The sequence below is a fragment of the Lissotriton helveticus genome, chromosome 2_1, assembly GCF_964261635.1.
Source record: "Lissotriton helveticus chromosome 2_1, aLisHel1.1, whole genome shotgun sequence".
Lineage (NCBI taxonomy): Eukaryota > Metazoa > Chordata > Amphibia > Caudata > Salamandridae > Lissotriton > Lissotriton helveticus.
The window spans coordinates 931,163,096-931,235,184 of record NC_136059.1 but is presented as its reverse complement, the minus strand read 5'-3'; positions in this window follow the sequence as shown (position 1 = coordinate 931,235,184).

Sequence of the window (72,089 nt, the reverse complement as noted above, 5' to 3'; positions counted from 1 at the left end):
CAGTGTAGGAAAAGCACTATACATTTACCCAACAAGGTAGCACTTAGTGATTAGCCAGTAGAAAGTACTCCAGTTGAGTAGATGGAAATTGACAAAAAATCTGCGATTTCGCTGGAAAATCTGCAAATTAGCGCACTTTTTTGCGATTTTGCACAAATTGGCGGACCGCAGATCCGCAAAATTCGCCCATACTTAGTTGGTTCACTCGGTCAAAAGCTGCAGAGTAGTCCAGGATGCATGTGAGGATTGGAGGCTGGAGTGTAGTGAGGGCAGACCTCTGCTTACGCACATTGTTATGTTAGCATAAGCTTATTAGAAGTTTAAACAACATTTTGCCTTTTTGCCGCTTTTGCACACAACACTGCAGGTAGCTGTTATTGCAAGTTCTGAATTCATGAATATCTTCACATGAGAAGGGCTTGTTTTCGACATCCCTAGACTAACATCGCAACCTTAGTCTGCCAGTGAGTTCTGAAGCCTCCAAGGTTATCATAACAATGTTTAGCTGTTGTTCGGGCTGATCGGCTCACACTTTAATATGGCACTGCATACAAGATTTTATGCACTTGGAAGAATTTCGTTTCCAGAGAGACAGAGTGCTTTTGCAGATCCTAATGTGATACACTCATACTGATCTTAGTGGTACGGGGTCCCCCACACAAGCCTAGGAGACCTTCTATATTTTATAAAACATAGGGCCAGATGTAGGTAACTGCCATTTACCAATTCCTTAATAGTGATTATTACCGAATCGCTATTAAGGAATCGGTAAATGCAATGTAGGTAGGAATCGCTAAAATATTAGCGATTCCTTAACATTCATTAATAACGAATCGGTAAGACATTCACTATTAGCAATTCGGTATTACCAAATCGCTAATAGCGGGAGGTATTTCAAGGGTGCCAGGGAGTCCACAGGACACCCAGTTGCACCCCTGAAATGTGCATGTGTGCACATGTGGCGCACATACATGCCCCAAGGGCATGGATGTGTGCCATATGGCACATAAAAAAAAGCAAAACAGTGCTTTTTGTAAGGAAATCGCAATTTACCACCAACTTGGAGTTGGTGGTAAATAGCGATTCCTTAAGGCTGAGGTGCACTGTTTTTAGTGCTACCTACATTGCATTTAAGGAATCTGTATTACCGATTCCTTAAATGCAAGAGCAATAAGAAATCGGTATTAAGGAATCAGTATTTACCGATTCCTTACCTACATCGCACATGGCTAAATCCGGTCGGTAGCGCTGAAATTTTCCAAATTTTGGCGTTACCGGTATTTAGCCACCTACATCTGGCCCATAGTTCCTAGCTAGGGGGTGGCATACAAGGCACTTTAGGACATGTTCCCACCATCATAATATGATTTCCCCTTTTGTGTTTTATGGAATTGTAACAATGCTGCTTGTATTACTTTTAATCATATGCCTGCTTATGCTCGCAAAAATACTGCATCTTAGAGCACGTCCTTAAAAATAAACATTTTAAACTTTACCATGTCTCTTTCTTTACCATGTTGTGGACTGGTATGAGAATAACAAACAAAAGAGTGTTCTTGATTCCCACCATTCCTGAGTATAACCTAAGTTGCATGTTCTGGGTTGTCTAATCATTGCTTACTTTGCAATAGGACGAAGAGCTAATGTGACACTAATGCTAGTCGGTTAGGGTTTCTAGGTCCTGAGGTGAGTTTTTTTGCTCCACCACAATTCACTGAGGTCCTGGGTCTCTGTGCACAGTTCTGTGTCTGAGCAGAATCCCTGCAACATGGCGCACCCAATGTAGTGGTCTTATTTTGAGACTCTCGAGTAGTGCTTATATCAGTCCATGACTCCCTCACTATTGTTTCCGGCTGACAGTGATGACGGTATAACCTACCTATAGTTACATAGGTTTTTTCAAGGTTGATAATTTAAAAAGATTCAAACTTTGAGTTAATGCCCATTAGTGCTGTGCTACATTTTCTTTGTACTTCTTCTCTACTGTGTCATTATGGGTGAGGTTGAAATACCCCAACATAGTCGGATGGCGGTTGCAATCATTTGCAGACTTATGCCGTCCCCTTGGAGGGCATGGCGGTTGTTTTTGTGCTGAGTGCTGAGGCGGCATACCTGTTTGAGCTTTTCTACTCATGGGCTACATTCCCTGTTGTGAATGCAGTTAGCAATACGTTTCGTGTTTACACTCCCACTGCCATGCCTATGGAGTACACTCCTTATAGGACACAGGTGATTCCCATTTCAGCTTGGCAGCACCGTATTTGGTTTAATGGCACCCTTCCTCACTCTTTAACAGTGGTTCAATTAGGTCCTTTGTCCATCCCAGGCGCTTCTTGGTCTGTTTTGGCTGGATTTACCCCGCACCCCCGTGCCTCGGTAATACCCGTTGCTGAACTGAGGCCCCTTTATACCTCTGCTGTAGGGGTTATACGGACCTTAGTTCAATACATCTCCTGCAACATCCAAGGCGGGGCACCTGGAGTTGCGACGCATCCAGTTGGACCCGGCGGAATGAAGTTTAGTCCCGTCATGGTTAATGCGGTAATGGGCAAGCGCCCCCAGAATAAAGATGATATGCCTTTTTGGCTTGCCGAGAAATTTGACCAACTGGAAGCAGTGTTTTCCAAAATAACTCCTGTTGAGAAACACAGGATTCTTACTATTAGTTTGCAGAAAGACTTAGTGCAGAGGTGACTGATTGTGTTACCTGGGGTAAGATATTTGCGGCAGTCTATGCTAAGTGCTTTGGCACTCCGTCCATGGCTGTCCTACCTTCCGTCATTAAGCGTGTCCAAGATGAACACGGGGCAGAGGCGGCTGTTGAATTGGGAATGAGACTCGTTGGAGTGTTTGACGTAGTTTCTGATCTGGTCCTTGCTAATGTCAAGGGTGATGCGCTGAGCTTTCAGGTGTGGAATGCTTTGTGCGATGTCCTTGATGCGATAAGCCCCGGCAGTGACCGAAAATTATTACGGCAGCTTATAAGACCATTGGCCGCAATAGTTTGGGTGTTAAGCCTTTTGCTAAAGCAGCACAGAAGCAAACTTAGGAGCAGAAGTCTACTGACTCTCCAAAACAGAATTGAAATAAGAATAAGAAACAGGGAAAAAGCAACAGAAACAGGGGTACCATCCTGCTTCGCCGATACCCGTGTCTACCTAGCGCACTTATGATTTGCGTGACCGCACTACAGTTAAGTCACCTGATCGTTTTCAGGTTCCTGCACAATGTTCTCCTTGCTCTTTGCAGGAAACATCGGTCTCACCAACCAGTGGAGGAGACAGCGGCAAAGGTTGGGGTGCCCAGCAAAGCCGACCGACGGTAAAGGCAAGAAGGATGACTCTCAACGTCCTCGACCCCAGTTTCAGAAGAAGAAGGTTGCTGCTTTAACAGCGACATATGCCACGGATAGTGAGAACACAGCTTCAGAACCTGGTGTGGGCACTGACACTACTAAACAGCCCAGCGGAAATTACCATAGTGCGGGAAGCATTGTGTGCACTTCTGAAGATGACAGCAACTGACACGTTCATTGTTGTTGAGACGGCTGACACTAAGGTGGCTCCCCCTGAAAGACTTTTTGAAATTGTCCTTTCCTTTGAAGGTGACATACAATGTATAATAAAAGGGGTATTTAGGGAGAATCTTACAACTACCTATGACATTTTGTTAGAGGAAGTAGATTGACCCCCACCTTTCGTTTTAGCCACTCCGCAAGGGGAGGAGGTAATCCTCCCTGCTTTTGCGCACACAGTGCCTAAGGAGCAGGCCCTGCATTTTGCAGAAGAATTGGCTAAGGTGCTTGCACCGGCAGTGTACCGGACTCAATGTGGACGAGACAAATTTTCTCCCAGCCATGAGATTCCATTGTGGTCTATGCCTCAGCCTCAACCCCAATACCCCATGCGATGTGAAGCGAAAGCTCACAATTGGAATTTCAAGATGTGTTTGAAACATGTGTGTCTCCAATGAATAACCTTCTTTTTACTGTGACCAAGCCTGATGGCTCGTACCTTTTGGTATTGGATTACCGGCACTTAAACTCCCATTGTCGGACCTGCGTGATACAGAATACTCACAGTTCAGCCCTTGTGGATAGTCTCATGCGTAAATGGTTTAAAACCACCCTTGACATATCCAATGGTTTCTTTAGCCATAACCTGTCCTCTATTAGTAGTCAATGGACAGCATTTACCTGTGGCGGTAAACAAAAATAGTTCAGAAGATTAGCTATTGGCTACAAGAACAGTCCTGGCATCTTTGCCGCCCGCATAGTCTCTCTTTTGGAGAGGCTCGACCGTGATGCGTGTTTGTATGTGGATGACATTTACCTCACAGACGACGAATTGTGGACGCATCTGTGTCGCGTTGACCGCATCATTTGTCCGTTTGCGGCCTTCGGTTACAAATTTAACTTTGCAAAATCACACATTGCAGAGTACACAGTGTTGTTCTTGGGCTAAGAGCTCAACAACAAAGGTCGAAGTTTGGCACCTCACTTCCTGGAGAAATGTGCACAGCTGCATGCGCCAACAACTCTGAAAAAACTACAATCTTTACAGTTTTTTTATTTCAGGCGTACTTACATTCCCGATTATGCCCAGCGTATCAAGACGCTATATGCCTTGGTACAACCTACTTCTTTCAAATCTTGCTTGCTGCCTGAACATTCTGCAATTTTGCGATCTTTGCAGTCTGATCTTCTTGAATCTAGATTCTTGCTGACTCATGACAACCTGGTCATAAGAATTGTGCCTAGGGCGGTTGGTTTCTCGTACTTGACTTTTAATGAGGGTGACACATTACCTATCACTTACAAGTCACACTTGTACACTTCTACTGAAATGCGATTTTCCTCTGTGGAAAAAGTTTTGACTGCAGTGCAGATGGCGATTCTCAAAGAACGTCCATAGTCGCAGAGGAAACGCATATTGGTTGTTACTCCGTATCCTGCCTCGGAGGCAGTGACGAAAGCCAGTGTACCTAATTCTAAAGCTTTACATCCCCGGTGGATACAATGGACCACATCTTTGACATCTTCGGATGTCACCTTCATTTTTGATTCCGCTTTGCAGACTCAAGAGTACTTGCAGTATGAATTTGTCCATCCTGCTCCTCTGACCATGCGCCTGCTAGAGGATTTCCATTGTATCATTTACACCGACGGGTCGGCGCAACCGGCAACGGGGTCTAAACATGGTTATTTTGCTGCCTGCGCAATAGTGGTTGGTACCATGGTGAATGGTGAATTCAAGTCCGATGTCGTGCATACACAGACATTAGGGTACTGTACCGCCCAATTGGCAGTGCTCCGTACTCTGGTGCTTGCATTGGAGTACGCAGATCCTAGTGTAGTATAGTTTCTATATTCCCAATAGGCTCCTTGCATTGGAATAATATATCCTTTAGATTAGATGTAGGTCTGAGGTCTCTATCGAATATACTAAACTTAATAGTGAGTGCTAGCTAGTTCAGAGGTCACTAGAAACTTTCTCGAATTCACAAGAAGGGATTAGTTTCTGACAACCGCATACACATGACAACTTTATTTCCCAGGAATAAGAAATATATCTCTAGAATCGCTGAAACAATAAACAAGTATTTCACTTAGTCAATCGTGCATGCTTCATTTCAACAGAGTTTTTAGAGAAATAGAGAGACTGGTGTTTTCAATAAAAAGGGTTATTGAACAGTCTTCTTTCTCATACAAGAGAAGTAAACTGCTTCAATTATTAAGCAGACTACAAAGTATAATGCGTACAGCGAGAATAGTATTATAAAATAATACTGTAAAAGCATTGTATGGTTTCTAAGCCATATACAAATACATACATAAATAACATTGACTAAAAATACTCAACTGGTGCTTCTAAATACGCCTACCCCAATGTACCTAACCTAAGTCTAGTACGCGGGAAGAAGTAAGTATTGTGTAGCATAGGTTTAGTTGTTTTTGACAAGAATCTACCATAGGTTTCTCTAGGTTCTAATTAGCTCAATACCTTGGTTTAGAATGTAGGAGGTCTGGTATCTCTGTCTCAGGACTCGATGCCCCAACAGTAAAAATACTCAACTGGTGCTTCTAAATACGCCTACCCCAATGTACCTAACCTAAGTCTAGTACGCGGGAAGAAGTAAGTATTGTGTAGCATAGGTTTAGTTGTTTTTGACAAGAATCTACCATAGGTTTCTCTAGGTTCTAATTAGCTCAATACCTTGGTTTAGAATGTAGGAGGTCTGGTATCTCTGTCTCAGGACTCGATACCCCAACACCCCGCAAGGGGAGCATGGAAACACTGGAGCTGGATTTTCGGCGAGAGAAAGGCAGCCTCTTGATCAGTGCGTCAGCTGGAGGGTCGGCTTCCTTCTGCACTTGCTGTAGCTAGCTGCGTTGGGCAAGTGGATAGTCGAACTGCTCCGAAGCACCGTAGTTTGCTATAGCAAGTGAAGGTATATTTATACCTTGAAGGTGTTTAGGAATGCCATAGATTGACGAAAAGTCGGGCATATTAACGTAAGAAAAAAACCCCTAGGGAATAGTTGTTCTTTGCAAAGTACATGAGTTATTGGACAAATCAATATTCAACCAAGGGGAAGTTCCCTAACTGCTTAAGCCGATTTTCCAAAAAACCATTGTGACGTTTGGTACGGGTGGAAGTAGCCATGCCTGTATTTGGTCTGCATGGATTATGTCTAAATAAGGGATGGATTTCTATGCCTATATAAGGGTAATGTGAATTGTACCTATATGAGGGCATGAATCGGGAAAATTCACTTGGAGCTCTAAACGCCACACAACACTCACTCCACTTTGTTATGTACGACATTGCTAATTTTTAAACACATTAAAACATATCTAAACATAATGTGTTAAAACCCACCCAAAAATACATGAAAAATGCATTTGAATTGGTTGTGCATGAAAAGCATTTGTGCTGTAAGCATTTAAAGCAATGTTTCATTCAAAGCATATAGTTTGACATTTTGAAATGCTATCCGAATGAATCACGAGAATACATTATGAAATGGCTCTTATTTACAGAAGAAAAAAGTCGAGACCATTCCATGGCAGACTATAAAACTGTATGAATGTGGACAAGGTCAAATATTGTCTCTTGGAAGCTTTTCAAACAATTACAGTTCCCTATAAATAGTTCTACTATGAGCGGATTACTTTGTGCCAAAAAACTAAAAATACAAATTTGGAAAAACAAAAAGGCTTGATCATAGAAAAAAATAAAGTTCCAAAGTTAGAAACCTGGTTTTGAAAAATGAAGGCCGAATTCAGAGTCTCTCAGAACACTGTGTGCCAATTCAAAAGTCAGTGTTATTGTTTGGAGAAAATATCAAATCTTCTAAGTCTGAAAATAATTTGTCTACTGTCGTAGGTGAAAGTTGGATTACCTCGTTAAGAAGATTAATTGCACAAAGATGGGAAGCATCGCCTTCAGCGTTGGTCACATTAGCAATGTTCAAGTTGGATACCTGTGTGCAGCTCTCCTCTCGTACCTCACTATCAGCATTTTGCATCTGTGAGATCTCAATGAATGCCGTCATCAGAATTAGTAGCCGCTGGGGACAACACTGCGCATGTGCCTTTACCGGGTCCAGCAAAGCATCAACATCCGTTGGCATGACTGATGGAGTGTGAGACAGATGACTAACACGCATTCTTCTCCACATAGCAGGCATCGTAGAACAGGTAAGATGCAATCTTGCCAGATTGGTCTTAATGACATAAACAATGTGGTATTTAATTCTCTTAAATGAGTTAACCCCAAAATTTGGACTATGCGCTCACGACACTTCATCAGCAGAAGAGTATTTTCCACGGTGATCTGGGTATCGCTGGTGATTTGGCTTGCCATATCAGAGCAAAAGGAGCAAAAATAGTATCCCTGCTGTGAGTCCCAAAACGAGAGGCAGTCCGCCAAACACAGAGTGCACGAAGTTTGGAAAAATTCCTAGGACTGCTTCAAAGAGTGCTAACAGTCCCGAAAAAATCGTCTTAAATACATGTACAATACCACTCGTATCAGACATGTTTAAGATACGACCTAATATTTCTGGGGAATATACAGGGCAGTTTGTAGTTAATAGGTTGTGTATCTCTGCAGAAGTCCTTGCGACTTGCAGATCATAGGTTTCTTTGGCCAATGTCAATGGCACAGTTTTTTGTAAAAGAATGGCTTTCATTCTGCTCAAAGTATCAATTCGTATAGAAGAGATGTTCAATGAAGGCCATAATGGCGACTCCCGGTCTGTCTTAGTTTTTGGAAACAATATTTGCATACAGCAAGTGACCCTGGCTGATACAGTTATGAGATAGCCTAAACCTGGCAACATGCCACAGCAGCTGTGATCAATCAACATAATGTAACTTCCATTAGAAAGCTGCCTAAAAATTGGATCAGTCACTGCAGCTGGAGAACCTTGCAGGTGGCAGGATAAATAGTTAAAAGAACCATCGCAGGCCCTGTGTAAGTTTATACCCTGACATAGGAGAGAACCGCTTAGTGTGTTTTCACAATTATTACCACTAAGAAACACTTCTTTCCCCCACTCCAACATCTGTGTGTATAAGGCAATTCCCAGGATGTCTTGATGTATTCTTTACCCAACCTTTCATATAGGCCAGCTGGTATATTTTTTAAGCAATACTGAAAGTTGAAAATTGTAACAGGAAGAGTGATTGTACCGTGTATTATCCATTCAATAGCTGTTTTTTTAGCGACTGTAAGTGGCAATCTTTCTAGTTTTTCAATGCTCAGCACCGTATAGTCTGCTCTCCTCAGCGCCAATTTGATTTGTTTATCTGTGAGATTAAATTCAGAAAACAATGACGTTGTTTTGATTAAATGCCTAGGCACATAGCCTGAATGAAGGTTTTGTAACGTCCAGCCTAATAGCATTATAGAACGCAATTGTGACTGACCATGTTGCAACATGACCAAGTCCTGTTCCATTATGTCTATGGCTGAGTATACTATGCTGTCCGAAGAATATATTCTGGATGACAGAGTCGTTAACCAATTGTCAACTACAGAGAGAGAGATTTCTCTAAATTAATACGATCAATTTCTCATATACATACTGCAGTCTCTGCTTCGCGTAATCTTCCACGCATCATTATAAAGAGCATAGACACCGGCGTATATAAAACGTTTATGACACTGCTTCTTCGGTCCTTGTAAGAAGTCCCTCAGGTTGGCACCATCTTTAAGTAAAGATAAGTGTTGTTTCACCTCCTTCAGTGTGGACTTGTGTAGCCACTCAAGGCACAGTTTCCCTACACTGTATGATGTTACTATCCCTGGATGCTGTCTCTGAACATATCTTGAACTGGCCTAGTGTATGTGAACCCTTCTGTCTTGTTCAGGAATCTATCTTGACAGTTGTTTGTGTCTGTGGGCCAGATTAACCATTTTTTCCATTGAGGATCTGTTCTGTTGTGAAGCAAAATGGTATGTATGTCGACCACCCCCTCTAAAGTGTTACTGCTATCATGTATAGGTGTAGGTATTGATGGTTTGTTTAAATCTTTTATCTTGGCCAACCCAAGACAAGATGTCTGTTGAACAGTGTCATTCAAAAACATTATTTGCTCTGGGATGATGCACGCTCTGAATAAAGCTTTTAATCCGTGCACTTGCCAGTCTTTTGTGCTCCAGACAGTTTTTGTCTCAATGGTATCTTTCCAAAAGTCAACACCTAATGTAGACAGCTGAGCATAAAAGTCCACAGAGTTTGCTTTGTATTTGTCAACATACTTTTCATTCCTGTCATATTAACATTTTTAAAGTAAAATGACTCAGGATTTGAAACATTATACCCTGAAAAGTATGGAAATTTGCCAAACAATGTTTTTGAGCTACCCTTGGGTGGCATAGGACAATGTTCCCATTGGTTATAAGTAAATACATTTCTGGGATTTGCAGATTTATGCAAAAAATGATGACCATAGTGATTATAACAATACATTTGTTCATAATCTGATGAACCTTCTAAGTATTCATTTTTTGTAAATTTTGCAGACATTTCTAAGTATGACATCATATTATTAATAGTCACAAAGTCCCAATCATCAGAAAAGTCCCTCAAGGAAATCTTGAATTGGTGTAGAATCTTCAACAGCTCTGCCGGACCAAGAATGTCATATTCAGTTCTGTCCCAAGCTATAACACCTGGTATAGGAACAACTGTGATGTTCACTGATGACAAGTCTCTTTGTTCACGATGAGATGATTTGTGTGGATTGAGGAGTAAATTGATGTTTTTACTTGCTGTATCCTTTTTAACATATCTTCCATTTATCAGCATTCACAAAGAAAATGAAATAGTCAACCAAAGTAGAAGAAAAAGTACACCCAACACAATCCAAAATTCAATCCATGGTGAAACCAGATAAGTCTTTTCCAATTGATGAAAAAGTTCTGTCGCTTGTTCTTTGAAAGTTCTTTTTACTGGCGTTGTTTAAGGTTTGCTGGGATCCTCGGAAAACGTATCAAAGTTAATGAAATAGCCAGAGGCAGTTCTGTCAATTGTTGGGATTGCATCAGGATTTGGGGAAATCGCTGAAACCACTTGATCACTTGTTACATTTGTATAGTTAGTTGCTATTTCATTGTAGACAGGCATTTCGTGATGAACTCTTATTTGGGTCTCAAGAGGTACAAGTTTCATGGCTTTGTTGCATAGTCCTTCTTTTCGCACTGCAGATTCTTCAAAGGTGCTGTGTCTCTCAGTTTGAACCTCTTGGATAGTAGCCAAGGGCGTCTGCTACATCTTTGGAGTCCACTTGGCCTACTACTTATGATCGGCCACATGATGTGGTTTGACCAGGTCGATGGACATGAACCTGTTCTCCTTTCTTTCAGCAAGGGGTGGCAGTAACACTGTTCTTGATCCGTGGATTGCTAGGACAGGTACCGGTTGTCTGTAAGAAGGCCCAAATTCCTTCTTGTCTGCGATCTTTTCTCCGACCAGATCCCCAATCTTTGGAATCCAGACAGGTCTTGCTGGGACGGATGGTTTCTCTTCAGTGGTTGTTGGCTTCTGGAGTACGTTACTTTGTCTGGATCTTATTTCATCTAAGTCCTGCAAAACAGCCAAACGATCTTTGATATCAAAGGGATTTTGTTCCACCACTGAAGTGTGACAATCAAGGTCCTGCACAATCATTCTAGTTCCAAAAAGGATTTCATATGGAGTGATACCCCCTACAGAACTTCTTGGCAGATTGTTAAGACTACTTTGGACACTTATTAGATGTTTGACACACCCGTCACCCGAGCCTAGTAACCTAGCTGTCATAGGTTGCTTTATGTCCTGTTTTTTTATCTCCACTACCAAATTTCCCTCAGGATGGAATGGACTAGAATATGGCAATGCAATGCCCATGCTGGCCATGGCCTCTTTGTAAGCTCGAGAGCTAACCGCAGGACCCTGGTCAGAATGTAGCGTGCTGACTGCGTATGTGCTGATAAAGAATCGCAAAACTTTTATAACAGTTCGGGCGTCAGCCGAGCGCTGAGGCCACATCCAAATGAATCTTGAGCACGAATCCACTGCGACCATGATATATTTATAGTTACCGTCCCTCTGTAAGGGACCGCAGTGATCCAGGTAAACGCACGGTAATGGTTTATCTGAAATTAACAAGGGCGTCTGCGCAGGACGTTTCACAGTAGAGACTTTCATCTTTTGGCAGATTTCACATTCCAAAACATAGTTTCTGGTCTGTTTCCTCATGCACGTCCACCAGTATTGCTGTTTTAATAATGACACTGTGGCAGAAACACCTGCGTGTGCGGAAGCAAACCCTTCATGTGCTGCTAAGATTGGTCCTAATCTATGTTTCATATTTCGAATTACTCTATCCCCCACTCCAGGGATTCGAGCAAATGGAACATTATTTGCATCAGTTATGTACGAGTATTTGAGTGGAAAGCCTTTTGGTAATGTTTTTCCACTGTCTTTGCTTGAAGCATTGACAGCTTGCATTATTTCGCTGTCTATTTTTGTTTTTGAATGAGTGATTGCAGCTACGGAAGCTGTTTGCAAAGCTGCCTTCGTTGCTTCATCAGCCAAAAAATTCCCTTCAACGTGAACGCCATCACATTGATGACTCAGTGTATGGATCACGTGAGCTTTTTGTAGTTCTTGTCGTAACTGAACTATTTGTTCCCATAGCAACTTATGCTTGATTGTGCCACCTTTTGCATCTTTGAAACCATTTTCAATCCAGTTATGCAAGTATTCATTATAAGATTGAACGCAATAATATGAATCGCACACTATAAGTGTGGGGAATTCGCGATCAGTATTTTCAAGTGTCATCTTGAATACTTGTAGTTCAGCTCGCTGAGCTGTACAATCTCCTAGAGATTGAGTTTTAGTGACCATTGGTCGGAATTTGCCATCTCGCCAGCCACCTTTAATGTTCGCGCATGCAGCACTATAAGCTTGTTTACCCCCAATTGCGAGCTGTGCTGATCTGTCAGTATAAATGATACATTCATACTGCTGTAGAGGCAGAATTTCAGTAGGCAGAGGACATTCATGTTCATATTGTAGAAATTCTTGTGTTTTCAAATAAGGATCAAAAACGTATTCAATGTCTGTTGCAGCAAGAAAATTAACCCATTGTATCCATCTCAGATGAAATGCTCGCTTTTGTCACTGCCTCTAAGGCAGGTACAGGAGTAATGACCATTATGCGCTTACCCTGTGCGAGGGCTCTCTCTTTTGCTCTTAAGTATGTGAATCTGCATTTTCCTGGAATGATTTGTATTACTAAGTTGCGTCCGTTTACGCGTATTTGCAAATTTTTTGTTGTCAACCTGTCCATTCGGACTGAACGCAAAATTTCTGTGTGTTTTTGAGTCCAATTAATTTGTTTGAAATCTGGTTTGATTAATTCGTAGAGAGCTTTAACCCTTTCTGCGGAGTTGAGAATGTAAGTTCTTCCAAAATTTAGGAAACTTAGAATTGACTGTACGTTTTTCAGCGTTTTTGGAGGTTGGAGCAGCACTCATTTCTCTAGAAAGTTTGCTGCCAGGCTTTTGCCTTCACTTGATAACTCATATCCTAGGAAAAGGACGTTGAGGTGGGCAATTAACGATTTCTTGAAATTTAATTTATACCCTTCAGAGACGAATCCCAAAATAATGGTGTTCACTCTGTTCAAGTGCCTATCCAATTCATTGTCTGTTAGATAGATGTCATCGACATATGATAATGCCTCATCATCATTGGTTTGTAGTAACTATGTTACTCCGGCTGAAAATAACCCTGGACTATTCTTGAATCCGTGGGGGAGACGACAGAATTGACGCTGTGTCCCCATAATTGAGAAAGCGGTAAAGTACCTACTTTCTGGTGCAATGTTTTGACAGAAGGAACCATTAGAAATATCTAATGTGGTTTTGTATTTTTTACGCACAATGTTATTCATTAGTACTGCACTATGTGCATTTTGAACTACAAAAGTTTTGCAACAAGAGTTTAGATGTCTGTAATCCAAAACTAGACGGTATGTATTGTCTGGTTTGTAGACAGGAAACAAAGGATTGTTCATGGACGAGGTGCATGTTCCAATCACCCCTTGGTTTTCGAGTTGATCTAATATCTCCCTGACCATTTTTTTTGCTTCTTGCTTAACTGGATATTGCCTTTGTGCAGTTGGTTGATTTTGTAACTGGATTTTATGTTGAGGAGAATCCTCATCCCATCCCACATGATTCTTATATAATGCAGGAGCCTGGGCTACTGCCCATTTCCTGGCATAGATATATTTTTTATGAATTGGAATATGGTTAGAGAAAGCTGGCATAATGATTTCTTCGCCATGTGAGCACTCCCTGACAAATTCAGGTGGCCAGTCTTGTTCAACTGAAAGTATGTCATAACCCTGAGAGAGCTTCTCACAAAAGAGTGCTTTTATTTTTCTAGGTATGTCCCCCTCCATCCGGACTGTTACTTCATATAACTTATGTGGGACACTAACTGTGGTATCTGCAGTTTCAACTTGGATGTACTCATTCAAGTCCACTGTCTCCAGATGATCCTTCAAGTTCTTGCGAGCTATGGTGACTTCTGCTGCGCTGTCCAACATCGTCTGAGCCCATTCCCAGTTCTTGAGTTGTGTCCTCAAGATCCTCGGCATGTCTGATTTTTAGACCTGCTACCTTCTTTTTAGTAAATTGAGTTTCCTTAGTGTTTGGAACGTGTTGATCGTCTTTGGACTGCACGCGTTCTTCTTTTTGTTCTGATCATCCTCTTCTTTCCGAATTCTGTGAGGAAGTCTGAAAGGTACGAGAGAAACTTGTATCAGTATCTTGATATCTATCAGGTTTTCTCTAATTATCTCTATTCCTGAGGTTATACCTCTTTTCAGAGGGCTCCTTTTGAGAAGACCTACCTCTGGATTGAGAACGCTTCTCTTTAGAAGTTTGTTTAGTATTCTCCCACTTCTTTTTCGGAGCAGTAAGAGTGTTTTTAATAAAGATCTTTTCAGGACTTTCAGTCAGTTGGGGTTTCACTGGTTTACCACCGAAACTGTCTCTTCCTAATTCTTCATAGGATTTTTCAATTATTTTAGCCAGTTCATATGGTTGCTCCGTTATATCAAATTCTCTTAACTTTTGGCGGATCGCCACGGATGCTGCTTCACCTTTAATATTAGTTAATAATATTGTTGAGACCTGTTTGAAATCTTTCATTAATTTCATACCTAGATTTAAAGCAGGCTCTGTCCTGAATTCGTTTTGAAACTGTTTCAGGATGTCTGGTATTACCGCCATAGACGGAACACCATGTGTTTTGGTGTAGATTGCAGCAAAGACTGTACCCCAAGTGTTGCAGTCCTCCAGGTGTGCTGCGATCCCCATTGGTAAACAGATTGTTAGAATCATGTGTTTCTCATCAGGGGTAGTATCAGGAAATACTGCCTCGATTTGAGTAATTTTTGAGCTATCCAGAATGGAATTTGTTCCCGTTTTGCGGGTAATTTACCAATGACTGATTGTATAGTCTGTGGTCTAATTTTATTTATGTTCCCCTGGTAAGGGGTCTGTTGCGGAATCCTTATTTGTGTTTGGACAGTAAAGGTCCGCATGACATATTGAACCAATTGTCTGTGGATTTTAATAAGCTCTTTTAATTGAACTAGTAGTTCCTCATCTGACATCCTTCCAATGGCAGGATGAGGTGTATAGCTGACTAATACTGGCCAAGTTGCTCCTGGTCTACCTAGTGGACCGAGCCTGGTATTGTGATGTGTATTTTTTAGGGCCAGCCGCGGCCCGTGGAGGGAGTTCCGTGGGGTAGCCAGGTGGGGCGGGAGAGGGGTGGGGGGGAATAAACACCGGAATATGGATGATTGCAGGTAAGTAAACAATTAAATTAATAAAACGAATTTCGTTCCGTGCCCTGCATCGCAAAATGCGAAATTGGTCCTTTACTGATTTCAACACTCTGTTACAAAATTCGTCCTTTCACATTTCCAGTTTGGAACCCCAAGGTATGTCATTATGGCAAAAAAATGCAGATTCATGCCAGCATTGTTTTTTGGATTTGGTCCCTGGCTGTACACAGGTTCGGGTGGATCCCCGTTTTGAGAGTGGCCATGCTGTCACTGCCTATTCTGTAGGCAAGCAATGTCAGAACTGGCTCAAACACCCCACTTTAGCGTCAGTTAAGCTTCATTTGTCTAAATTGACTGACAATGTTGATTTGAATGACTTTGTGAAAGGTCCTGCCACAGGCAGGTCCAAAAGATGGATATACGCTATTTACAACGAGGTTTGTAAACTGTCCCAAATTGAAGCTGCTTCTAGGTTAAGGGCTACTGATCAAGCTAATTTAGAAAAAGTTCTTGCTGTTGTAGATAATAGCATTAACACAATTTCTTCCCGTATTTACACGTTAGACAATATTGTTTCTTCTGTTGTTGATATTGTGCAAGATGATGTCTCTGTTTTGTACCATGGTCAAAATCAATTGCGTTCTGTTATGCAGTTTGCATGGACGTTACAAACTTTGAAGGCTGGGAAGGTGCCTTGGGACTACATGAAAACTTCTTCTCTATTCTTACCCTTTAATTTGACTGTTAAACAACAATTTATGTCCATGAATGATGCTACATATTCGTTCTTGCATATTGAAAAATTTAAACCGTTACCATTTTCTGTGGGCGAGACTAATTCTGCGGTTTGGCTGATACATGGGTTAATAACTCTACCTTTTCCATTATTTAAATTCGAAGCATGTATGAAACACTATGCCATAGGCAGATATGAACCCTTAGGTAGCGCTTATGTCCATGAAGTTTGGTCTCTACCGTTTACCTATAGGTGCCTGAGGCAAGGTAAAGAAGTTTATTTGAAAGGTGAAGTTTGCACTTCAACACCCGATCACTCATTGGTCTGTAGGGATATACAATTGCATGGCTCATGTAATTCTGATGCCCCAAATTTAGCCTACATTTTAACAGGTACACCAGCCCCGGCTATTACACCGGCTTTCACGTTTTTAGCAAACGGTAGTTATTTGCTTTTAAATATTGAAGATTGCTGTGGTATGCTGGTAGAGATTCCGTACATAGTGACTGTCTCCCAATGTGTTGTCTGTTGTAAAAATGTGCTGTTTCCTCCTCCACATGGGAAGCTCGATGTATTCATCTGGCCTTCCATTGCGACCTCGAAAGCAAAGTTCAACAAGATGAGTCGAATAAGGGCTCTTTTGTCCCAAAAAGAAGTCGCCCCTACATCCTCGTCGACCACAGGTTTGGCGCACTTTTTTACAGTAGTAAATTCTGGCCTTGTGACCTTATTCCAAACTATTTTTGGTGTGATACTGGCAATTTTTCATTCTATTTTTTCCAGCCTCTTTCGCGGTTTACCGTTAATTCTCGCCTTGGCTGCCGGTGTACTGCTGTTAATTTGCTTGCTAAAAAATGGTTGCACATTCTGTGCCCCAAGACAACCTGCCCCGGCTGCTCCAACTTCATAACAGGATGCTTGAATTCTATAAATCATTGCCTCTGGCTACTTTGAGTGATTTATCTTTCCAGTTTTCGTACTTTACATGCGTGCAGCCAGTTTTCCACTGCCTGGATTGCAGTTTTGAATGGGCTCTGGACTTGTGTCTCTGCAATACAGTGTCTCCTAACCCAGATTATGATCTACTAATGAGTCCCTTAGTTGCTCATGAACTAGACTGTTCTGGTGTTGGGATTATGGCCTGCGCGGCGGCGCATGGATCCTAGGCAATTGGAATATATGGACTGCAGCCCATGACTTCCTGTCACGCAGTTATCTCGAAGAACACCGGAGTTGTTCTCTGATGGTGCTAGAGGCTCCAGCTGTTGAATAACATGCGTGTTCTTTTCCATTACTGACTTGGATGGCTGAAATGTTCACTGAAGATAACAACGATTTCCTATTGGAGGCGGTTGCAAAGTACTGTGCCTATATGCTGCTGGATTGAAGTGACAATTTTTTTCTACTTTATAGACACGTACTGGACTCGTGATTTTTTCTCTTAATTTTTTCTTTCTACGCATTAGATGTTTTAAACTCTATATACCCCTGTTGGCTTTAGAAGTTATTTTTTGTGGTTGCTGTTTCGGAATTTTACTCCCAATTATCCAGTTTGGCAACATTTTGAACTTGGTTCTGTCCTATTCAAACTGGAACTCTGTGTTCTAAAAATTGCCCTCTTTCTTGTGTGTTCTCCGATCAAGGGAGGGTGTAGTGAGGGCAGACCTCTGCTTGCGCACAATGTTATGTTAGCATAAGCTTATTAGAAGGTTAAACGGCATTTTGCCTTTTTGATGCTTTTGCCCACGACACTGCAGGTAGCTGTTATTGCAAGCTTTGAATTCATGAATATCTTCACATGAGAAGGGCTTGTTTTCAACATCCCTAGACTTACATCGCGACCTTAGTCTGCACAGTGAGTTCTGAAGCCTCCAAGGTTATCATAACAATGTTTAGCTGTTGTTCGGGCTTATCGGCTCACACTTAGCCACAACATACACGCAGATGCAGTTAACTGGAATTCTGGCGTCTTTAATATGGCACTGCATACATGATTTTACGCACTTGGAAGAATTCCGTTTCCAGAGAGACAGAGAGCTTTTGCAGATCCTGATGTGATACACTCCTGCTGATCTTAGAGGTATGGGGTCCCAGACACAAGCCTAAGAGACCTTCTTTATTTTATAAAACATAGTTCCTAGCTAGGGGGGCTGGCTTACAAGGCACTTACGGCTACATGCATCATTGTTGCCGTTTGCGATTTCTTAATTGCGAAAATGAAGGAATCGCAATTAAGAAATCGCAAAAGGCTATGCATTAAGAAATTGCAATTTTTTTCGCGATTTCTTCAATTTCCTTAATTACGATTCACAATTTGCGAAACGCAATTAAGGAATCCCTTCCCATTGATTCCTATGGGCCTAGAGGCCCATAGGAATGAATGGGAAGTCATTTTCAATTTGCGATTAGCAATTTGCGAATCGCAAATTGAAAATGCAATTTCAAGGGTGAAGGGGGGGTCCAAAGGACCCCCCCTGCAGCCCTGAAATATAACTTTAAGTGCATTTTTCACACACTCATGCCCCAAGGGCATGTGTGTGTGTGTAAAATGAAACTTTAAAAAATGCACTTTTGTGCATTTTTTAAAGTTTTCGCAAATTACCATGAAGGTCAACTTCATGGTAATTTACCTCTCCCTATTTGCGAATTCGCAAATGTAAAATGTTCATGCATTGCATTTAAGAAATCTAAAATTGCGATTTCTTAAATGCAATTGCATTTTTAGAAATCGCAACATGATTGCGATTTCTAAAATTGCGAAAAACATGATGCATCCCAATTTTGTCAATTGCATTCGCAAACGGCCGAAAATTGCGATTCGCATCGTTTACGAATGCAATTGACAATGATGCATGTGGGCCTATAGGACCTGTTCCCACCATCATTATAATATGATTTCCCCTTTTGTGTTTTATGCAATTGTAACAATGTGGCTTGTATTATTTTTAATCATATGCCTGCTTATGCTTGCAAAAATACTGCATCTTAGAGCACATCGTTAAAAATAAACATTTAAACTTTACCGTGTCTCTTTCTTTACCCATGTTGTGGACTGGTATGAGAATAACAAACGAAAGAGTGTTCTTGATTCCCACCATTCCTGAGTATAACCTAAGTCGCATGTTCTGGGTTGTCTAATCATTGGTTACTTTGCTATAGGACGAAGAGCTAATGTGACACTGATGCTAGTTGGTTAGGGTTTCTAGGTACCGAGGTGGGTTTTTTGGTCCACCACAATTCACTAAGGTCCTGGGTCTCTGTGCACAGTTCTGTGTCTGAGCAGAATCCCTGCAACAGGAGCAGCCCTTTGGTCTATGGACGAGATATGAAAGTTCAACTACATTGTCTATTGTCTCCACACTTTGTGTGAAGCCCAGTCTGATAATAGGTTATTAGGTTTCCTTTTCTTCCGACTTTTCCAGTGCTTTCTAGCAGAATTATTGCAAAGGCTTGAGCTTCGATGTCTAGTAAAGCTATCAGAATATAATGTCCCAGATCTTTTGTGTCCCCTTTTTTGTGTGAGGGATGCAATATTTGCATATGCAACGAGTCAGGGACATCGGCCAATATGTAAATGGTTCGATACAAAGGCATAAGGTGTTTGAACCAAAAGTCGATATTAAATAAAAACATCTGCTTAGGCATTTTTAAATTCGTGGTTAAACCAGTTTTTTGTTATCTACGAGACCAGCAGAGGGATTTTCCTTAATCATGTGATTATGTCCATTATTCACCATTGACATGTGAATGGAATTATTTATACTTAACCATCTTCCAGTGAAATTCCCGTCTTTTCGGCACTTGGTGGGGTTATTATTTGTGATGAGACAGACTGGTAGCGTTTAAACTGCTACTTAATGAATTTACACCATTTATTTTTTTAATCACTTTACACTTTTCATCACCATTCGAGGATTCAACTATTGGTAGGGTTATTCCTACTTGTTGAGTGATGTCAAAACAAGTCACTAAAGCAAAGTGGTTGTTTTATCTTCACTGCGGCATTGCCATTTGCTTGCAGTATGTACTAAGAGCGTTTATGCAAAAACAAAACATTTTAAATACAAATGTTTTAATGTCATCCTTGCAAACATGCACTTTCTATGTTGGTACCTTTGTTTTAAAAACCGAATTCTTTTCTTTTGACATTTTTACCTGCTTCTTTCAGTCAATGGTTAAAAGAGCGCTTCATGGTAGTGGAGATAGATGCGGGCTTTGCCCATTTCGGTTGTGGGCTTGCATGTTTTTAACATGGCAAGCTGACAGCAATTGTGTGTGTTTTCCAGTGGTTTATTGCACAATGCCAGCATAGACGCTCCAGAAGAAGAATGTATTCGTATTACTCAACAGAACATACATGGCAAATTAGATCATGGCCTGCCACTGATAGTACCAGCACATACTTCTCCAATGCAGGCGTCTAACACGCCTGTTGGGCCAGATAACGAAACATTTTTTCCTGGGGCTTTTTATGTGCTTGAAACTAAGGGGCATAGACATTATATGACAGTATTATGACACCGGGGCTCTGAAGGTGGTAATTTGTGACAACATTGATTGTGCATTTTTATTGTGTGGTATTTTGCTGTGGTGGTTATGAGTTCTGCCATTTTTTGTGCTGTTGTCTTTCTGTTCCAAACTATTGTGATTTGAGGTTGTTTTGCATATGGGAGCCCACTGTGTACTAGTGGGGTGGAAGGTACCCCTTTTTCAGTTAGACCTTCGTTTGATGTTGCTAGTTTGCTATCACGCAAACACAAGGAGATGATGGACTGAGCGCTGAAACTTTCAGTCTCTCACCCCCAGTCACAGAACTGGGATGAATCCATCTTCATTCTTTAGCTCACTTTGCCACCCCAGTTCAGACCCAGCTATATGTAAATCAGTCTTGACCCTGTGACTCATGGGAACAGTCCAGCCCGAACTGCCAAGCCAGGTCTTCCCTGGACAGAAAACAAGCATCTTGGGACCCGTTTCGGCGTAACACCCCTCATAAGCCTGTAGTGTAGTTCCTATCTTCCCAATAGGCTCTGCGCATTGGAATAATACCTACAGCAGTAAAGGCCTAGGCCAGACGTTAACTAGGTCTACTACTGTCGATACTAGACTTAAAGTTTTGGGTTTGCCAGCGTAGCTCAGAGTTCGCTAGAAACTTTCTCGAATGTTCAGGAAAGAATTAACTCCCCTGATTAGACAAGAAGGGATTTAGTTTCTGACAGCCATAGAACATGACAACTTTGCTCTCCCCTAATCAAGAGTGTATCTCCAGAGTCGTGTGAGCACAAGGCAATTATTTTACTCAGTCAGTACGTGCATTCTTAGTCTCATCAGATTGTAGAGAAAAGGAAGAGACGGGCGTGTTCAATAAAAAGGTGTTATTTATTGATCAGTCTCTTTTCTCGTACAAGAGAAATGGATCGATATTATTGCAATACTTATAGTTAAGTAAAGTGCATACATTAAAAGCAATAGTATAAAATAATACTGTAAAAACATTGATATGGTTTCTGAGCCATATGATGTTTAAAATGATTAAAATATATTTACATACACATATACATTTGACTAAACGTACTCAACTGGTGTTTCTAAATACGCCTACCCCATGTACCTGACCTAAGTCTAATGCGTGGGCGGGAATAGAAAGTTACAGTTTAAGTTAAGTTTGTTTTTGCCAAGTGAATAACTAAAGAATTCTCTGTGAGGGGTTATTCAGTTCTGTACCTGGAAGTTAGGATGAATGAGGAATGGTATCTCTTTCTCTGGTCTCGATATTCCAGGCTGCCTGCGAGGGCTGCCCGAAAGCGCCGGTGCTGGGTCTCTCGGTAGGAGATAGCAGCGCGTCTCTCAGCGCGTCAGGAAGGCGGGGCTGCTGCCAGCGGGGTCTGCTCTGCTTCTGGGCTTCGGCAAGTATGGCTGCTCCGTCTCGTCACCACGCGTGTGTTTGCATAGGGCAAGATCGGCAATATTTATACCTTAAAGGTGCCGAGATTGACGTAAGGATGGACATAGATGCCTCAATAAAGATGTCATACGACTTGCTCGTTAGCACATTCTTTTACTGAAGTTCTCTGTGAAATCAAAACAATGGCCGCACGGATTTTCCAGGTTGTCATAGGTTTGATTTGTTATGAGAACGTCGTATGCCTTATCAGGGGCTGGAGGAATGTCGCTTGTCTAATTAGATCTCAAGCGTTATGACCTAATCAGATAACACGTTCCTGTGCCGTAGTGTGACTGCGTCAGATAACGGTATCTGCATCATGGGGGCTTTTCTTGCCTCATGGGCTGACTGTTAGTTAACTTGATAGTTAGTTTAACCAGAATAGGGTCAGGAATAGGGGGATCGATTCAGAACCTATAGGAATACATGACACCCACTCCACGCTAACTATGGTCATATTTACTAATCTATGCATAGTATAACATAGTACAACATACTATAGAGTAAAGTGTATACCTCACCACCCCAAAATACATAAATGCATTTTGAAATTTTCAAATATACTGATGAATTGCAGTCATATATATTGTATGCACTTAAGCTATGAATTAAACGCTAAAGTAAACACGCATTTGTAGACATTGTTGCTTATTTGGTATATGAGAAATACACATGAAATGGCTCTTAATATGGCTATACAGAAAGAAAGTTCGAGACCATTTCATCACATAATAAAATATTGGTGAACATACCAGCGGGCAACTAAAGTTCATAAAGTATCTAAAAATAGAAATCTTAGTTCTCTAGGAATAGTTTCTTACTTTAAGCAGAAGATAAGTGTCCCGAAATTTTTGTAAAATTTAATTTGGGGCTGCTAAAAAAATTGTTGTCCGTGAACTGGTGGGAAAAATTGTTCATGTGACTTTATTTTCAAAGTTGAAGGCCGAATTCAGGGAACGCCGTGTGCGAGCTTGCTCAAAAGTCTCTATTTCTGTTCTGGAGAGAACATCATATCATTAAGGCTTTCGAAAAAACTGTCAACAGCTTCATGGGAAAGTTCCACTAAGTCGAAAATAGGTGTAACCATGCATTCGTGCGCATGATTGTCTCCATTGACATTCTGATTCGCATTGCTGACAGAAGGTCGTACCTGATTAATGCTGCTTTCATCTTGAACTTCACTACTCTTCAATCGTAGTGGTGAAGACTCCACGAATGCCGTCATCAGGATTGGCAGCCTTTGAGGGCAGCACAAAGCGTGAACCTTGGTAGGAACCAACAATGTATCTGCATCCACTGGCGCATCCGATTGTAGCGTCAGACAGGTGTCTAACACGCATTCTTCTCCGCATAGCAGACATCTCAATACAGGTAAAACACATCTTTGCCACATTGGTCGAAATGATAGAAACCAAGTCATGTTCAGGTCTCTAAGCCGGGATAGTCCCAGGATTTTTGATATCCGGTCCCGGTATTCAATTGCTAGGAGTGTATCTTCCATTGTCGTGAGAGTTTGATCTGTGACATGGGTTGCCATAACGAAAAATAAGGACTAAGAATAGGATTCCTGCAATTAGTCCCAGGATCAGGGGAAGTCCGCCAAAAATCGAATGGACGAAATCTGGAAAAATACCCAGTATGGCTTTGAATGGTGTTAATGCCATCGAAAATACTGTCTTAAATACCTTTGAGACCCCAGTGGTATCAGAAATATTTAAGATTTCGCTCAGGATTTCCGCGAAATGTACGGGGGAATTAGTTGATAATAATGTATGTATCTCTGCAGTCGTCCTTGCGACTTGTAGATCATACGTTTCTTTTGATGACGTGAGCCTTGTAGGCGTCTGAAGAAGCACTGTTTTCATTCTGCTTAAAGTATCTATTCGAATAGAAGTAATTTTCAAACTGGGCCATGCCCTTGCCTCCCTGTCTGGAAAGGAGCTGGGGAACAAAGAACGTCCACAGCACTTGACCTTCGCAGTCGTAGTGACTAGATAAGGAGTCCCGGGCATAAGACTACAACATTTGCGGTCTACAATAAGAATGTAACTCCCATTATAGAGTCTTTGAAAGAATGGTTCTATTTCAGTTGCAGGTGCGCCTTGCTGGTGACATGAAAGGTTGTATGAATTCCCTTCACAGGCTCCATGCAAACTAATTCCGTTACACAGAAGCGTGCCGCTTAGTGACATAGCACAATTGTTGCCACTAAGAAACACTTTCTGTCCTTTATTACTGACACATGCATGTGAATAGGGCAGGTTCCAAGTTGTTTTAAGGTACCCCTTTCCCAATTTCTCGTACATGCCAGCCTGTATATATTTTTGGCAGTATTGAAACCTGAAGGTTGAGATTGGAATATTTATGATTCCGTGGATTATCCATTCACTGACAGGTCGTTCTGACATTGTCATTGGTAATCTTTCTAGTTTTTCAATGCTCAAGACTGTATAATCAGCACCCTTTTGCGCCATACCGATTTGTCTATCAGTAAGGTTAAAGATTTGGAATAGTGACGTTGTGTTGATTAAACGCCAAGGCACATAGCCTGAACGCAGATTTTGTAACGTCCAGCCAAGCTGTACAATAGAACGCAATTGTGACTGACCATGTTGTAATAACAGTAAGTCTTGCGATAATATATCGATTGCTGACGACACAATGCTGTCCAAAGAAAAAATTCTGGAGGACAGAGTCATTAACCCATTGTCCACTACAGAAAGTGATTTTTCCAAATTAATACGGTCAATTTCCCGTATTCTCTCTGCTGTTTCAATTTGATTAACCTTCCAGGCCTCATTGTATGCTGCATATACAGAGGCTGCTATGAAACGCTTTTGACGCTGTTTGCGTGGTCCCAATATGAAATCACGCAAGTCAGCACCATCAGTAGGTAAAGTTAGGTGTTGCTTAACTTCAGGCAGTGTGGAAGTTTGTAGCCACTGAAGGCATAATTTGCCCACACTGTAGGTTGTTATTATCCCTGGGTGATGTCTTTGGGGATATCTAGGGTCTGGCCTGGTCATTTTGAACCCCTGTGTTTTATTCAGGAATCTGTCTTGACAGTTATTTGTATCTGTGGGCCAGATCAACCATTGTTTCCAATCAGGATGTGTTCTGTTTTGGTTTAATATATGGTTTACGTCTATCTCTTCATCCGTATCAGAGCTATTGCTAAACATTGTTGGCTTTGGAATAGACGGTTTATTTAAATCTTTGATTTTGGCTAGGCCAAGACAGGTGGTTTGTTGAACAGTGTCATTTAAAAATATAATTTGTTCTGGGATTATGCAAGCTCTAAACAAAGCTTCTAAACCCTGTACTTGCCATTCTTTTGTACCCCAAACACTTTTCAAATCAACATTTTTGTCCCAATAATTAAATCGTAAAGTATTCATTTCTTCGAAGAATGAATCTGAATATATCAACTTTGTGTTGGTTATCATGGTTTTCATCCCTGTCTTGTTTGACAATTTATAATAAAATGTTTCAGCATTACTTGTGTTAAAACCTGAAAAATATGAATATTTGTCGTAAACAGTTCTTGAGCTCCCTTTTGGAGGTGTTGCACAATGTTCCCATTGATTATAATTTAAAACATTTCTAGGTTGTGCAGATTTATGTAAAAAATGGTTACCATAGTGGTTATAGCAATACATACTATCATAATTTGTAGAACCTTGCAAATAATCATGTTTTGTAAATTTAGCAGACATTACTAAGTCAGACATCATGTTATTAATGCTTTCGAAGTCCCAATCATCAGCAAATGAGTTTGGTTTTGCAAAGTCACTCAAGGAGATCTTGATTTGGTGTGGGTATTTCAGGATCTCGACCGGACCATAAATTTCATAGTCAGTGTTGTCCCAGGCTACCCCACCAGGTATAGGATTGGCTGTGAAGTTGGCTGAAGAAAGTTCTCTTTTCTCGACGTGTGAAGATGTGTGTGGTTTGAGGATCAAGTTGATTTTCTGACTTGCTGTGTCCATTTTAGCATATTTTCCCTCAATGAAGCGTCCCAAAGTTAGTACCATGATGAGCCAAAGTATGAGGATAAATGCACCAAAACCCACCCAAAATTCAATCCATGGAGAAATCAGATATGTTTTTTTCAGTTGGTTCAAAAGTTCCTTAGCTTTGTCTTTAAAGGATTTTGATGATGGCTGTGTCTTTGATTCACTGAGGCCTTCAGAGGAATCATCGAAGTTGATGAAGTAGCCGGATGCAGTTCTGTCAATTGTTCCAATTGCTTCAGGATTTTTGTTTCTTGCATTTTCACTTGGTACTTCATTATAGATTGGTGTGTCCCTGCTAAATGTTTTTATTTGGGTTTTCAGAGGTCTGAGTTCTATTGCATCGTTGCATAGTCCTTGTTGTTCTTCTGTAGGCGTTTCGAATGTGATGAGCCTCTTCGTTAGGACCTCTGTACTGGTAGCAAACCTTGGTGTTCTGCTACTTATTGGGAGTCCACTTGGCCTACTGTTTGTTATCGGCCACATGTTGTGGTTTTACCAGGTCGATGGATACAACTCGGTTCTCCTTTTTACCAGCAAGTGGCGGTAGTACAACTGATCTTGTCCCGTTGACAGACAAGATGACAGTAAGAAGGCCCAAATTCCTTCTTTACCGCGATCTTCTCCCTGACTAGATCCCCGACTTTTGGAATCCAGACAGGTCTTGCTGGGACAGGTGGTGATTCTTCAGTGGTTGTTGGCTGTTGTTTCAACTGTATGTTGCTCAGGTCTTTTCTTGTTTTGTTTAAGTCCTGCAAAATAGCCAAACGGTCTTTGACATCAAAGCTTTTTTCTTTAACCACTGAAGTCTGACTGTCGAGGTCAGAGATAATCATTCAAGTTCCAAATAATAATTCGTACGGACTGAATCCCCTCAGAGAATTTCTTGGCAAGTTATTTAGTTTACGTTGGACACTTATTAGATGTTTGACCCACCCAACTCCCGAACCTAATATCCTTTCCATTATAGATTGCTTTCTGCCTTGGTTTTTTCTTTACACCATCCCGTACCCTCAGGAAGGAAGTGAGAAGATTCCCGCTGGGCTGTGCTCATTTGGCCATGTTTCCCCCCCGGCCGGAGGGCTAGAGTGAAGACTATGGTCAAACGTAACATGCTCTTAGCGTATATGCCATTTAGACTCGCAAATCTTTGTATAACAGTCCGGACGTCAGCCGAGTGCTGGTGATCTACATTATAAGTGGAAACTAGCCTGTATATGTTAATCGCAAGCCCTGCTTTTTATTGGTCATATTATCTGCCTTGATACGACGAGGTATTAAACTGTTTCTCTCCCCACTGCGATCTCTGTTGCAGTTTGGGCAGTTTTTTACAAACATGGTGTGATGCAGGCTCATGCCTGGCCACCAGTACCGTGATTGTAATTCTTCCAGAGAATCTTTCAGTTTGAGGTGTCTGAGACCCTCGCCCATGCGTGCGTCTGCGATTAACAAGCTTCTCCTGTCCATGTTTGGAATCACTCTATCCCCCACTCCAGGGATTCGAGCAAAAGGGACGGAGTTTGCATCGATTATGTATGTATAATTGAGTGGATAGTTGATCGGTAACGCTGAGCAGTCGCCTTTTGATGACGTTTTCACCGCCAGCATTGTTTCACCGTCAATGTATTTTAATGTACGCTTTTTTTGATCTACGGGAGCCGGTTTAGTGGCTGCCGCTGCGGCTGTTTCAGCCAATGAATTCCCTACAACGTGAACGCCATCACGCTGATGACTCAGTGAGTGTGTCACGTGAGTCTTTGGTAGTTCTTTTTGTAAAAGAGCTATTTGTTCCCAGAGCAATTTCTGCTTTATTGGTGCATCTGTGTCATCTTTGTAACCGTTCTGAATCCATGTCTGCAAATCCTTGTTATATGCTTTGACGCAGTAATATGAATCTGACACTATAAGTGTCGGGAATTCGCGATCCGCATTATCTAGCGCCATTTTTAATGCTATTATTTCAGTTTGTAGTTCTGAATTAGTTTCAACTGAGTGTGTTTTTGTTAATAGAGGTCTTAGTTTACCTCCGCGCCACACTTCTTTTGTAATCTCACATGTGGGGTTGTATGCATGTTCTCCCCAAACGGAGGGTTGAGCATGTCCGTCTGTATAGATTACACAGGCGTAATGTCGTAGAGGCAGAATGTCGATTGGCAGAGGATACGTCTTTTCATACTTTAGATTTTTAACTTCTTCTAGTTCTGGATCAAAGTAGTAGTATACTTTGTCCGTTGTGATTGAATTCACCCATTGTATCCATTCTGGATTCAATGTTGTTGTTGGTAAATTACACGGTGTTGTTAGTGCCTCAAAGGCTGATTCTGCTGTTCTGACTGTGATATGTCTACCGTCAGCTATGTCTTTTTCTCTAGCTATTGCGGTTTGAACTGCACGAATGATTTTTCCTGTATTACTGAATTTCTGTTCAGCTTCTGTGTACAAGTGTGATTTGAATGCAATTGGTACCTTTTCTCCCTCATTAGAGGTCAGGTATGTGAATCCGCATCTCCCTGGGATGACTCAAATCACAAGATTGCGTGTGTTATCACGTGTTTCTAATTTTGTTTTAATTAGCATGTCTGTTTGTAAGGATCTCAAAATTTCTGTGTGTGTTTGAGTCCAATTGGATCTTTTAAAGTCTGGTTTAATTAGATCATAAAGGGGTTTGACCCTTTCTGCGTAATTTGCAATGTATGTTCTTCCGAAATTTAGGAAGCCTAGAATTGACTGTAGGTTTTTTAGTGTTTTAGGAGCTTGGATTACGGCACATTTCTCTAGGAAATTGTCTGCCAGGCTTTTACCTTCACTTGATAACTCATATCCTAAGAACAGGACTGTCAGATGGGCAATTCTGGACTTTTTAAAGTTGAATTTGTAACCCTCTGCTGCGAACCCAAGTATTATGGTGTTCACTCTTTTCAAGTGAGTATCCAAGTCATCATCTGTTAAGTAAATGTCATCGACATAAGATAATGCTTCATCATCATATAGATGTAGTAATTCTGTTACTCTCGCTGAGAATACCCCCGGGCTGTTCTTGTACCCCTGGGCTAACCGACAGAATTGCTTTTGAGTGCCATTTACTGAGAATGCAGTTAAATATCTGCTCTCTGGTGCTATGTTTTGACAAAAGAATCCATTGGAGATGTCCAAGGTTGTTTTGTATTTTTTGCGCACTATGTTATTCATTAGTGCAGCACTGTGTGAGTTTTGCACTGCAAAGGTTTTGCAACATGTGTTAAGGTGTCGGTAATCCAAAACTAGACGATATGAATTGTCTGGTTTGGAGACCGGAAACAAAGGATTGTTCATTTGTGAGGTGCAAGTTTCAATCACCCCCTGGTATTCTAGCTGATCTAGTATTTCATTTACCTGTTTTTTAGCTTCTTGCTTAATTGGGTGCTGCCTTTGTGCAGTAGGTTGTGATTTTAACTGGATTTTGTGAGGAGGAGAATCCTCATCCCATCCTACATGATTTTTATATAAAGCAGGTGCTAAGGCCACTGCCCACTTTCTAGCAAGTGTGTATTTTTTATGAATCGGTATTTGATTCGAGAAGGCAGGCATAATTACTTCTTCGCCATGAGGGCACTCCCTGACAAACTCTGGTGGCCAGTCTTTTTCAGCTAGAAGGATGTCATAGCCCTTGGAGAGGTTATCCCAAAATAGTCCCCTTATTTTCCTAGTCTTATCTCCCTCTATACGTAATGTTATCTCGTATATCTTGTGGGGTTTGCTAACTCTGGTGTCTGCAGTTTCCACTTGAAGATATTCATTCGTGTCCACTGTCTCCAGATGATTCATAAGGACTTTGCGAGCTATGCTTACTTCTGCTGCGCTGTCTAGCATTGTCTGAGCCCACTCTCCGTTTTTCAGTTGTGTCCTCAGTATTCTCGGCATTGTTAACTACCTTGATACTGGCTACCTTCTTTTTTGGAAATTGTAATTTCTTTTTTTGTTGAGCAGGTTCCTTGTCTTTGGACTTGGCGTGCTCTTCTCTTTGTTCTGATCGTCCTCTTCTTTCCGATTTCTGCGAGGAAGTCTGAAAAGATTGAGAGGGACGTGTATCAATGTCTTGATATCTATCAGGTTTTTTAATATTATCCCTATTTCTAAGGTTATATCTTTTCCCAGAGGGGTCACTCTGGGGTGACCTGTGTCTCTGGTTCGGAGATTTCTCCCTTCGCCTAGGAGACCTTCCTCGGGACTGGAATTTCTTTTCTTTTGGATTGGATTGTTTGTTTCCATCCCAGTTCTTTTTTGGTGAATTATTATTAAAAAATATTTTTTCTGGACTTTCAGTCAGTTGCGGTTTTACTGGTATTCCACCTAAACTATCTCTACCTAGTTCTTCATAAGATTTTTCTATGATTCTGGCAATTTCATCTGGTTGGTCTGCTATATCTGTCTCTTTTAACCTCTGGCGGATCGCCACGTTTGCTGCTTCACCTTTTATGTTGGCTAATAATATAGCCGAGACCTGCTTGAAGTCTTTCAGTAATTTCATACCAAGAGTTAAAGCTGGTTCTGGACCGTATTCATCTTGAATTTGTTTTAGCACATCTGGTATTACCGAAATGGATGGAACACCGTGCGTTTTTGTGTAGATTGAAGCAAAGACTGTACCCCAAGTGTCACAGTCCTCTATGTGTGGTGCGATTCCCATTGGGAGACATATAGTCAGAATCCTGTGTTTTTCTAGCGGGGTGGTGTCAGGAAACACCGCCTCTATTTGGGTGATTTTTTGTGCCAACCAGAATGGTATTTGTTCCCGTTTAGCCGGAACTTTACCTAGGCAGGATTGGATGTTCTGTGGTGTGATTTTATTTGTGTTCCCCTGGTGAGGGGTCAGCTGTGGAAGTTTAATCGCTGGCTGAATTGTTGAAGTCCGCATTACATACTGGACTAATTGTCTATGAATTTTTAGTAATTGTTTTAGCTGTATTAACAGCTCTCCAGTAGACATCCCTTCGATGTCTGGGTGTGGTGTGTATCCGGCTAAGACCGGCCACGTTGCTCCTGGTCTACCTAAAGGACCGAGCCTTGTAATGTGATTGTTATGTATTAGGGCGCCATCAAATAAGAGCAAATGCTCTTGGAATTTGAGTGGTACTTCCACCTCCTCGAAAGGAGTGTAAATGTCGGGTGGAACCTCTATTTTGTAATAGTGGAAGTACTTTGTTACAGCATTTGCTGCTAGAAAATGTATCCATGTATAGTATACCTCTGTCTGCCGATATTCGTGTGCCTCAATTACGAATATGACTGTGCCACCTCTAGGTGTCAGTCCATTTTCTATAAGTTTTAAGGTTATAGATTTCCTTTTGGCGACCGGGATGAGTATTATATCCCCGTCCGCATCTAGTGCTGCAGTATCAGCTGCTACTATTTCAGCTGCTAATCTAACTGCCTCTCTTTCTTCATCACTGTCTCCCATTTTACCGACAGGATGGTATTATGTTTGTTTGCAGATCAGGTTTCTTATGGAAACAGAGATTAGATGCACAATATTTTGGAACAGTTTATCCTTCAACGTTGACTATACCAAGAACCTTACATAGGAGTTCCCTCCTGCGAGGTTTTGGAGGATATTACCTTTCACCCACTCCAGACATCTTTGGAGTATTTGGGAAAAGGGGTCTGAGTGAGAAAGCACGACTGAGTTACTCTAAATGTCTTACGTTAGTTTTATCGCCCTTTCCAAACGCGTTGGGCGCCATGTAGTGTAGTTCCTATCTTCCCAATAGGCTCTGCGCATTGCAATAATACCTACAGCAGTAAAGGCCTAGGCCAGACGTTAACTAGGTCTACTACTGTCGATACTAGACTTAAAGTTTTGGGTTTGCCAGCGTAGCTCAGAGTTCGCTAGAAACTTTCTCGAATGTTCAGGAAAGAATTAACTCCCCTGATTAGACAAGAAGGGATTTAGTTTCTGACAACCATAGAACATGACAACTTTGCTCTCCCCTAATCAAGAGTGTATCTCCAGTGTCGTGTGAGCACAAGGCAATTATTTTACTCAGTCAGTACGTGCATTCTTAGTCTCATCAGATTGTAGAGAAAAGGAAGAGACGGGCGTGTTCAATAAAAAGGTGTTATTTATTGATCAGTCTCTTTTCTCGTACAAGAGAAATGGATCGATATTATTGCAATACTTATAGTTAAGTAAAGTGCATACATTAAAAGCAATAGTATAAAATAATACTGTAAAAACATTGATATGGTTTCTGAGCCATATGATGTTTAAAATGATTAAAATATATTTACATACACATATACATTTGACTAAACGTACTCAACTGGTGTTTCTAAATACGCCTACCCCGTGTACCTGACCTAAGTCTAATGCGTGGGCGGGAATAGAAAGTTACAGTTTAAGTTAAGTTTGTTTTTGCCAAGTGAATAACTAAAGAATTCTCTGTGAGGGGTTATTCAGTTATGTACCTGGAAGTTAGGATGAATGAGGAATGGTATCTCTTTCTCTGGTCTCGATATTCCAGGCTGCCTGCGAGGGCTGCCCGAAAGCGCCGGTGCTGGGTCTCTCGGTAGGAGATAGCAGCGCGTCTCTCAGCGCGTCAGGAAGGCGGGGCTGCTGCCAGCGGGGTCTGCTCTGCTTCTGGGCTTCGGCAAGTATGGCTGCTCCGTCTCGTCACCACGCGTGTGTTTGCATAGGGCAAGATCGGCAATATTTATACCTTAAAGGTGCCGAGATTGACGTAAGGATGGACATAGATGCGTCAATAAAGATGTCATACGACTTGCTCGTTAGCACATTCTTTTACTGAAGTTCTCTGTGAAATCAAAACAATGGCCGCACGGATTTTCCAGGTTGTCATAGGTTTGATTTGTTATGAGAACGTCGTATGCCTTATCAGGGGCTGGAGGAATGTCGCTTGTCTAATTAGATCTCAAGCGTTATGACCTAATCAGATAACACGTTCCTGTGCCGTAGTGTGACTGCGTCAGATAACGGTATCTGCATCATGGGGGCTTTTCTTGCCTCATGGGCTGACTGTTAGTTAACTTGATAGTTAGTTTAACCAGAATAGGGTCAGGAATAGGGGGATCGATTCAGAACCTATAGGAATACATGACAAGCCAGGCTAGCTTGAATCTAGTGACAAGGGGTCTGGGTATACCTGGCCTACTTAGGGAGAACGAACAAAGCAAATACAAGGAGATGATGGACGGAGCACTGAAGCACTTTAGTCACTCACCCCTAGTCACAGATCCCATTCTCTCCATGCTACTGGAGTCAAGCTGTCCTGGCTGATGAGGGGTAAAACCCCAAAACCGGTCCTAGGATTCTTGTTTTCAGTCAAGGGAGAACCTGGCCTGGCAGTTTGGGCTGGACTGTTCCCATTGGGAACAAGGTCAAGCCTATTTTGCATATGGCTGGCTTCAAACTGGAATGGCATGGGGAGCAAAAAAACTATAGATGTAGGCCCAGATCTCTGTTCTGGGGTGAATGTATGACATTATTCTGCATTTTGTCCATCAATTGTTCTTTTTGCATTAGTTTGCTATAACATCACTCACACACCACTTTTTGTTTCTTACCCAGATTGCCAGGGGCATGAACATGCCATCGAAGAGACAAAAAGTCCTGACCTACTTCAAACGGCAGGGGGATAAAAGGTGGCCTTCCTACAGGAGACACACTTAGTGACCACCGAGATTTCTAAACTGAGAAGACGATGGAGGGGCCAGTTATATGATACTGGCTTTTCAAGTTACACCTGGGGTTCAAACATCTGGAGAAAACTGGGATACCCACTTTGACAGACAGGGCCGATGTGTGATATTGCAGGGTAGACCAGATGAGACCCTGGTACTACTGGGTAGTATCTATGTACCTAATACAGGGCAGATCTCAGGTTGATCTGGTATCCGCCATGTGACCCATAATATGAAGGAACACAAGAGACCAGCAGGAGGAGGGGGTCAGCGAATCTCCATCACAGCATGTCAGCCCACTGAGGCAAGAGGGCAACATATTGGATGACAGTACTTGGAAGTGAGACCAGATCCCTCCTCAGTAGGGAGATGGAACACTACAGACTCTTATCTATCGATAGTGGTGGAGGGGAGAAGGTGTCAGCTGCGGGAGGCACGAGCCATGGCTACCACAAAGAAGGCCCTGATGAAGTCCTCCTAAGGACGAAATGCGTTGGCCTTGCTGAATTTAATCTTTTATAGAGTAAAACAAAATCCTTGGTATTCGACATTATGGCTCCACTACTTTAATGGATTGAAATAAGAATCATCTACTTTGATTGACTGTGTAAAATATTAGATACAATGAACTATTAGTTACTTGTGCGGCATGTTAAAGCGTTATGGTGATTAGGATTGAGTTTCATGCATTCTTTGTGCAACTGCATTTTATATTCACAAGATGTATTTTTTTTAAATAAATTCTGTCATTTGAATATTACCAATTAAATAACGTACTACATGTTGGTTTCCCAAGTAAATACTTTTCATCCCTTGGGGAATTTTTATGACTGCCCCCCTAACCTAATTATATTGCTGCAGCTCACTTGTGTTTCAGTCCAATCAAATGTTGGTATTTGCTACCAACATGACATCTTTTTCAAAATATTTTGTGAATTCAATGTTCTAATTAGACAACACATATCTTACCAGTGCATATGCTAACCTTTTTGCTTTTTTATTTCTCCACATGTAAAATGTTTTTCTCTGCCGAGAAATTCTTCCCTTCATCCCCACCAACATTTTAGGGTGTTCCGTTCCTCATTCCCCTCTGGAGAAAGATTTAACCCTGTCCTTGTTTAGGGTGTTAAGAGGTGATTATGTGGATACCTGCATTCATGAAAGTCAGTGTCCCTCCCCTTCTCATTGATTTGTTTACACAAATGTGGGTAAGATTACAAATCAAGATTTAAAAATGTGTATAGACTCTGGTGGGCAGCCATCTATATGAGATCTCCACAAGGCGACAATGATTGGAGCCGCAGTGCCTGTGATTCCATTGAAAACACGGAATTTTGCCTAACACAATGCATATTTGTTCCATGGGCCCCTTCCACAAAAGTATTCATATTATATATAACTTCATATGTCCTAAAATTATACTGAAATACTGGCTTGTCCATTTACAAATTGGAATCTTCATTTTTCCAATTCACAGTGCCTAGCCCAAGGCATATAAAATATCTTCTCATATTGTAAGTTCAACATATACAATACAGCCATGTATAGTACTTCCAGTTCATTGAGCAAATAGAGTACAGTGGTGTTAAACCTGACATCCTTGTTGTGGTATTCCCTCAAACAATTTACCTTCACTCCTCATGTTTTTCTAATTTTGTTTTTGTTGGCTTTAGGACTGCACTTTACCACTGCTTACCAGTGCTAAAGTGCTTGTGCTTTCTTCTTCAAACATGGTAAAATTAGCCTACGCCTAATTCGCACATTTAAACTTGTAAATGTCATAGTAAATGGTAACACATGTACCCATCAGCTGTAATTTGGGGTTTGTGTACTGCTTCTAGACAGTAATTCAAAAGCAGCTTAGGTGTTGACAGGATAGGGAATCCTGGCAGGATGACTCGGAGAGGTTGTACCCAGCTCTACTTACAAATCAAAAGGTTAGGCCTCCCACAAACACAAAGGAATCTGACTCTAGGACTTCCCTGTCTTTTGTCACGAACAGTTTGAAGCCTTGACAGGCTAAGGGCAAGAACTTCCAGGAACCAGATGTGCGGGTAGTATAGGGGTCCCCGTACACAAAGGCTGACACCAGATATAAGTATTGAAACTCCAGTGCTACTCATCAGAACACTCCTGGACCCATGGAAGTTTAAGAAGATGGATTGCCCTGCTGCCAGAGAATTGCCATGCTGCTGAGGACTGCCTTCCTGTCTGAGAAGACTGGGCCTGCCTCCCTTAATTGCAGGCTAACTAGAGGGTCAGTTGGCTGAATTCCTGGGTGAGATACATGGATAAATCAAATTTCAGAGGCCTTCCCTGCAACTGCCCAGCTGACCTGCTGCAAATTGACCAGCCTGAGCCTTGCTGGTGATTACGCTACATGTTGTCCTTGCCTTCCCTACTGAATCCAATATTGATGGTCTTTTATTTGCCTACTAAAAGTGGTAAAGGGGAGCAAAACAAGATTATACTTACAAGTTAGTCAGCTTTAAAGGACACCAGACTCTGGACTTCGATTTGATGGCTATATTATAAGGCCACAAATAATTGAATATAAACACACCTTAATTTCAAAGAATATAGGTACATAACAATTAATACAGAGCCGAGTTTACTAATATAATTCATTCGGCACAAAAAGGATAATGTGATGAACTCCAAATCAAAATGCAAACCAGAATAGAAGCAGAGTCCAATTCTCTTTTCATTTGAGAAAAACAAAAGGTATATTTCCCCACACTGCCCTAAATGAGAGTCCTGCCTATCTCCCTTGTATGATACCCCCAAGGTGTCAGCATGTGTTGACTTCCTAAGAAGTACTCACGTCAAATGGGTCTGATTGCTTAAGGCTATGGAGCTCGTTCTACAAATGCTCCTTCTTCTCCGAAAATACAGAAGTCTCTCGAATCTGTCCCAGCGCGTCATACAAGAAGACAATGTTCGGCCCACAATACGTCACATAATAAATCTTCTCATTGCACCATTTTAGTACCTTTCCACAGGAGCCTTCGTTCGTTCGGCTTCTCTCCAGTGGCCTTGGTTCTCAGATAGGCCAAACACGAAAGGCGTCCTCCCTTGTCGCCTTCCAGTCTTCTTCAAAGACATTCCGGGTATCTCCTTAATCTAAGAATAAGAATAACGAGGTCGAAGTCCTGCAGTAGGATGCAAACATACTATCTTCGAATACAAAAAGGATTCATTTAATTGATTGATTGATAGGCTTTATTTCGATATAAAAATACCATAAAAGCTTGTGCAACAATACAAAATACAGCATAAATATTGATCACATTCTAAATACATACACATGACTTTTAGATAAGAAGAGTATCATCTGCAAAAAGCAGTGTTGGGATCCGTTTGCCCGCCAGGGATGGAGCGTCCGAGGGATTTCTTAGCAGATGTTCAACCACTTCGTTTACATAAAGAGAAAACAGGGTGGGGGCGTAACACGCATCCCTGACGGACGCCCCTTCCCACGGGGATCCTATCGGTTTTTTCACCCTTCGTACCCCAACGAACCTGCGCAAAATTGCCAGCATGTAATTTTACCAAAAGTGAGAGAAAATGCGTGGGCAACCCCAAATCTAGCAGAACCTTCCATAGCTCCTCCCTGGGAACCAGGTCGAAGGCAGTCTTTAGGTCTATAAAGGCCAAATATAGACTGGCCCCGCCCAGCACCACCACCTTCCAGTATAGAAGAGCCAATCTGAAGGCCTGCTCAATGGTCCCAGTACCAGAGCGGAATCCAGCTCTGAGGCCCGACAAGTTGTTATTGTCGTCCACCCACTGGAGCACCCTTCTCAGAATCACCTTCCCTGCCACTTTTTGGGAGGAGTCAATAAGACTTATTGGCCTGTAGTTGACAGGGTTGTCCCGACACCCCTTCTTGAATATCGAAACAACCTCTGCCCCCTTCCAGGATTCGGGTACGGGCGCACCTTCACTAATGGCATTTAACAGTGATGACACTAACTTCCCACACTCCTTGGGATTTGCCCGTATTAAGTCACCCGGTAACCCATCAGGCCCTGCTGCTTTCAAGGGCACCAAAGTCTTAATTACATCCTCCACCTCTCTAGCAGTAAAGGGAGCATACTCTGGGCCCCCGGACAAGCAGTTAATGAGAGGATAGTATGGGTAGTTGGCTCATTGGAGGTATAGAGAGACGAGAAATGATTGAACCAGCTCTGGGCAGGGATGTTACATGTTATCAGGGTGCTATCTGGCCTGTCCCTCGATCTTATAAGGTTCCATAAACTTCTGGCATCCCTATCCAAGCTCGCTTTCCTGAGATCCGCCCAGAACCTGTCCTCCCAATCTCTCTTCGCTGCAAGCATAGTCTGCGAGTAGTCTTTCCTTGCCAATCTAATGGCAGCCAAAGATTTACTCTTAACAGCACCAATCAGGGAGTTTTTCTTCACCCTACATTTTCTCGTGTACCAACCATGTGGGTTCAACCTATTCACACACTTATCAACTTGAGAGCCCTTGAGAGATGGAAGAGTTCACTCAAAGCCTTGGTGGTAACACAAAAAAGCACTGAAACTTCCTTGGGCTTGGGAATCATTACATCCAATTTGGACTGTGCAGTATCTAGGAGTGCCGCGATGGACAGTACTTTCTTTTCATCCATGATGAGCTTGCTCCACTTTAGGCGTCTACCACAGTTGGAGGGGTAGACCTCCTGATGGGCAGACGCCAAGTGAGACATAAGCACCCCCGGATTCAACGTCCACAAGGGACGGAGGGCAAGAGAGAGAGGATTGTGGTCACTCTCAACTGTGGGAAGTACCTCCATATCCTGCAGATAGCCCCAGAGTTTTACATCAAGGAGGATATAGTCTATCCTGGACGTATGATCCACCCTGTTGTAAGTATGGGCTCCAGATGGATCCGAGATCGTCCTGCCATTCGCAGCCCTAAGGCCGAATTCTATGTTTAAGGAATAAATTTGGACCGCCACCTGAGACCACCTTCTAATGGGAGGTAAGGTTAAAACAAGTATACCTCTCCTAGTATCTTCTTCAGCAGTCCCCAAAGTGTCTTCCAATCCAAGGGGCTCGAACGTGCAGTTAAAATCCCCTGCGACCAGGACGTGAGAACTGTTAGTGCCCCTCCCAAGCAAGGATTCCAGCTCTGCCACTATGGGTGAGTGTGAGCCTCCCTTTGTACCCCTAGTGTAGATATTAAAAATATCTAGGGTCAGCCTTCTCCTGGGGCCCTTAAGTGATAAGCTCAGGAGATCGAGTGAGTTTGACACTTGCTGGGTAACTTGACAGCCAAGTGAAATGGCGACCCATATGAGAAGGCCTCCTGAGGGGCGGCCCTTCCCGGAAGGGGATGGTACTGCTGGCCGAAAAAAAGATGAGTAGCCTACCTTGTGGCAAGGCTCCCTACTCCAGGTCTCTTGGAAAATACAAATAGAGTAGCCCTCCACAAGGGTGTTCCATTCCAGTACGGCCATCTTCCTCATGATACCCGCAACGTTCCAGCTGAGAATCCTTATATCTGGATCCGCCACAGGGGGCTCGCTGTGAGGTACGAGGTTAAGGACCCGCTCCCCCTCAGGGAATGTACAAGGTTCACTTTCTCCTTGCTTAATCCCAACACTCAATTTGGCATCCTGTGCTTGGGGACTACTTGCAGCTAGGGAGGGTGACAGACTGATGTTAGTGGTCTCCAAGACATGGGGCTCCGTCCAGGAACTCGAGCCCGAGGACAGGGAACCCACCCCGGGAAAAGTATTGAATCAATATCCTGGCATCCTTCCATATGGCCCCAGCCATGGAGCCGGCTGGTAGGGCGTAGGGAAGGAGTCATACCCGGGGAGAGCAAAATTGTGCCCCCCTCTACCATCCAAAACAGTCCCATAATGGTTGCCAACTGATCTTGGGTAGAAGTAGATCAAATCTACTACTCCAATGCCGGCGCCACCAATCCCTAGGTTCTGGTTGCAAATTATCTGGGCAACCCTAACATCCTTAAAATTAACCACCACACAGTCTCCCTCAAAGCGCTTGTGCCCGTGATCCACCCACCCTACCCTTCTAACTCCCAGAATCAACCCATCTAGTTCTCTGGGCAAAGGTCTATTTATCCTTAACCAGTGCATAGTTTTGTTTTTTAACGTCTGGAAGGATTCTGGCTGTCCCGCCATGAAGGGTGGTACATTGGTAAGAATAGCAACATAGGGATGACAGTCTGGGGGCAGGTTCATCGGTGGTATTCTGTGGGCTTCCTTGGGGGGAAGTGCATTGGGCTGGATAATAAGGGGAGGAATAGAGCTAGTTCTTCTAGATTGGGCTAACTCAAAACCTTTACCAGTTCCAGAATTTCTTAGATTAGCATGGCCATTTTTGCCAGTAGCCTCAGAGCCTACGGGCTTCTTGGCATGGGTATTAGTTGCCCTTAAGGGGTCTGGACATTTGGTTATGTTCTTTTTGGCCAGCCCTGGGTTCCGATCGCCCCCTTTGGCGATGACAACAGGTAGTGCTAGGGCCTCAACCGCTGACACCCCATTGACTGTTCCATTTAAATGAGATAAGTTCTGTGGGGTAACAGAGGTCGCCCTAGCAGCAAGTTCCCCCCCCTGGGTCATCGGCCCCAATCCTGGAATGTAGTTTAATTAAGGATTTGGTAGAGAAAAAGTTATCCAGAGTCGCTTGCTCAAAGCTGTCCAGCCGCTCCGCCAGCCTTTTGACTCTCTCTTCGACCAGAGTCAGTAGAGATTTCATCATTTTCTCTATCTGGACAATCAGGGGGATCTCCAGGGTTGTGAGCTCGGCAGAAACCGTAGTCGGAATATCACATGGTTTGGCTGGTAACACAGCGGAGAACACACCCCCCGTGTCACCCTGAGAACGACCTGCACCAACCCCTACAGTCTTTTGAGTCGCTACCACCCTGGTTCCAAGTTTCCTGATTTTCCTGTAGGGTTTGGGATGGCAACCTTTAAGAGGACTAGCATTCCTTTTCCTTTTGATGTGGACAATTCTGGCTACTGCATGAGATAATAAAACTGGTGAAGGAGGGGATTCCCCATCGCTAGAGATGACATTAGAAGTAAGCATGGGGGGTAGGGCATTAGTAGACTTCACAGCCAAGGTTTCATCATCAATCGGTGCGACTGGGTCTAGCGTGCACTCCACCCTGTCAGGGCTAAGCATCGGAACAGTTGCAAATGACTTGTCCAAAAGTGGGCAGACATTCGATACAGAGTCAATTGCACAAGCTGGAGAGAGGACCGGCACCGAGAAGCCCAAGGACGCCCGCTTCTCTAAGGGGAGTTTAAGGAGTTCAACAGATAGGCGGCGCTCAGCACGTCTCTCAGCTAGGACAATTTCTCTGTCAATCTCATGGGTAGCCCTGGAGAAATATCTATCCAAAGGGCCTAGGATTGCAACCCCTACCGTAGAAGTTAAGGGATTAGATGAGGGATTAATTCATTCGGCACAAAAAGGATAATGTGATGAACTCCAAATCAAAATGCAAACCAGAATAGAAGCAGAGTCCAATTCTCTTTTCATTTGAGAAAAACAAAAGGTATATTTCCCCACACTGCCCTAAATGAGAGTCCTGCCTATCTCCCTTGTGTGATACCCCCAAGGTGTCAGCATGTGTTGACTTCCTAAGAAGTACTCACGTCAAATGGGTCTGATTGCTTAAGGCTATGGAGCTCGTTCTACAAATGCTCCTTCTTCTCCGAAAATGGAGAAGTCTCTCGAATCTGTCCCTGCGCGTCATACAAAAAGACAATGTTCGGCCCACAATACGGCACATAATAAAACTTCTCATTGCACCATTTTAGTACCTTTCCACAGGAGCCTTCGTTCGTTCAGCTTCTCTCCAGTGGCCTTGGTTCTCAGATAGGCCAAACACGAAAGGCGTCCTCCCTTGTCGCCTTCTAGTCTTCTTCAAAGACATTCCGGGTCTCTCCTTAATCTAAGAATATCGAGGTCGAAGTCCTGCAGTCCATTTAATTATTTCTTGAGCAACCAAGGAGAATCGAAACTAACAACAACCCGCAATTTGGGCCTACAGTGCATTCCATTTGAACTACACACAGTTACATTGTACAAATATAACTTCATCCTGCACATTATACATACAGGAATAATAAACTTTTCTAATACATACAAAGTCCTCGGTTAGGCCTGACAAATAACAGGTATTCATTCTTTGACCCTCCAACCCCAGTAGGAAGAATGCCTCCAGGGAATATGGATGGGGATAAAAATTGGTCATGGTGGGGCAACTGACAAGAAGGAAAAAGTGGATTAAGTGGGTCTTTTCCCCAGTTGTTTAAAATTCATACAGGGGATCATTGTGTAGAATTAACTGCAAATACCTGTGCTATGCTTCCAATGTCTGATAACCCCGGAATTGTACATGGTAGTGATTTGCCCATTAGTCCCCTTGAGGTCTACCAGGGGAGGGATATAGTGAATAGTAATCATGCACATGCCATAGACAGATCGCTAGTGGTACTTGACGAGCTCCAGGATTCTATATCTTCCCATGAGTGCCAGAATAATGTAAATGAAGGGGTACTATTAGTTACATCTAGCGTGGATAATATTTGCCCAAGTACCTTATCATTATGCAATTCGAATTGTGGTATAAAAATCTTGTCATGGAACATCGCAGGGCTGACAAGAAATCTGTGTGATAGGAACTGGAGTACTTTCATGGAAGAGCATGATATCATCCTTTTACAAGAGACATGGGCAATTAACATGGTGCACAGACTTGGATACAAAGCATTTTATTGTGGGGCAATAGCATCTGTAAGAGGTAGACCGTCGGGAGGTTTGTTAATCTGGGTAAAAGTATGTCTGAATGTTGCCGTATCACCCTGTAATATTGATTCAAAAGATTTGCTCGGGGTGAAAATTTCCACGAAGGATATTGGGGATATCTATCTGATAAATATCTACAATAGACCAAATACAAGGAAAAGGGAATCGTTGGTTGTGGAATACTTAAATTCGTACCTGAACACCTTAGATCAGAACTCTAACATAATAATAGGTGGGGATTTTAACTGCCAATTTGAGCCTGTCGTGGGTTTAGAAAACCTATTAGATAATGAGGACAGGGCCAATGACATACCTTGCTTAGATAGTGTAAAGGCAGTCAAAAGCTCAGTGGCAGTCATGCAGATTTATGAGTTGTCGGTATCTCACAATTTAAGGGCTTGCAATGGCAGATTGGATCCCGATAAGCCATCCAGCTATACTTATAGTAAAGGGAACTCGAAATCACTCATTGACTTTATATTAATCTCTATTAATTTGTGGCATTTATTGTTGACCTTTTCTGTAGTGAACAGACCAGAAAGCGATCACTTTCCTCTTCAGGTAGGGCTGCTTTCTGAACCATTCCGTCCATTAGATAGTGGACGGGATATAAATAATGATGTGGGAGAGGTCGAGGTTACAAATAATAGGAAAGCCATAAAATGGCCATTCATCTTGGCAAAGGAGGACATACTTATAGGCATTTATAATACTTTCTATAACATCGTTTCCGCACATAAAGATCTGCTCATGGGTTCCCACGAAGTCCTCAATATGCACTATTGCCTAGTAGAGGATTTAATCCCCCTTTTGAGTAAAACTTGCAACACTAGCAAAGGCAACATAAAAAGGCAACTGGAACTGGAGACACCGTGGTACAACAAACAGTGTCGTCTAGCCAAAGGTAACTTAATCCAAGCAGTCAAATCGAAAAACCAGAAGAGGGTGAGAGAGTGTAGAACTGAATATAAAAATCTCCTTTCAAAAGCGAAAAAAGAGTGGGATGACTCAATCTGGGAAGACCTTTTGAATGCTGCTAGGAAACATGATCAATGTACCTTTTGGAGCTTGATATCTAAAAGCAATAAATCGGGGAGCTCCAATAGAGACTTCTTTTTAGACGAAAAAATTTGGTACGATCATTTTTCTAAATTATATGAGGCAACTGAGGTGCTCCCTGATGACACCATTAATGGTTTTCATCCATCCTATCTCAACTTGGAAAAATTCTCTACTGAAGAGACACTGTGTGCAATAAAGGCAATTAAGGCAGGTAAGGCGCCAGGCCCCGACAAATTACCAGGTGACCTGTTTACCCATGATATTGAAATATGGTGCCCTTACATTAACTTTTTATGCAATTCTATTTTGCTTGGTACTCCAATCCCGGAATCATGGAAGGGGGCGGAAATTGTCACTATTTACAAAAAAGGAGACCGTTATAATCCCGGTAATTACAGACCGATAAGTTTAATAGATATTTTACAAAAAAAATTTGCCAGACACATTTTAAATCGTCTTTTAGATTGGGTCGAGGAAACCAAGATCCTCTCAAAATACCAAGCAGGCTTTAGAACTAAGACAAGTACTGTAGACCAGGTACACAGGTTTATGTGTATCTGTTGGAAATATGTCCAAATAAAGAAGTGCAGTATATATGTAGCATTTATGGATCTACGCTCGGCGTTTGATCTTGTCCCTCGTTCTTTGTTATGGAATACTTTAAGGAACATGGGTATCCCGGATGAACTGCTGTATAACCTTATAAAACTCCATACTGATAATTTTGCAAAAATAAGATGGGGAAGAAATGGTGAACTTACTCAAGCAATTCCAGTAAGACGGGGGGTAAGGCAAGGGTGTGTGTTGGCCCCGACCCTTTTTTCCTTATTCGTAAATGACATCCCCCCCTATCTGGCTCAATGTAACCATGATTCCCCTAAATTATGCAATGAAGTAATTACAGCGCTACTATTCGCAGACGACACCATTCTCATATCCCAAACACCTAAAGGGCTACAAAATCTAGTTAATCAATTTGACAGTTATTGTAAAAACAAGGGGCTTGAAATAAACTCAACCAAAACTAAATATATGGCTGTCAATCCCCCAAAATCCTTTAGGAAAAATCTGGTTCTAAATAATATTAAACTGGAGTATGTAGAACACTTTGATTATTTAGGTATTCGGTTTGATAATAAATTGTCTTGGCTACACCAGCTTGAAAAAAGTAGATTGATACTTAAGCACAATTCCCTTCCAATATTAAAAATTCATGGAGGGTGCACCCCAAAAGCAATAACACCTGCGCTTGAAGTGTATAAAGCTAAAGCTCAATCTGCGGCTCTATATGGTGCCGAGATTTGGGGGCCTTACTCAAACCAAACATTTCAATTAGAGGAAAACGTATTCTGTAGGCGTCTGTTAAGGTTGCCAAAAAGAACACCCCTAATTCCAGTTTTTCTGGACATTAACCTAAAACGCACTGACTATCTGTGTTGGCTGAGACCACTGATCTATTGGGTAAGATTATGGTCTACTCCGGAACTTGCAGACTACAGAATGGGTCTGATGGAAGTTATGGAATTAGATACATATAACGCCATTAAGTGGCTGAGACACATATCTGTATGGCTTCTATACAACCAAACTGTAAAAATCAATTAAAACTTGCGTTCTGGTACTATATGAATACTAATATCTACGAACGGGCCACTGGTTCACTTACAAATAGGTTTTTGGAATTCAAGGATACCCCTATATTTGAGGAATTCATGGATGAGGTAGAACCACCACTGGCTAAAACATTGTTTCTCCAATATAGGTATGGGGTACTACAAATAAATGCTAATACCTGTAGGTGGGGAAATTCTAATTCTAGCAGGCACGATTCATATTGTAAGCTATGTGATCTAAATCAAAAGGAGGATGAAGCCCATATCCTTTTCTTTTGCCCATTGTACAGATTTCAGCGTACAAAATGGATCAAACCCCTTTGTAAAAACCTGGGCATACGCTCATACAAAGAGGCAGAAAGATTACTTAGATCCTTGTCTACTCGCCTAATAGTTTTTGGAGTCAGTAAATTCCTCCACAGTATCTGCTTGCTTAGAAAAAAATATGGTCTTAAAACATAGATATAAAGTTTATTTTTAAATACTGGCCTTTTAATTATTTATAGATTGTATATAGCTGTTTTTATATTAGGTCTGAATAACTCCTTAAGGTGATAATACTATGCAAAGGTGAAAATGCATTTCGTTGCACCTGAATGTACATAATTAGTATGAACTATGAACGTCCTGTTTGATCTGGGGATTGTATATTTGTCCAACTTGTATTTTTAAAATATTTGTACTCTTGTTTTTGTTTTAAGAATCATGTTAATATGTATTTTATATGTGTTGGCTTTATGGCAAAAGTGTCGAATAAAAGCTTTACAAAGTCCTACGTAAGTGTGCATACTACATTACAAATGCTCATGTGACTTGAATAAATGCATTTTGAATATTCATGAAACACTGCAAATGACAAAAATATATATAAGTGCATTTGAACCAGGAGTATAATGCACCAATACAATTTAGAGTGCTGAAAGCACTCTATCACTGGCCTCTGCTGGAGTGAGTCCCTGATCCGAAAGGGTTGCCTCTCCAGGTCCTGGATCCTTTGCTGACATTTGAGTGTACTCCTCCTCAAGAAAAGGCAAAAATCCTTAAGTTTTTGTATCCTCATGACTCTGCTACCCACAACAACTGCCAGCATGTAGTTCTGGTGAGACCTGCTCTTTGCACTACAACAACCATCAGTGACGACAGCAATGTGTCAGCAACGACAGTACTCAGTGACGACCAATGCAGAAGCTACAGCAAAGGCCATCTGTAATGCCCGACCAGCTTTTCGCACAACAGCGATTACAGACCCGCGATTCCCGGCCCGATCTTCACGCTACAGCAACGACCATCCATGATGCTCTACCTCTCCTCGCTGCCTCCTTCCCATTGTGAACGGAACTGTCCTCACCGGACTCAGGAGGGAATTGTTCTGCTAGACTAACCTGGCCCCTGTATCCAACCCGTACTCCATCGTAGTCGGCTTGAATTTTTGAGTGTCCCCCAGTCTAGCAAGACCAGATGACTGCAAGTGGTGCTTTGCACTTTTTGGCACCACTTTTACTAAAAACGTTAAAATGGAATATCTCCAGTTCTGCTGATTAGAGTTTTGTTGTTCTTATAACATTTAGGGGCAGATGTATCAAGCTTTTTTTTTTTGCAAATTGCAAAAATGCAGCGTTTGCGACAAAAAATAGAAGTTTCTGATGTATGTAATTTTTCGCATCGCAAAATAAGAAATCGCAATGTTTGCGAGTTCTTATTTGCGATTTCGTTGATTCTGCGAATTTTTATGCGATTTCTAATTTTGCATGCTTCTTATTTTCCGATTTTCGCATATGTAGAAATCGCAAAATTAGAAATCGTTAATAGATGTAAGAAAAAAACACAAATTGCGAAAACAAGGAAATCGCAATTTAAGAAATCGCAATTAACACTAACATCAATCAGGTGGTAACTAAGTTCAAAGTATATAAAGAACACCACAATGCTGTTTCAACTGTCACAATGGCTGGACTGTACCTGATTGCCAGGAGGATGCGCATTCAAGCCCTTGCACAGAGGAGACAGAGGCAGGAGAGAATATTCAGACTGCATATTACGCTGTTTCAGCAAACTGAAGAGGAAATTTTTGAGAAATACAGACTGCATCCACACACAATTTTACACCTAATTGATGAATTGAAGACATATTTGGAACATGCAACAGCCAGGACACAATCAATTCCAATACATGTACAGGTATTGTGCTGCCTGCACCTTTTGGCCTCTGGTTCATTTCAAAGGGTCATTGCTGAGGTTGGAGATGTCTCTCAGAGTGCCTTTTCACACTTTTTTAAAGTTTTCCTGGAAGCAATGATGAGTAGGCTTCAACATCATATCTACCTCTCCAGCATTCAGCAAGACATTCAAGATTCAAAATTGAAATTCTATCAAATTGCACATTTTCCACATGTTATAGGTTGTATAGATGGTACCCATGTTTCCATCATTCCACCTGCTGCCACAGAATATTTGTTTAGAAACAGAAAATGCTACCATTCCATCAACATTCAAATGGTGTGCAGTGCTAAGTATGTAATCACTGATATAGTGGCTAAGTACCCAGGGAGCACACATGACTCATATATATTTAGGCACAGTGGACTTCACAGACGCTTGAGTGCTGGTGAATTTGGTGAGGGTTTCCTACTAGGTAAATATATTATATTTAAAACAATGTTTAGCATATAATTCACTATTCCTATGTTCTAAGCAGGCCTTCATTAATTCTCATTATGCAGGTGACAGTGCCTATGCTGTACATGATTTCATCATGACCCCATATCTTAATCCATCAAATGTACATGAACGAAGATATAACAAGGCACACCGTTCAACACGTGGGGTGATAGAAAGAACTTTTGGAATTTTAAAAAAACGGTTTAGAAGGATTCACAAGAGTGGAGGTGCATTACAATATAATCCTGCAAGGTGCTGCAAAACTGTGACCTGCTGTGCCATGTTACACAACATGGCAATGAGAAAAGGAACTACTTTGGATTTGAGTGAATCAGAAACATCAGATGATGAAGAAATACCCCCCCAAGAAAAGTTTCTGCTGGTGTTGGTGCTGCAGCTGGACGGCAAATACGTATTGACATAACATATAATTATTTTTAGGTAAGAACTAAAAAGCACAAACAATAATGCATTTCAAAATATTATGTGTTTATTCATTCTAACAAAAGGCATACTGAAAATTTGAGACATGACGTGTTACTTCACTGGTCATTGTACTTAAACAACATAAATAATGCAACAGAGATTTTTAATTTGTAATTCTTATGTGACACAAAGCATTACTTTCTGCACTGCCTGCGTTTAGAGTGCTGTGCTGATTCCCTGCTAGTGCTAGCAGCAGTATGGCCTGCATGCATTTCACTTCTGCGCTGACTACTGTCTGAAGTAGCAGTTGGATTACTGCTACTTCTACTGGTTAAGTCATCTGGGTCAGTAGCAGTTTCAAAAAATGCCCTTGTTCCAGAATTTGCAGTTTGCTGCAATGAAACTGCAATTGTGATTTTGTCCAGTCCTTTTGCTACATTTCTTGTGCAGTCAGAGATCTTGCGCTGCATTGTTACACTTCACCTGTTTAAATTTGAAGTGACACCACATAGCCTGTTAATGGCCTTACAGTACACAAGCATCCTTGCATGCATGCGGCATCCAGCACGGTTTCGTGCATCCTCAGAGCGCTCTATGGCCACAGAAAGTCTATTAACAGATGCTGCAATTTCCTTCATACCTTCAGCCATGCCTGCGTTGTTTCTATTCATTTTAACAAGCTGACTGTTAATGGACCTTAGGGACTTGTGCTGCAGGCGCTGCACGCTTAACATGTCCTGCTCCAAACCAGCAAACATAGTTGTTTGTTCAAGTACTCCATCCCTGCTGCCCCTTGCTCTTTCCAATGAGTATGCTCTTCTTCTCTGTGCCTGTGTTTGCCTAGTATGTGATGGTCTAACGTATTCATCATGTGTACTATCTCTAGAACCTTCAGGCTCTACATCATCTTCATCAAATAAAAGCAGAGGGGCCACACGTCTTCTTTTTCCCTGACAATGGATTCCACTTCCTCAGAGGCACTGTCTTCTGCTGGTGAAACAAGTGGGATCTGTGCCTCAATAACTTCAGTATCCTCCTGGGAATGACCTGTATGTGCTGTGGATGTAGATTGAGACATATGAGTTTGTGATGTGCAGTACTGTTTTGTTTCAATACATTTTAAAATTTGAAAACATTTGAAAAAATGTGGTGTCTGCATCTGTAATCAATAACATTGAATGTCAAATTATCTTACAGTTAAACTGGGCTTGGGAACCAAGATGAAGTGCACATGAAACTACTGAAAAAAATCCCAATTGACTGAGACTCAGGGTACCTCTCTTGTTTGGATTGACAACGTGCACAGCCACTACATTCTACAACATGCATCACCCAAAACAGCACTAATATAAAAACATTCTTCTTACCTTCTGCTCCGTGTCCATGGTCAGAGCTGTCAATGTGAGCCACACCACTGACACTCTCTGGCAAGATAGTTGACTCCACAAGTTCCTCATGAGGAGTGGGCTGCTCCACTGAGGATATTCCCCCGCCTGTCTTGTTTGAATCCTTTATCCTGGCTGCAAGCTTTTCTTTTGACCGGAGGCGCATATCGTACCACCTTTTCTTTAATTCATCAATGGTACGTGGCACAACTCCCACTGAATTTACTTTCTCTGGATTTCCAACCAGATTTTTCTTTTCCTTACCTCAGGAACTTTAAGGGCTGCCTTTCCAAAAAGCAACTCATAGTTGCTAGCCATCAATTCAATAAGGGTTTCCTGTTCCTTGTCTGAACATTTTTGTTTTCTTTTCCTTTTTTCTCCAGAGGAACCTCCTGGAACATTTTCTGCCTCCATGCTGCAGCAAAGCAGGTCTTCACAGCTGCCAAACAAGCTTCCAACTGCCATTGGGTGTGGCTCAGGCAAGCAGGTGCAGGTAATCAGCAAGACTTCCTCACTGTGATGTCATCAGCTGGTTTCAGCATCAGCAGATTCACGTTTTTTTGCGATTTCTTATTTTGCGAAATTCGCAAAATAAGAAATCGCAACAAAATCGCAGAATATTCTGCGAATCTTAAGGAATCGCAGAATATTCGCAAAAAAGTACATACATCGGCTTTTGCGATTCCTTATTTGCGAAACGCAAAATATCGCAAATAAGAAATCGCAAAAGGGAACAATGATACATCTGCCCCCAGATTTTATAAAAATGTACTCTATTTTTCTGGATTGGGATTTTTCTTGTGTTCTGCCATCACTTTATTACTGTTTGTGTGCTGCATTAATACTTAACACATTGCCTTTAAGTTAAGCCTTACCACTTTTGTGCCAAGCTACCAGAGGGTTAGCCACAGGTTATTTTGGTGACTTTTGTTTTACATGACACTCCCAGGTAGAGAAAGCAAGCGCTGTTTTTCCCACCATCAATAAGATGGGGTGAATGTCACTATTAACATGACAACTCTTTGGTGGCTAGGCCACCAGGTCAAATGTTTCCACTAGTGGAGGTATCTGTTACTCCACGGCTGTCAACATAACACGATTCTACATAGAGTGGAGAACTGCGAGTTTGCCAGGGCGGGAGCTCCTCCCCTTTAGACCAATGGTCTTACGCCTCGAAATCTAAATTATCCCCTCAGTTTGAAGATTAGTTATATTTCATTCCTGTATCTGGAGTCAATTAGTCTTGACTTTCCAGGCATGATTCACAAATAATTTTCCGTGAGGATTTGTGCGTTACTCTAGGCTTAGGAGTGACTTATTAATTGGTTTCCAGGTATGCTTAATCATGAAGGAAAGGTTTCTGAAATGATACTATCCGTAAGCTTGTCTTACTCGTGGAAATTCATTAATTGATCAGAACTTGGCTAGAAGTAAGACAGAGCTACTCACTAAAAAAGCTTTGTGACTTAGGTCTTTTGAAAAAACATGGAATTTCAAAAGGACCAGTGTTAAAAAACTGCACAGAGTTGCGATAAGACAGTGATATATCGCATTCAAAAACAACGATTAGAGCAAAGCTGTTGGTTTTAAATATTATTTAAATATAATGTATTCAACACATATCTCCCGAATGCGCACATTCTTCTGTATATGTCGATTTTTTACATTATGTTCCAAAACTTTACAGGAATCTCTCGTTATAAGATTATCGTAAAATGTTTAGGTTTTATTTCTTCGCTTGGCAAATGAAATCCATTTTGCCCAGGAAAATAAACCACGCTGCATCGTGTTGCAAAGATCAAACTCAGCATACCAGCCAATGGATAGATTACGCCTGACTTAATTACTACAATGTTTAAAATTACACAGTTGTAAATTTGTTATCACCTCTGTCTTGAAATATGTCACGGCATCTTAATTCAGCAGCAGGAAGGTCTGATATTTCAATATATTATGCACTGGTTGTTTGGAATTAGTACAGCAAGGGACATTAGCTTCTGAATGGATAACACAATTAAAATGTGAATTAACAATTCAATATACTGTAACAATAAAATAACGTTTGGCCTAAGCTTAATGGAATGACATTGCCATGGGTTTCTTGACTTGCTTGTCCTCTGGTTTAATGTCTGAACATTTCTCCGGGCAGAGTAATGAGAATGGAGTGCTTGGTTCAGCAGTTAAAAGGAAATCAATGCTTCTGGCCTCACATAAGTGCTTTCTCTTTTTAGCCATCTTTTAGCTTTAAACTTTTGGCATGTTTGATTAAAGATGTTTTCTGCAGATACGGTACGAATGAGTCACGTTTCTGGATGCTCTCCAGTCTATGTTTATGGGCAGATGTATTGGCCAAACATTCTCCTGAAAAGCTAAGTTAAACACTTATATTTTCTCGGCCTCATTCACGGCTGGGCTTTACATTTCAACAGATTTTTGTTTTATCTGCATTATTTTCTAATAGACAAATTACGTTGTGTCTTTCTTCTAGGCTAGAGGTTTTAATTAAGGCTAAACTCCTAAATTACTTTGTTCTATCTCCAGCAATTTTATTTTTGCCAATTATATTTTACTATTTAAGGACTCTGGTGCAGCAATCGTGTTGAGGCACTATTAAAAAGAGCGACGTAAATAAAAGACTTGGGGAGATATTTAATTTGTTTTCACCTAGAGCGCTGCAGCAGCCGCAAATGCTGGTCTGCGCTACTTGAAAAGGAGAGAGGAGGAGAGCACCATATTTACTAAAATAAGGCACTCTCTTCCACTCTCACTAGCGACAGTGCTAAAATCAATTGCCATGCACCATAAAGATACCTTTGCGCCATAGTGCAAGGTTGTCTCCGTGAGCCTAGCATAGGTTCTGTACTAAAAGGGTACCCTTCCAGTACAAAATACAATGCACATACTCACTTTAACCATTTCCCATTTTGTATGTGTTCTGTAAAGTGCAGCACACATGCAAAGTCGGAAAAAGAAGGAGAAATGAAAGCATTTCTACTTCATTGAGCTTACTTGAAAAGGGCGCAGTTTTCTCACAATAAACCCAAACTACTTTATTTAATAAATTGGGTTTAGCATGAGCAACCTTGGGTGATTTCATGAAAATGCCCATGCACCATCCTTGGTACTCCTCCATGGTGCAAAGTAATGCAAAGCAACGCTATGCTTTTTTTGTTATTTTCAATGGTAAACAAGTTTAGCGCTGGAAAGTAAATTGGGAAAAAAAGATTTTGTGCCGATTTGCGTCACTTTTGTGAAGCAAATACGGATCAAAATCTTAGTAAATCTCACACAGAGTGGAATATATAGAAGGGGATTGCGCCACTGGAACGTCACTTTTACTGATGTTCCAGTGGCACAGTGCCCTGCACCATATTTACAAAGTGGCGTTAAGCCACTTTTTGTGGCTTAAATCTGCTTTGCACTTATGCTACCCTTTCATGCAGGTATCTGAATGATTGGGGCAGGAAATGGGTGCTGCTGTGGACATTCTAACACAACACCTATTGCTTTTTGACGCTGCCCCAGGTTGACAAAGATCTGTAAATCTGAGGCAGTGCCAAAAATGAAAGCCATGCAATGGCAGGCATTAGAATGACACAACGAGGAGTAATACATTTAATTCGCCTCATCTTTGCATTCTGCAGCACACATAGAAAGAGAAAAACGCCATTAAGCCTGGGTTACTTACCGATAATTTTCATTACTCCGAGTATTGTCTTCCTCACCACATGAGTTACGTAACAAGCCTTAGCTCCACACCAGAGCCCTCCAAAGCAAATTAGTATCCCATGCCTCCCATCCCTCCCAACATGGCCGACCCCTATCACCACCTTGACCCAGTATAAGGGGTGGGTCAACCCATCCCACTTCCTGTAGAACTACCAAGTCCCAAGACCCACATGATGCCGATAGGCAAACAGGGAGGGAGGGATGGGAACTCATGTGGCGAGGAAGACAATACTCAGAATAATTACCCGTAAGTAACCGGGGCATTTCCTTCTCATAAGTCTTCCTCACCACCAGAGTTACGTAATGAGCACATACCCAAGACCAGTAGCTTCATGGAAACTCACAAGAAATCAGAGACAACTGTATGAAGCAAAACAGTAGGTTGAAGCCAAAAAAAATAAAAGCAGTTGACCAACAATCAAGAAGAAGCGCAGAAGGCACGACAAACTAGAGCCGGAAGAACCAGCCCCAAGACCTGCCTCAGCAAAGCCCCCTGCAGAAGGACCACCCAACACCACTTGGTAGTGAACCATGAACAGGAGCAAGAGGACCAGGAGCAGCCCACAGACAACCGCAGTAGAGATCCCCTTGAAGGAGGCCCAGGAGACAGACAGAACCCTAACAGACACCTCAGAGCCCGTGCAACCCAGGCCAGCAAGATAGACAGCAGAATCCAACCATCCAGGGTGGAGAGAGAAAGCTAATGACCAGACCGGACTGACCCAACAGTGATAAACAAGAAGTCACAGCAGCAAAAAGATGCAGTCTGCTCCAAATACAGCAACAATGCTCGTAGGACAACCAACAGCAAGAGAGCAGAAACCACCCAACGACCGGAGGGAAAGTAGGAAACACAACCTTCTGGGCCCAGAGGTCCACTAAGGGGACTGCGGGCTTAAGCCAAGGATCCGGATGCAGCACAGTATGGTCCGGCAGGACCTGCAAGAATGAAGGAGAGAGCAGAAATGACCCCCAGCTCCCCCAACTGACCCGCAGAAACGAGGGCCACCAAAAATACCATCTTCATGGTGAGGAAACAGAAAGCCATACACCCCAGGGGCTCAAACGGACCCCCCCAGAAGGGATCACGACATCCCAGGATGGCACTAGGCAAACGGCCCTAGGACGCTGCAGGAAACAACCCCGAAGCAACTCTGCCACCAAAGGAACCAAACCATCCAACAGAGAACTGCAGAGTGCTCTCAAGGCTTCTCACTGAGCCCAAAGAGTAGAAGGGACCAGGCCCAAGGCAAAGCCATCAGAAAGGAAAGCTAAAACCCCCCTCACGGCCACAGAGTCTAACCCCACATAAACACACCATTGAGAAAAAGACCCCCAATGATGAGAACAAGACAGTAAAGGAGCCGTGAGATATGAGCCTGCATCAATGCCATTACTCCTAGGAAGCAAACCTGAGAAAGCAGGCTCAACAATACCAGAGTCAGACAAGAAGATGAAGACGATGCAGCACACCCCCATGAAGTGGAGTGCCCTGCAAAAGGCAAGGAAGACCCGGGAACGCCCGGCACACCAGGATTGCCAATTTCTTCAGAAGAGGAAACCAAGGGTGGTGAACCCAGACAAGTACCACCAACAGAACAAACGCCCTGACCAGGCCAATCATGCAAAGAATTCATAGAAACAAAGGTAACGGAGGAAAAGCGTAAAGCAGGGAGCTCGGACAATGGAACGACGGTGCATCCAGCCGCCACACCCCAGTGCATGGGAGGAGAGCACAGAAGCAAGACAAGCGAGCAGCTAACTCGAAAGCAAACCGTCCCACCGACGGGTACCCAAACCGAGCCTGCAACAAATGGGACGCTGCCACCCTCAGGGAGATGGAAGCAATGGAAGTAAAGACCCAGCAGAAGGGAAGTGTCATGCAGGTTGCCCTCCTCGGAAAAAAAACAGCCATATGTGACAACATCGCTACCCCTGCCCAGGACAGAAGCACCTGTGCAAGGAGCCAAAGGGATTGCCCGAAGCAACTCCCCAGGGGAATGAGTCAGCCCATCACCACTTTAGTGGCTGCCCGGACAGAAACAGGATGTCCCCTAAGGGCTGAGGCAAAGTCCAGACAAGCACAAGAACGGCCTACATATCCCGGAAACTAGACCAGCAACCAGCCTGCAGGCGATCCTACCGACCCTGTAGAGACCAGGAATCCAATGTCGCCCCCTAGCACACAGGCTGGCAATTGTCATAACCACCCAGGAAGAGGACACCCGAAAAAGGAAGATCTCAGGAGAGATTAGATATCACCAACCACCATCCCAGATCGGAATGAACCTGTGGAGACACAACCACTGGCAGAACAGAATCCATGGAACAAGGAGACCACTGGGCCAAGAGAAGATTCACCAACAGGAACAGATTAATACAAGCCCATAGAAGCACACGGGCAGCCACAGACATCAACCTCTGCAACCACAACCCCTGACGGACAGGGGCATAATCCGAGGTTAGGGGACAACCCAGATCCCCCCACAAGGGCGCCCTCTCCCCAAGAAAACCATACCCATGATCAAATCCAGGGAAGCCCCTGATGAGCACCAAGTCCTGGTTTAGAATCCAGATGGGGCTACATGTGGATGAACTGGAACCCATGATGGCGCAGGACTACATAGAACCTCCAGTTAAGAAGAGCCCCATTGAGAAAGACGAGGCAGAGAACAGCCAGTCAACAAGGTACGAGAATACCCAAACCCCTTCCCCGTGGATGATCCTGACCAAGGGGGCCAACCCCATCGCAAATTCCCATGGGGCAGGATTCAAACCAAAGGGGAGTACCTGGAATCAGAAGAGCAAGTCCCACACACAAAACTGGAGGTAACAACGAGACGAAGAGGGACAGGCACATGGAGGTAGGCAACCAGCAGATCCAAGGAAACCAACATAAGCCCATGAACCAGGAAAGTAAGAATAGCCTGTAAGATAGAGGTGAACACACCCTCTGCAAACCCAACACTGGACGGAAGTCCCAAGAAACCGTACTCACGAGAAACAGGACGGAGGAAACTCCAAGACCCTACCGACAAAAGGGAACCAGACGATTAGCCCCGGCTCGAAAAGAACCGAAAATGCCTGCCAACAGTGCCTCCCAAGTAGGTGTGGCAGAAGACAGGGGTGTGAAGGAAAGCCACCAGAGGATGGAAGTCAAATATAATCGGTAACCTCCTTGCACATTCCACTTAGCCTACAGCACCTGAAATACCCAGGCAGTCTCCCATACAGGTACTAACCAGGCCTAACTATGCTTAACATCAGAGAAAAGGTGCCTTCAGGGTGGTATGGTTGTAGGTAGAGCCCATGGATCCGAGACTGAGGCCACCCAGGTCATGATGAGAGGCAACAGATGCCCCTCTATCAGAGTCCCGACAGCCAGAACCCGAGGAAAAACAGGACTCGTATGCGGGGGCAGAAGCAGCCTGCGAAGACCGGGAGGTGGTGGAGAACGGGATGCTATAGCTGTGACCCCGTCCAAGAAAGTTCTAGGAGCAGAAGTAGAAGCAAAAGTCCACAAGGGACCAAAGTATCTATCCATCTTAGGCAATATAGCAGACCCCCATTGCGAGTCCGACAAGACCGAAACACAAAAGTAGATTCAATGAATCAATAGGAACATGAGAAAGTCAGAAAGTGGATGTAACAGAAAGACACCACCAACTTGCTATGCAAAATCAGAAGAAACAAAGATATGTGCCCACAATCGCACATACCAAGCAATGAAAAGATACCAGTACCCCACGGAGCGTGACAACTGAATCACCAAAGGAAAGCCGTACGAGAACCAACAGTAAGGAGAGAAGCAGAAAGTGGACCGCAGGACCACCGCCCGCCCCCCCCCCCAAACACAGCACCGAAGAGAAACACTGAACCTGTGTACTTTCCAGCTTAGGGAAAGACAATGCAAAGGTAGTGGCATGCCATCCATAGTAGGAGACCATGCAAGTACACCCGGCCAATACCAAGGTGTCTCAATGGCAATCTGCCCAATAAATAATCATGAGGTAGGCCGTACAGTTCCCCCTACGGTAAAATGCGTCACCCCTGCACCAGTCCACAAAACAGCCGGATTGCAAAAAGCACAGTGACAGGTGTGCAAAAGGGCAGAAGTACATTGGGCCCAAGAGCCATGTGGAGTGCCACCCCATTGGAGGCAGGACAGGAAGAAAGACGGGGGTCGTAAGTACCTCCGGTCGCCCAACTGCAAAACCAGAGATGCGTAGGAGAGCGTCTAGTGCACCATGACCCCTCAGAGAGATGGTACGGAGGCAGAAATGCGGAAGAAAAACAGAGTGGGAACAGGTGCACTGGTAATCAAACAATGCAGCATGCTCGTGACCACCGCTGGAGCAGAGACGCGGGCAAACTGAGGTGAGCCAGCAAGAGCAGAGTCGCATAATATGGTAGATTTCAATGCCGCTAGAGCCAGCTACTGCAGGGCAAAACGAAACTGCAGAGCCCAAAACCGCTACAGCCCAAAAGAGCAGGGCAGAAGAAAACAGCAGAGCCCCATCTGCCAGCACCCCTTAGTGCAGGCTAGTCACTGAAACAACCAACACAAGGAGAGACACCCTTGTCACCAGTTGGGAGCCACAAGGCATGAGGGAAGGGAGAAAACCCAGAAAACAAGCCCACTAGCACAGGGCCTCCTCCCCAGGGCCAAGGGACCTGCTAGAGCAGGACCTTGCCCCCACTTACTTGAAATACGCTGGAAGAGTCTGCAGCGCAGAACAAAAGAAAAAGGAATTGGGATGGGTCGACCCTCCCCTTATACTGGGCCACAGGTGATAGGGGTCAGCCATGTTGGGAGAGATGGGATGCAAATTTGCTTTGGAGGGTTCTGGTGTAGAGGAAGACTTACAAGGAGGTAATGATTGCTTATGTGCAACAAGGTGTCCTTTTCTGCACATAAACAATCATTAAATAATGATGATTTGCTACTTTTCTGTGTGCTGCATTCTGCAACACAGATAGAAGTAGCAAATCACCATTATTGATCATGTGCAGGAAGGGACACCCTTCCTGCATATAAACAATCCTTACCTGCATTGCAGGCACCCTTGCACTATTGCGCAAGGGTGTCTGTATTGGCACTAGGAAGCTAATTTTAGCACCAGAGCTAGAGAAAACACAGCTGTGCACCGTATAGTTGTAAATATGGCGCATCCCTGCATTTTGGAAATAGCAGAGGGCGGCACTGTGAAATTTACCCCCGTGCCCTGCTCTGCCATTTTCTTGTAAATATGCCCCAAAAACATTTACAAACATCAACTGAAAGTTACTATAATGACCATGCAAAACACGTTCATCCTGGTCAGTGGCATCCTTTTACAGCACATTGCAGAAATTTGTGAAAGTCCAGTCTTGCCAAGAGTCACTCCTCAAGGGTTAGACCAAAACATTTTGGGAATTTCTCTGCATTTCAGCAAGGTCCCAAAATGTTCACGAAAATCACCTGAGGGAGCAGACAAAGGGGCGTATGTACAAAAAAATGGTGCAGCGTGGCGTTTGTAAAACAAGTTTTGAAAGCAGACATTTGCTACTAGCCAAGTGTGAGAGGCTGGCTCAGCATATGATGTACATTTATGTAAGTAGGCACCTTGCACTGATCCAGACAACCCTTATGGTGATTTTAATGGTCTTAGACAACCTTAGAAGGCTTTCTAAGAGGTAGCTGTGGAGAGCGGCCTTCAGGCTTAGTCCAGAAGGAGTGTAAAGCTGCTTGTTTTACCAGAACATAATCTTATAGGTATAGATTAAGTGAAAAAGAACCACACAGTTAATTTATAAAAATATATATTCATTATAGGACACTGACTAACACATACAGATGTCTCCTAGCCCGAGATATACATAATAGACACAATACTTTGCAATAGAAACGGGTAAGTAGCACTGAATACACAGTGGTTCACAGGGGGAAACCAAACCATATACTAAAATAGTGGTATGTGAACCACGACTCGAGTCAAGACAATAGTCAGAGGACGTAGAAGTGCCAGGGACCCATGGAACGACCAAGGTGAGTATCTAGGAGCCCCATTAAGGTTGTGTGCAGTGTAGGAACACAACCACATTCTCCGTACAAATCAACGTGAAAGTTGCAGTTGCAATTTTGAAAAAAGAGAACCCTTCTCAGTGGACCCTGAAGAACCTCAGTGGAAGACAAGAGGTTGGATAGCCAGCCCACCTGTGGATACCTTAGTAAGCTGGATACGTGCACTAGAGAAGCCAGGTGCATAGGTGTGAAGTGGCATCAGAAACCGTTGTCGAACTCAATGGGAAACTTCAGAAAGATGCCACTGCTGGAGAAGGTAAAAGTGTCCGGTGGAACCCAAAGGTAGATTCAAGATGTGAAGAACCTGCAAGCAGCTGGGACAGAGTCTATGCCACTCAGGAATGACCCAGAAAAGGGGGTGGTGATGAGCAGAGTGTCTGAATTAAGCAGACCACTCTTACCCAGTCCAAAGATCAGGGCTTGATCCATCACCGTTTTTTAGCTCACTGCACCATCCCAGCTCAGAACCTGGCTACATGCAAATTAGTCTGTTCCTGTCCCAGTGCATGATGGGAACAGGGCAAACCAAACTACCAAGCCAATTCTTATACTGGGAAGGAAACAAGCTTCCGGGGACCGGTTTCTGGCATTTCAGCCGTCGTCGGCCCGGCTTGCTTGAATCCTGATGGTGCAATGAGCAAGGGACTCAGATCTGAGTATACCCTTCCACGCTTATGCATGGAAGACGAATGCCCACCGATGCCGGGTGTCGCAGGAGAGCTGAAGGTGACCTTGGAACTTTAGCTTTGTGGACCAGGCAAAGCTGTGGAAGAGCAGGAGCCATGCATGAGTTGTCCCATGCCGAATGCCGAGAGTTGAGGGGTCGGTGTTCGGTAGGAACACCAACAAGCCTTGGCAACTGCAACCAATGGAGTAGTTGAAGAAGGTGCAATGTCGGGACCAGCAAGGTCCAGGAGACTCCCCACAAGCAGAGGAGTCAGGGAAGACCACAGGCAATCAGGGAAGCCCAAAAACTATTCAAAGGTGACCCTCAAGCGGACCCACAGTTTGGAGACATTGAAGTCACAGAGGACCTCGAGCAGCTCACCAAAGATTCAGGCCCACAGTGCAAGTGATATGGTGAGGACAAAGGTCTTGGTCACTTGAGATGCTCGAGGTTGATCCTACTTGGAGCCCAAAGATCTTGGTGGAAGAAAGCCAACAAGCCTTTGCAACTGCAAGTTGATGCTGTGCACAGGGGTTTGGTTCCTGCAGCTCTGACGAGGGATACTGGCCTCAAACTTGGTGAGAGTACAGGGCAGGCCTTGTGAGGGTGTGATGAACTACCTCCTGTGTTGCTGAACCTTTTGGAATCTGTGAGAGCCCAGGATCAGCAGTCTGGCCAGCTTAGTTGCAGTGCCTGCATATGCAGGGAAATGACTTCTTCTCTTTAAGGGAGATTCCTTCAGGTGTCTTGAATGCCCACAGGCCTTGCAAGGTTTCGTGTATAGACCATAGGCACGGATGTTGCAGCAGACGAGCAGGGCGAAGAGATCAGGTGTAGCAGGAGTCTTCACGGTTGAAGCCTTGATGCCCAGAGCAAAGTCCAGGAAAGTCCGGAGTGCCCAGATGGTTGAAGTTGAAGTGGTGTCTGCATTGAATCATGTCCCTAGGGACTCACCCTCAGGTAAGCCCTTAAGTACCTTAAGGAAAGGATTGGGATGATTCAGGGGTCCCTCCCTAAGGAGGGGCTGGACAAGGGGGCGGATACTCCCCTGTCCACTGTCCAGCTTCATGCCAGAGCTGGAACCAACGGCTCACTGAACGGGTTTGAACTGGACTATGCATGGAGGGCACCAAATGTGCCCTGCATGCAGCCTATGTGGCGCTGACAAGCGCTCCCACCCTGCCCCAATACACTAAACCCTGTTTGGGAGGTGGTCACACCTCCCTTTGGCAGGATGCCTATTGTTATGCCTTCCCTTGCTCAAGCATGGTTCAGCAGCATGAGGGCAGAATCATGTCTCTGATCAGCAGCAGCCATGTTGGGCTGTCCGGGTTTAGAAGACTGGTACCAGGAGTACTGAGGGTATAAAGAAGGGCCTTTATAGTGCTTGGAATCATACTTCCCACACAATTTACAGTGTGGGGGTATGATTCCAACATGTTTGATACCAAACATGACAGGGTTCGGTACAGCCAGTTTCAAGATAATCATCGTGTAATGACGCGGTGCCTCTCTATATGCTATACGGCTGTCTCACCACCCAGGAGAATGTACTCTGAAGGCTGTAGGGGTATCCTGCTCATGCAGAGGCACCCTTGCACTTAGAACTGAGCACCCCGCCTTCAGGATTGAAAACGGCTGCTGTAGGAGTGACTTAAAGGTTTGAGTGCAGTGCCCCTAGATATAGGGAAATATCTTTTGTAAGGGGTGCTAGCACCATCTTACACAGCCTGCAATGGCTGACCTGTAGTGATAGTTTGAATGGTCTCCCATAGGTGGCATAATACATGCTTCAGCCTATGGGGGACCTCTAGGGTACCTATGCACTGGGTACCTTGGTACCATATACTAGTGACTTATAAGGGTACCACAGAATCCAATCTAGGGTGTACCTAAGTACTTACCATAACAATTTAGGGGTAAAGGCAGGGAGACTGGGGTCCTGATTTGCAGGATCCTAGTCAGACTAGTCAGAAGCAGCATTACATCAAGCCAAAAATGGGGGTAACCATAGAAGCAGATTCTATTTTCCTACACCAAGTACAAGGTGGCTAAGGGTAATTCTCTCCAGCCATAAATCATTCATCTATCAAGTGCCTTTGACTGTGTTAACTGGTCCAAACTGTGGGGCATATTAACATCCTTGGTCCTGTGATGCAGATCTTGTTGCATTCTTGTGTAATATTTACTGGGACTTGAAAGCAGCAGTTGGGTTTGGTAATATTGGTGAATGCACACCTACCTTCTCAGTTAATCGAAGGGTTTAGCCGGGGTGCGTGCTCACCCCGATCACATTTTTGCTCTATATAAAGGAGCTTGAATCTGTCCATGTGAATGCTGGTATCGATTTGCTTGTAGTTCACAACAAACTACTGTCATCTCTCCTCCATGAGGATGATACCATACTGCTAGCTAGGACCGCTAATTGCTTGAAGCTGCTGTTCTTGACTTCCATCAGCTTTATGGAGAAATTAGATCTGCAGACCAACTTCTCCTAGACATACATAATGGTCTGCAGCTCAGAAAGCACACAAACGTGCACCATATGCATGAGGCACGTAAATTGCAAGAGCGAGCTAATTCCCTTAGTGGGCGATGTTTGATGAGACTTGCTTGTGGTCCCCATGTGTAGGTAGTAGGATACGCCCGTTTTCTTGTGCAGTTGGGTCTATCTTTTCCCTGTATACCATCTTGAGGAGGAAGCTAGTTATTCCTATCTTGTAGATCTATAAGAGAAAGTGTCTTCCTTCCATGACTTAGGGTGCAGGGGGTTTACGTTATAGGGACCCCAGTAGGTTGCAATCAGAAGAAGTCTGCTGGTGGATTTAGGGTGTCCCTCCCTCAACTTCCCATTTCATTGCATGCCAGGAGCATGGCCTGGTATACGTGGAGTACCAAGTAAATCTAGCCCCTTTAATATTATGATGTTCCATTTGGTCTAAAAAGAGGCAAGCGTCCGCTGCACTATATTTCCTATTGTCCCTCATGCTTTCATGGCCCTAGTATTCCTTGGTATATTAAAGAGACTACCCTTGCCCTGGTTGCCCGCAGATTTTTTAACAATTTTGAAAGTATCACCAAGAAGGATGAAGGGTGGGTCAAGTATTGTTTTCTCTCCCACAGAAAAGCACACAGAGAGAGAGAGGGTGGATTTAATGAAGCCAATGGTCAGGGATTACTGGCTCCTCCAAACCTGTGAAGCAGCAGCTCTTTACCTAACTATTCTACAGAACTCTTGGGAACGTGGGCTACTAACACAATTTCGAACTTGCTATATGTGATGGGCTCTGTGCTTCCCCGAGCTTCAATTTGCCCTAGCCTATATACCTCTGTGTCCTTGTGACAAGTCAACACCACAGACCGTGTTGCATTCTGTATTATTCTGTGTTATGCCCCCTTCACCTAGCAGTTCCAACTCCCTCTACTATGTATGCATAAGTTTAGTGCGTGTAGATTTTCACAGATTTTCCTCTAACTTAATGGCCCCCTTGTCTGCAAGGCAGTTGCTTTTTCCTTAAGTACGCACTATGATTGTGGAAATCCATGCTATTTTAGTGTTGTCTTAAGTGGAAATGTCTCGACAGAATTTGATGTTTTTTTACATGTTTTTTCTCAATAACATATCGGTTTTAAAGGCCTGACGCCCTCCACTTAACCCCTTCGACGCTCATGACGAGCTGGGCTCGTCATGGCGTAGCCTCCTCGCACGCTCATGACGAGCCCAGCTCGTCACGTAAAGTGCGCTTTTTAAAAACCCAGCGTACGGGCGGAATTCCGCCCGCACGCATGCGGTTAAGGATATCTTTTAGCAGCCTACAATTATGCTGTTTTATGTATGCTAAATGTAAAAAAAGATTTATTTTACTGATCCAGCTTTTACCTGTGTTTTTATGTTTCTCTTTTTCTAAACGCAATTGTCTAATTTGTTTTATTATGTCTCTTTTATGATTAATTTTTATGTGATCGAATAAAGATGAAATTAAAATTGAAAGCAGACAACTGTTCTCAAATTGTTTCAAATATCTGGTCTGCATTATGTAATGAGTTAGACATGGAAGCTTCTCTGTCTACTAGCTACCATCATCAGACAGAGGGACAGACAGAACAACTGACTCAGTGCCTTTCAAGACGAAAAATGGAATAAGACATTTTGGGGTAGATGTATCAACATTTGCTTTTGCGATTCCTTATTAGCGATTTTTTGCGAGTCACTATTAAGAAATCGCAAAATGCGATGTATGTAGATTTTTGCGAGAATTCTGCGATTCCTTAAATATCGCAGAATGATCTGTGATTTTTCTGCGATTTCTTATTTTGCGAATTTCGCAAAATAAGAAATCGCAAAAAAGCGTGAATCTGCTAATGCTGGAAAAAACTGATTGAGTCACAGTCAGGAACTGCTCTTGATTAGCTGCACCTGCTTGCCTGAGCCATACCCAGCGGCAGTTGGAAGCTTGTTAGGCTGGAGAGAAGACCTGTTTCACTGCAGTATGGAGCCAGAACATTCTGAAGGAGGTGCCTCAGGTGAAAAAAGGAAAAGGAAGCAGAAATGTTCAGAGAGGGAGTTGGAGACACTGATAGAAGAAATGGCTTGCAACCATGAATTGCTGTTTGGTAAACAAGTCAAGAATGTTCCAGAAGTGAGAAAGAGAAAGATATGGTTGGAAATTCAAGAAAAAGTAAATGCTGTGGGAGTCATACCAAGATCCATCGATGAACTGAAGAAGCGATGGTATGATATGCGTCTGAGGTCCAAAGAGAAGCTTGCAGAGCGAATTAAAGAAGCAAGTAAAAGTGGTGGAGCAACCTCACATGTAGACCAGCCAACTCTACATGAAGAGCTAGTGGAAGCAACAATTTTGCATGAGAGTGTCAGTGGAGTCACAGACATTGACAGTTCGGAGCCAATACATGCAGAAGAAGGTAAGAAGGGTGCATGAGTGTTTGCATTTTTCTGGGTCATGTATGTTGCCAGGAAAGTTTTACCTGCAGCAATTTAATTGCATTGAGGATTTTTGTCATTTAAATGTCTGACTTTATCTTCTCTTATTTAAGCCTTTTTACTTTCATTTGACATTAGTTGGCTTAATACATTTTTTTAAATATAATATTTAGCAAAAAACACACTAAAGGAGTACATTGGTGGTTTGAAGCTTTTATTGGAAAAAAACAGACAGCCAGACAACAATCTCTTTTTACATTCACAGAACATGTTGAACATGCAATTGATGATTTTGATGCCCACTCTTCACATGCACATGATATAGCACCAGGTGAAGAAAATTATAATGAGGATGAGGAATCCATTCCAATTGTGAGATCCAAAAGAAGAGCTGTTGTTCCTTTACAACCTTTTCAGGATAGTGATGAAGAACCTGAGGGGTCAATAGAAAGTGCCCATGAGATATTGCATGAAGATGAACATGTTGACATTAGAAATGCTGCCTCAAGAAGAAGAGCTTACACTTTAAATACTGCCAGGCCTAACAGGGGTCAAGTTACAGACATTTCTAATGTTTTGAAAGGGTTGGAGCAAAACATGCTGAAAGTGCAGGAGAAACAGCATAAAGCTTTAAGATCCATCAATAGACAGCTCTGCAAATTAAACAAAAGCAATGCCAGCATGGGGGATGGGATGAGGCGAATGGCAGACTCTATTGATAGACTGTGTGTGCAATGGAGAAGTCTGAGGAAAACAGAGTGAGGGCTGCACGCAGACAGGATAGCAGAATGCTTACATACTGCACTGCAATCAATAGACTGTGTACTGTCACTGCACAGTTCAGTAGGCGCAGTATTTCAATGCAGCGCATGGTGAGCGAATGCACCAGGAATGTGGCCAAAGGCCTTGATAAAGTTTTAAATGCAGTCAAATTGCTAAAGACCAGTAACAGAGGGGCTCGTGGATTTTATGAGCCTATGGAAACAGAGGACACTGCAAGTAGGAGCAGCAGCAACCCTACTCCAACATCAGACACCAGTGACCGCAGGAGTGGGAGACATGCCACCAAACAAGCATCTGTGAGGAGCAGTGGGGCAGGGCAGCGCACAAGCATCAGGCAACACAAGAAGTATATTCTTAAACCTACAAAATGTTTTCTTAAAACAATTTATCATTAATTTTTCTCACAGTTATATATGAATGTCCTGTGTATTAACAGGTTACAAATTGCTAATTGCAATGTTTCTTCAATTTTTGGTTACATGAAGTAAAACTTTCTAAACTTAAAAACAGTTGTCATGCTTTTCATTCTTACCTAAAAGTAATTGTTTGTGATTTCTGCACGTCTTTGTCGTCCTGCTGCAGCTCCTATCCCTGCAGCACCTCTTCTTGGGGGAGGTAAATCATCATTGTCTGAAGATTCTGGGTCACTTACATCACATTGTGTTCCTTTTCTCATGGCCATGTTATGTAACATTGCACAACTTGTGATGATTTTGCAGCACAAGGATGGTTTATACTGCAAAGAACCTCCACTTTTATGAATTCTTCTAAATCTGCTTTTTAAAATTCCACTGTCACCTACATAGAAATTTAAAAAATAGTTTACTTTCAGGAATGCCACTGGTTTTCTTTGAAAATATGGAAAATGTAAATGAAATATGCACTTACCAAGAAAAAAATCCTTCTCCAAATTGCCCAGCACTCAAACGTCCATGCAATCCACTGTGTCTGAACATGTAAGAGTCATGAGTGCTTCCAGGGTACTTTGCCACTATGTCAGTGATTATGTAGTTGGCGTTACACACCATTTGAATGTTTAAAGAGTGGTAACTTTTCCTATTTCTATAAACATATTCAGTTGCAGCAGGAGGAGTAATGGCAATATGTGTCCCATCTATGCATCCAATCACATGTGGCAAATGTGCAATTTGATAAAAATCCAATTTTGTAATTTGGATATCTTGTGGTATGCTGGAGAGGTAAATATGATGGTGCAGCCTACTCATCATTGCATCCAGGAAAACTCTAAAAAAAATCATGAAAAAGCACTCTGAGACACTCCACCAAGCTCTGCAATCACCCTTTCAAAAGATCCAGAAGCCAGAAGATGCAAGGAACACAGAACCTGCACATGAGTAGGTATTGAGTGGGTTCTGTGTGTTTCATGCTCCAAAAAAGGCTTCAATTCCACAATAAGGTCCAAAATGGTGTGTGGATGCAGTCTATATTTCTCAAAAATGTCTTCTTCAGTCTGCTGAAACAAGGTTATCCTCAGTCTGAAAATACTCTCCTGCCTCTGTCTCCTCTGTGCAAGAGCTTGAATGCGCAGCCTCCTAGCTATCAGGTAAAGTGCAGCCATTGCTCTTTTCAAAAAATCAGTTTGGACTGTTTTTTATACTTTCAAATTGATTACCACCTGCTTGAAGTTAGTGTTAATAGCGATTTCTTAATTTGCGATTTTCAGGATTTCGCTAATTGCGATTTCTTCATACATCTTAATGCAAATTTTACACTTGTGATTTCATATTTGCGAGAATCGCAAAATATGAAACATGCAAAATAGAGAATCGCAAAAATAATTCGCATAATAGGAACAATCGCAAATAAGAACTCAATTCAATTCAATATTTCTTTATTTCGGCGTTCTGTTGCCATAAAAGATTTGAACAACAACATTTCATAATAAAACAATCCAATTCAATTTACATACAATAAAAATACAATAATAGTATATCATTTATAAAATGAGTAATTTAAAAGTCATAAAAGTTTCCACATTAAAAAGTTACGACATTGCTGTCTAGTTCATCAGCTCAGCCTGTTCTTAAAATACATAAATAAAGGCACCCCATAGCATTACAACTTCAAGCCCTTTTTCCTACGAACAAAATAAATGGAATAGAGATATCTGCTGGCACTGAATACAATAATCTGTGATATATCAGATTTAATTATTCTAAGTGCCATCATACATGACCTAATTCCATATAGATTACACAAGGGTTTAATCCATTTTTTTCTGGCCGGCATGTATGTCGGACAGAAGAAAAGGATATGCATATCATCCTCCTTGTGATTGCCCTCGCACAGGGTACATAGATCTCCTATGGCTGAAATGCCATTTACATTTTTCCTAGACCAACGGGCAAGGGTTGAATTAGTCATGAGGTTGCCATATCTAAATTTCATAAAAAGGGTTTTAGCAAGTGGGGGCTCAATTTCATTAAGGAAACTCTCAAATAGGGGGACATGCTTGAAGGTTAAAAAGTTGCTAACAAGTGATCCACCACTATTGCCATTGTATAGTTGGTTATTTATAAAACCCCAAAAAGCCTTTTTTACCACATTTTTTGAATTTGGCGGCAACCTGTCAGGGCTTTCCCAGAAATGATGAAGACCTATTTTATTGAACCATATTCTGATATGTTTTAGCCAGACATTGGAGTTGGATACATCTAAGCATAGTAACTCTTTTAACCCATTCCTATAATCAAGCAGCTCTGGAGTCTGCCATAGTCTGACCCAGAACAACAGCGGGCGGACAATGGTGTAATGATCCGTCATCTTGAAGTCCAAGTCTAACTGAAGAGGTACCAGGGGCGTGCCTTTTGGGACCCTTACAATGCTACGCACAAATTTATTGTCCATAGCATCAAAAGCATCTTTTGACATCGGACCCCAAATTTCGGCACCATAAAGAGCTGCTGGTTGTACTTTATATTTAAAAAGCTCTATAGCTGGTGATACCGCTTTACTGGTACTTGAATTATGTTTTGCAATGATGGGTTTTGAGTTCTGTGCGAATATTACCTTACTTTTTTCAATCTGTGGGTTCCATGTGAACTTGGAGTCGAGCGAAACCCCCAGATAAGAAAAGGAGTCAACTAATTCCAACTTTTGGCTATTTAAAAACAGGGATCCTTTATCAGATTTGGCAGGATTTAGGGTCATACATTTTGTTTTTTTTGTGTTAATTTCTAACCCTTTCTTGCTACAGTATTCACTAAATGAATCAAGTAGTGCCTGGAGACTTTTCATGGTTTGCGAAATTAGAATGGTATCATCTGCAAAAAGTAACGCAGGCACCCTTTCTCCATTTAGTTTTGGTGAATCATTCACGCAGCCATCTAAATGCTCGGGGATGTCATTCACAAAAAGCGAAAATAATGTCGGTGCCAGGACGCAGCCTTGGCGAACACGACGTTCAATTGGTATATTCTTGGTGAGTTCGCCATTCAGGCCCCACCTCACTTTGGCAAAGTTCCTAGCATGCAGCTCGACTATCTGGACTAATAGACAGTCAGGTAATCCAGCTTCATGGAGGGACCTCCAAAGTAGTTCTCGCGGTACTAGGTCAAATGCCGCTTTAAGGTCTACAAAGGCGACATACAAACGGCCCTCTTTAATGTGGACATATTTCCAGTATAGGCAGCAGAGCCTAAAGACTTGGTCAATGGTGCTCACTTTTCTCCTAAACCCAGCCTGGAACTTAGTAAGGACCATTTTGTCTTCATGCCATTCATTTACACGATTTAAAATGTGTCTTGAATACATTTTTTGAAGAATGTCCATAAGGCTGATAGGTCGATAGTTCGAGGGATCTGACCTATCGCCTTTTTTGAAAATTAGGACAATCTCGGCTCCCTGCCAGCTGTTAGGGAAGTCCTTACTGTGAGACAACATATTGCATAAATGGTTTATGTAGGGTCCCCATTTCTTTGTATCATGTTTATAAAGGTCCCCAGGTACTTTATCTAACCCCGGCGCCTTACCACTTTTCACAGAGTTTATCGCCGACTCTGTTTCCTCAATTGTAAACTCCAGAGGATCAGTAAGGGCAGTATGCCATGGCGTTTCTGCGCTAATCTCGCTGGGGTTCCCATCGAGTTTTTTATATAAGGTTGTAAAATGATTGACCCACGTCATTTCATCAAGATGGACATCTTTTACAACCTTCCCTACATGGTTCCGATTCGCAACTAACCGCCAGAACCCTACTGTGTCCTTTGCTTTTGCAGCTTCCAACATTTCAGCCCAGCTGCCCTCCTCCCACAACTTCTTTGATACTGCCTGCACTCTCTTATAATCTTGCCTTGCAATTCTGACCTCGGCTGGTGTTTTAGTTTTAATTGCCAACAGAAGTTTCCCCTTAGATACCCTGCAAGACCTATCATACCAAGGTTTACTATGGGACATTTTACTCATATTCTGGTGGCTCTTTTTTGGCATTTTTGTCACTAGTACTTCTAATTCCATAAAAAACTCGTTATGTAGAGCAATAAATTGTTCAGGGGTGCTGCTCTTGGGTGGGGAATCCGCGAAGGTTTCAAAATACCCAGCAAGCTGTGAATATATTGCTGCAAGGATGTCACCATGTTCTAATATATGAGACCATTTTAGTGTGCACCTATTATTGCTAACCAGGGCCTCATTGCTTGCAGAACTATAAGTATCTAACGGTTTTTTAGTCCCATCCTCTGCAACCAGACATTCTTTTATCAGTAAGTCCAAGGGGTAGTGGTCACTCTCTGATCTATCTTTCACCTCAAGGTCAACCATGTGGTGCCAGATGGACAACGAGACAATTATAAAGTCTAGATTACTTTTACAGTTGTTTCTAGAGAAGGTCGGATTTTTTGTGATATCCGACAGGAGGCGACCATTACAGGCCCTAAGCCCATGTTCCGCGGTCAACTTTACAAATTGTACTGCCAAAGTCGTGCAGTTTACAGACTCTATGTTATCCAACGGAGGAATATTATTTACTTGGTCCTCCTCCTCAAATATCTCACTAAGCCCTTTAACCGGTTCAAAATTGCAATTTAAGTCACCGGCTATAATAATCGCTTCTTTGCCAACTGATCTACCTAAAAAGTAATCCAACTTTGTTATGACTAGCGATTCCTTAGATGTAGAGGCAGGTCTATTGTAAACATTAATTAAATAAAAGGGTTTCCCTACATCATTAGTAATTTTTAAAGCTAATAGATCTAAAGAACCAGTGTCTATGACTTCAACTCGGATATTTAGTGTTACTTTAACCCAAGTAATTAAGCCACCTGATGGTCTTCCCCTTGTAGAAGGGACTGCTCCAGTCCCATACGTTTTAAAGCCCACCCTATGTGGTATGTCTACTGCCCACGTTTCCTGTAATAGGCAAAAGTCACTAGAGTCAATAAACTCAGCCCAGTCGGGGTCCCTCAGATTTTTGGTTACTCCAGCTATATTCCAGGATATTAGTCTCACAGTTGCCTCGCTGCTAATATTCGATGATACTAGTTCTAAGTTTGATCGCCTTGGATTTGGGAGGGTCACTCCTGTTTGGTGCATTATCTGTGAATTCTGTAGATCATGTGGTATAGTGAGTGTCCCGTTTTTTCCAGTGTTATAAGGGTCCTTTTTCCCACCCTGCTCATTTCCTTCAGCATTCGCCACATTGGCCTCATCTGTCAGACAGTCCCTGGGATCATACACAGGGATAGGGCTACTAGTGCTAATAAGAACTCGCAAAAAATGTGATTTCTAAATGTGCGATGCGAAAAATTACATACATCTTGAAATTCTATTTTCTTGTTGCAAACGGGGAATTTTAGCGATTTGCACCGCTTGCGACAAAAAAAATGCTTGATACATCTGGGCCTTTGTTTCAGAGAATTAACTTATGACAATGCTGAAGATTCTACCATAGTTCTGTCATCCTGTTGTTATGTATGGACATCAGCCTAGAATATTACCATTCAATTTACATTTGTCTGTGACAGTTCCTTTTGTACAGCAACATATATCTGAGTCTCAGAGAATTCAAAACTTGGCACATGAACAATTAGAGAAAGCCAAGGATAGTTATATTATATAGAAGGCCACTGGAATTATGCAGCAGGAGAGGGCCAAATTATGCGACAGTGTTGCGTAAATTATGCAGCAAGAAAGGCAAAATATACATCAGAATGCGTAACATTTTGTAATAGTATTACTTCATTATTGCTTCATTTTTAAACTTGA